The sequence below is a fragment of the Spea bombifrons genome, chromosome 10 (genome assembly GCF_027358695.1).
Source record: "Spea bombifrons isolate aSpeBom1 chromosome 10, aSpeBom1.2.pri, whole genome shotgun sequence".
Taxonomy (NCBI): domain Eukaryota; kingdom Metazoa; phylum Chordata; class Amphibia; order Anura; family Pelobatidae; genus Spea; species Spea bombifrons.
Genome location: NC_071096.1, coordinates 27,500,000 through 27,560,947, shown reverse-complemented (window position 1 = coordinate 27,560,947; position 60,948 = coordinate 27,500,000). Strand labels below are relative to the sequence as shown.

General features: G+C 38.2%; 2 protein-coding genes across 3 annotated transcripts; both read right to left on the bottom strand.

Moving 5' to 3' along the window:
- Positions 1–1,069: 1,069 nt before the first annotated feature.
- On the bottom strand, positions 1,070–15,432 carry LPCAT2 (lysophosphatidylcholine acyltransferase 2). 2 transcript variants are annotated; one of them, XM_053448962.1, is made up of 15 exons: positions 15,316–15,432; positions 14,347–14,463; positions 9,641–9,780; positions 8,939–9,156; positions 8,386–8,498; positions 7,887–7,947; positions 7,583–7,641; positions 7,195–7,229; positions 6,983–7,037; positions 6,528–6,610; positions 5,813–5,938; positions 5,392–5,545; positions 4,040–4,138; positions 2,862–3,003; positions 1,070–1,472 (listed from the first exon to the last, which is right to left on the bottom strand). In XM_053448962.1, the coding sequence occupies exons 1-15, from the start codon at positions 15,415–15,417 to the stop codon at positions 1,267–1,269; spliced, it is 1,710 nt and encodes a 569-aa protein (XP_053304937.1). In that variant the 5' UTR covers positions 15,418–15,432; the 3' UTR covers positions 1,070–1,266. The 2 variants fall into 2 exon arrangements, with proteins under 2 accessions (XP_053304937.1, XP_053304938.1); XM_053448963.1 differs by lacking the exon at positions 15,316–15,432 and having other exon boundaries at positions 14,317–14,457.
- A 6,044-nt stretch (positions 15,433–21,476) lies between these two features.
- MMP2 (matrix metallopeptidase 2) lies at positions 21,477–34,752 on the bottom strand. Its single transcript, XM_053449116.1, has 13 exons — positions 34,484–34,752; positions 31,284–31,507; positions 31,045–31,193; positions 30,838–30,966; positions 30,267–30,440; positions 27,417–27,590; positions 25,675–25,848; positions 25,231–25,386; positions 24,675–24,810; positions 24,313–24,449; positions 23,884–24,043; positions 22,589–22,698; positions 21,477–22,111 (listed from the first exon to the last, which is right to left on the bottom strand). Exons 1-13 carry the CDS (start codon positions 34,622–34,624, stop codon positions 22,008–22,010), a joined length of 1,968 nt encoding a protein of 655 aa, XP_053305091.1. The 5' UTR covers positions 34,625–34,752; the 3' UTR covers positions 21,477–22,007.
- Positions 34,753–60,948: the final 26,196 nt, after the last annotated feature.

The window sequence follows — 60,948 nt, the reverse complement described above, 5'->3', positions numbered from 1 at the left end:
AACACATTATCACATCTTGGAGATGTCATCAAATCCAAAACCTATTAAATGAAATGTTATATCATTTGTATTCGATATTTCACACTGTTACCTAATGCAGAATGCCAATTCCCACACATCTATACAGACACCAGAAAGTGGCTGCCTGTTTCTTGTGATAAATTGTGATCTTCAAACTTATGTAGATGGGTCTCTCGTTATGGATGGCAATTATATTTATAATACGGTACTATGATGCTGTAAATGTACCCACAACTCAATTTAATAGTTATCTGGATGCAGAGTGGGTCTTCCATGGGTGCTACTCATCATAGGGGTGCCAAAATGGTACACAGAGGTCCCCGGGAACCTGGAAATTCCCTTTTAATATCTCACTACCTTCCTCACCACCACCTTGGTATCCCTGTCTCATTTCCCTCAGCTCTGATTCCTCTTGTTCTTTTGCCATCCAATTCTCTGTGAATCAGGCCCCCCTTAGCACTTTCGCAAAAGGAGCAGAGCCTCTGGGAACACCATCTCCCTAAATGGGCGAGAGGCTGTACCCGTGGCTTCGCCCTTTTACGCAAGTACGTCGAGAAGCCAGACTTTCTGGGTTATAATTAATCTGGATTATCTGAAGAAAAGTGTTTCGGCAGCTCTTTCTTCGAGTCTGCCTGCAAAAGGAGGAACCTCTAGGCTCACCCTCTCTCTGATTGAAGAACGAGAGATAGCCTGTACCCACAGTCCCCGCCCCTTCGCAGAAGCTCTCCGGGAGGGCTGGTTCATGGAGAAGCGGACAAAGAACGAAGACAGAGAAGGCAAGAGAAGAAGAGGAGAAGGTTGGGAGACATTGAGTGAGGGCGATAGCTGACTAGTATCCCGCACATGCATGCAGGTAAAGCAGGAGATACGTTCAATCAAAACACTGCAAATGCATGGATGGGATTCTGAGTGGAGTGCCCTGGGGAGCCAGACACAATCAATCTCTAATTTTGCTCTTTATCATCAACCAGTGTTTCACAAGCATCCACAAATGTCTCAAAATCCAAGAACCTCACTGTGTAAACAGTTAGAAAGAAAATAATTTCCCTTGTATCATTGTATAATAAAACACTTTATTTTAGGTTACAGTGATACACAGGTGCACATAATAGGCTTTTGTTATTTTTAACATGTGCTTGAACTTGCTTCAATTACCAGTCGGCTCATGTTTTTATATTTAGCATCAACAGGGTTAAAAAAAAGTTTTAAAGGATTCTCAAGAAGGTGATACAATTGTGTATATCTTCAGTCCTCTTTTTTATCCGAAATGCCGACGGTCTCAACCACTCCGATTGTAGGTTGTACAGCGGCTTCTGTATTCTGAGCCTCTAAACACTGTTTCAGGTTCTCCTCTTCCTGCAGCATGTGCAGGTAATACCTTTGATGGTCCAAGTAAGTTGTGAACAACTTGGCGTATTCTGGATGCTTCAGGGAAAAGTTCTTAAACTCTTCTGGAATTGGAGAATTTACATTAAATCATTAGAAGATTAGAAACGTTAATGGTATAGTCAGGTAGGTACCAATGCGACTTATTTGGTTTAGACTTGAGACTTGCAAGGTTGACCCTGATTATTTTGGACATATTTAACAAAACCCTCAACCATAACTCAAATGGCAAAGAGATACGGCTAGCAGTCACAAAGTATGGCGAAGAAGATGACCACCAACATTTTTAATAATAAAAAAAACCCTTTAAAATTAGGCCTTTCTTTACAGGGCCAGACAGATAACCACACGTCAGAGGAAAGTATAATGTGGCTTCAATGTTGCAAATGATACTCAGACACTGCATTTCTTATTCATTTCAGAGCACTTGGGTTCTTCACTTGGAGGCTGGAAAGGCATTAGCTGTAGTTACCTTACAAACAGAAGGCACAGCCATTGTATGTTAAAATTAAACCACCAAGGCCAAGAACGTAGTCACGTTTTCAATCATTGAGCTTATTGATAACTGCCCTCTAATTCAATGCTTAGTGTGCGCCAATTAGCATTCACAATAATACTGGATTTTACAGTATTTCACAATGTGCCCCAGGAAAAGACATAGGGCTGTATCGTTTTCTCTATATCTTGTTAACCTATTACCTTGTATAAGTTCCTTGTATAAGTTCACCTGTCTGTTTTTGTATTCTAATTAACCAGTGGTATAAAGTCGTATGTTTCCGCTATGTTCTTTACGATCATATATAACCAGGTTCTACATATGTATTACAAAAAAATCCTATACATATTGTGATAACCTCCATAACCAGCCATTTAACTGAATCTGGTCATTCTAGGTACAGGCTTAACACTTATCTCTGCTGACAGCTCACCTCTCCTGTGCTCCATCTTTGATCCTGCCACTGTTGCCCTCACTAATACTTCTCCGGTCCAGGTAATTAAGTCAAAAGCACAATGAAGATATTGAGGTCATACATTTCTGCTGTTTTGAGCAGTTATCATTTGCTTTGTACCACCTACCAGTCCACCCATCTTGGTTCCCATTTCATGTTAAATAGAATAGCGTAAATATGGAAGAACAGAAGGTATAGGGGACCGAACATCATCTGCACACATTTCAGACATGGTGCACTGTAGGCCTGCAAATATGTTTCAATAATAAAATCAACTAAGAACTGATAATGAGAAGGTAACTTCCCTATATTACACAATGACCCTCAGAGGTGATTTACATTGACTGTAAAGATCTCTGTGTGTTCATGGACTTTAAGAATTTATGTTTTTGCATTATCAACCAAAGGCTTAAGGTTCAAATCTGAGCCACTCAAGATTTGTTTAAACTATAAACTACATGTTTGTTTAGTGTTTAGGTCATCAGTACAGGTTTAAGTGTTTACCGTAAGAGATTTTTCCTGACTTGTCTGCGTCCATTTCCATAAATAGTTTTGAGACATCGAGATCTGGCACTCCCAGAGAACACTGCAGCAAGGAAGTGAACTCATTCATCGTTATACTGCCATCTTCATCAACATCAAACAGCTAGGTACAAAAGTAAACACTAATGTATCAAATCATTGGCAAATAATTCATAAAACATTTACCTTATTTAAATAGGAAAAGTAAATAAGACTCTATTGGTTTGATAGGAATAAAAATTGTCCTGTCAACACAGCAGCCAAGGTTTTCAAATAGTAACATCCTATTTAAGAATAACTATGCAAAAATGGAGATTATAAAACAAATGCCAACATTACAAACTTAAATATTCATCAACAACTGAAGCATATGGGCATATGGTTAACTAGCAATTAAATTGCATTACATTGTGGTCTTAAGGGAGAGTGTCCTTTGGAGGTAGATGGAAAGATGTCTGTAGGTCTAGCATAAGCAGATGTCACTTTTACTAAACAAAAAAATGTAAATCCATATACTCATTCAAGCTAAGTATATCTTGAGCATAATATCTGACACAGACTTCAACATTTCTAGTCTATTAGGTTCAACCCTGCTGATGAGGAACAAGGAGTCCAATACAACCCCAACAATTTCCAATTTTACATCCGAAAGGTGAAAAGACTCCAAAAGAGATCAACAAATTACAACCTTGTCTTGATGAAAAGCACTAAGACTTCATACACAAAAGCTCAATTCAACAATTCAGTAAATGGATATGTGGGACTTGGGTTGCCATGCCAAATGATGCCTTTGGATCTGAAACACCTTGGAACAACATCTAATGCTTTAATATACAATGAACAATTCTATACAACTCCAGGTTAAATGTCCAGCATGAAGAGCACTCTCACTATACAATACGAACACGTTGGCACAATACATAGTCAGGATAAAGTGTAACCTGACATTATACTGGTTCCTAAGCTTCTGCCCCAGGACTCTTATAATAAGAGCGTGTTAGCAGTGGTGTCATGCTCCCTGCATGCACATAATTTTGGTAACTTTATTACAATCCAAAATCATGTGCTACTTAAAGTACATATGTTCTGCCAGGCAATGTTACATTGTAGTAATTATACTTGTCCTCTCCAAATTGTAACATAAAGCCTTAAACTCTTACCTTAAATGCCAGCTGAATGGTGTCCTCTGTATTGGCAGGATTGCAAAGCACTGCTACACCGATTACATATTCTCTGAAATCTATGGTGCCATCTTTGTTCTGAAAGAAAAACACTATTATTGCACTGCCGTGAAAAATGCATTTGTTGAAATATAAATAGAGTTATGAGTCAAATTTCAGTTCTTTGCTGGAGGACAACTGTACAGCTTGGTAAATGAGATAATGTTCTTGTAAAATAGAAAAGATAAATATGACAACATAAAATCCTCACACAATAAAAAATGCAGAAAAAAAAGAAAAATTGGCTGATTACAAATTATATACACACGTTTTCATACACTGTATATTCTGCATTCCTTAATCTGTGACACCACCTTGTGGACATTTCTTTAATACTACCTTAAAAGAAGTTGTTCTCATTGTGGTCTGTTGGGAGATTCCCAAATCAAAGCTACCGACGCTCTACCTTTCCTGACAAAATCTAAGTGTCGTAATTCAAAACCAAGTCTTCTGACATCACAGTTGAAACCACAAGAAATATTTATAAAAAAAATACTCCCATATTTGTTGGATGATACATGCAAGCCTTTCAGACAGCCATGACACACATTGGAACTCAAACCAAAGAGAGATATTTTAAACAAAGACACAAATTCTTCACTGGAAGATAACCTTAACCCATTATTACATTCTTGGCTGCCGATTACACTGTGGTGTGGGCTGGAATGCAGACCTCCCCTCCATTTTGCATACCCCTCATTCTGGGGCTCATAATGTTTGTTTAACCCCTTAATGACAAAGCCCGTACATGTATGGGCTCAAAATGCATTGTTTTCAATGGGTTTTGGGACCGCCCATTGTCCTTAAGGGGTTAATACAAGTCCTAAACCTCAGTACATCTCTGGATGTAATGTGCCGTTCAGTGCTAATTTTCATCAGGGTCTTTCCAACCCATTTTGTTTTTTAGAAGATATCAAAAAAACAAAATAATTAAAATTGTGTTAGAGATGAAGGCAAAAAAATTGTTAATGTCCACTTAATGACAAAAACACATTAGTCGAGCTCTCTAGCAAGTTAAACTTACCTTAGTAAGTCTCATTTAATTCTTCCAATTGAAGGTTTCAAAAAGTAAAGATGTATTGTGTTTATGGCCACAACTGCTTAGGTTCTGCTATTGTGTTGGATGCCAACTAACTTTTCGCTACAAAATTTGTTATGAAGTAATTTTTAATGGTTAAATAACCTTTTGGGGATTCCAGTGTTACAAAGAATGCAGAGTATGTGGAACAGCGCCTTTAGAAGTAAAACAATTTGTGAAAACAGGATAAAGGTTCTGTAGATGAGAGACATACCCTGTCGAACAATGCAAACAGCTCTCTCAGAACCTCAGATACTGGAAGCTTGAGGTGGGAGGAAAACTCTTCCATCCCTATTCTTCCTCCTTTGGATGAGGCAGCAATTGTAGCAAATACCTCCAACTGACTCCTGATGTTATCCCACTTTAGGCTTAAATAAAAATAAATATGTGATTAGAACACTACATTGTTCTTGTTGGTACTCCGTGTTATGGAAATAAAGACAAAAAAACAACATAAGCTTTCTTCTGTCTGAACTCAATTGTTAAACAAAAGGCAACAAAATAAGAAAAGAGAATGACGCACATTATGTTGTATTTAATGATAAAGTAATCATCTCTATTATCAGATGCTGAAGTCCGTACTCGAATCACCCATTCCAGTGCTATATCAATTTAAGCCAACACCAAATTCTTACTTTAACTTCTTGCTGACTTTAGTGAACTCCACAAGACCAGCTTCCATAGGCAAGGTCAACTCTCCAGCTGTCAACATCAGTCTGCAGTCTTCATACGTGTGGTCCGTCACAGGCAGCCCCAGAGCCCTAGGATGTATATATTTGTACATTATACACTACTTGTACACTGTATATCCAGCAAGCTGTACATATCAAGCAACATCAATTGTAGTGAGGGTCCATTTCAATCTTAACAAAATGAGGATAGTCTATAATGATGTGAATTCATTTATTTGAAAGATTTTTATACTATATACCTGATCATGATGGATGATAAAATTAAAGGTACAAGTAAAATATCGATTAGCCCTTGCCGTGTAAAGAGAATAAGGGGATCATCAAATACCATTAAAAACAAATAACAGGTCTATTACTTAAGAATGAAGTGGTGGAAAGCCTCAAGGTTACCACATTGGTATAACTTGTGAGATTGATGGGTGAATTTGTCATCTAACCATCTACCACTTTTTGGTGGTCCTATTATTATTAACAGGGCTCTGTTCTAGAGGTTTGTCCTTTGCCTTGCAAGTTTCTTGAACAACTTGAAGATGTGAGCTCTCTGCAAGGAGGGCCCCCAGTGGAAATTTAGTGACATTAGTGAGCGTAAAAAATAAATTAGTTGAACATTACATTCCAGGATTGCTATATTTGTACTAAGTAATATTGATGAACTTACTGGGCCATGACTTGTCGAACGTTGTTTGCATACAAGAAACAATCTCTCTTTTCATCATCAGAGGGCACGTACACAGGAAGGAACTTGAAAGGAACAATGAAATTAACAAAAGGTAGCAAGCTACTTTACTAACGCAAATCATGCATTTTCACAGTCTGTGGTGGCTGGTAACACTTTGGGTTGGTTCAGCAACCAAGTTCAGGAATGCTGAATAGCAGAATCATACAGACTACATGGAGACATTTCCAAGAACCATTCTTCATCCAATTATGACATCTAAATGTCCATAAATTATTAATATAAGAAAACAATAATTATTCGTTTTCATTTCAGTATTTATAAATCATTGATAGAACCTGAGATAAAAGGTATCCTTATAGATCGACAACAGCATCCTTATAGATCGACAACACAGTTCACAATACCCTACCATGGAATGCATAAGAACTACCTACCTCAACTTCCACGTTGGTGCAGATTTGGCACAGTGTCATGAGCATGAGTTTGGGACTAAACAAAACAAAATAATAAGATAATAAGATAATATAAATAATAAAAAAATAATCATGTTTAGGTAGTGATGTTGTACCTGTGCACTTTTGAAATCATCAGGCCAATCTCATTATAATAATAACAATAATAATAATAATAATATAATTCTACTTACACAGAGTATCCCTGCCATGTCCAAGTCACAGTGTCCTACAAAAACCAAGCCCAATGACACATTATAAAGTTTGCAAACTGTGTATATTATAAAGGAAAACCCTTAATATCCTCAAATGCCTACAATAATCTTTAATTATATAAACAATATAAACATACTATGAAAAAGGTCACTTTAGGCATTTCAGAATACAAGTAAGACCTACAGTATAGTGTAGGACCACTGCAAAAGAGCCAGCACCATTACATGTCACTTAAAAGCCCTTCCAATATTGGATGGAAGGACTAAAAAAAGCAGAGCCCAAACTGAGTGACCATGAAGATCTAATAAAGAGCTGGTTTTAAATCAGTTGCTACATGACAATAAAGCTCAGTTACTTTTCCCATACCAGTATATTGGGGTATCGCAGAATAACAGGTTGAACTGGAACTCCAGGAAGAAATGCACCTTAAGTAATAAAAAAATAGAAATGAAAAAAACAAGAATATATATATATATATATATTCACATTAAAATTATTTTAAGGTTTAACATTTTCTGTCTGATGACAAAACCCCACAAAGGCTTCGGAAACCTTCAGTAGATTCAATATATAGACCCTTCTAAAGAAAACCAGTTGCATATCTTAAAGATAAGAAGTTCATGGGTCAGTAAAGCCAAATATATATACGATTCAACTCAGTAGATGTTACCTGGTTTAAAAGAGATTAAACATGATCGATTTGTACAGGTACCCTCAGGAAACATTAGTATCTGCAACATAAAAATATTCAATATAACTAGGATGGCAAGTCTTTCATACAGAATTGTGCTTTTCTTAAAAATCTCCTGGGCAGATCATGCATTTTGACGGAGCTGCTGCAAGAGGATTTTATACCTTTTGAAATGTCTCATAACCAATAACTTTAAAAGGGTAAAGCTATTAAAAATACAGCCCTATGCATAAATAATGCATTTACATGGTCAAAAATTAAAGACTAAAGAATGCAGTGACATGAATTTGCAATAAATAATGTACAATAACTGTAAAGTGGTTACATAGACACTAATAAGTAAAAAACGGTAAAATACAAAATATTAGCATCAAAAGTTACATTATGCGAAGGTAAAGATTTCAGGAATGTCTCTCTTAAGTGGTGTATGGATTGATCAACTGACTCAATAGAGCAACATAAAAGTTAAAGGTGTTACCTGTGGCCATTCCCCTCCTGATGATGCGCGTCTTTTTATTTCACTGATTGTATTTTTACGGGAATCCGGGTCCACGCGTGACACAAGTACAGGCTGGAGAGACATAAGTATTCCTAGAACAAACACAGAATATCATTTGGTTATAGCGCCTGGGTAAAACAACACACAAATCATGTACACTTTGGACATATTCCAAACTTGAAAATAAATAAATACATACATTTGTTTCTTAAGACACAATTTAGATGATAATTAGAACCAGTTAACATGTTATGCTTAAATAAATAGAAAAATGATGGTAAATATTTAGTAAAGAGTGACAAGCGCTTACTTGATTTTATTTTTGTAAGTGTCAAAAGCAGAAAGGTATGAATTAAACACAATTTGATATTCAGACAAGCAGTAGATATTAAGGGACGGAGAGATTCAGCTTATCATTCAAAAACCACTTAAACAATAGCGTACAAATTCAACCAATACAGTTGTGTCAGCATTAATGTTTGTGTGTATGTATATAATAATATAATAATATTAGACTGTAATAGGGTCTTACTGCCAAACATGGGCACAGCAACATTTTCAGCCCTGGACACAATGGAGGGCATTCCAGATACAATCACTGCAATGCCATCGAAAAAGGAAGAGTGTGGAGCAACTACAATGATGGGGGCCTCGGTTGAACATGCTGGTTTTCCCTGTACACGGACATGGAATCCCATACAGATGTAAAAGAGGCGACCAACTGTGCCAATAATGGACTTTGTGACATTCCTGTGGGAGACAATGTTTATAATAAGCTATCCATTTCAATGAAGCCAATAGAGATAATAGATTGTTTTGTGGAATATGAATTCATATAAAGCATAAATAGTGAAATGTCTAACCTCAAAATTTTCTGCATGGTAGCTGATATCTCAATAATTTCTTTTTTCCACTGCACACTTACTTCATCATTAAGTCTCTCTTGGAAGGCAACATTTATTATGTGATTTTCATAAAATGTGGGACATAATCTGGGTGCCTTCTTGGCAGTGGAGTAAATCTATACTTATATCTAATTTCAGCCAAAACCATTTACGTGTTTTTTTTCTTCTTCATTACTTACTATGGATCAACAGACATATTTTCCCAAACTGCATGAACAACTTCATTACTGTCTGCCTGTTTACAGCAGAGCTGAAAGGTGGTAACACGCACTAGAGGACAATAAAGCCATTGTTCTATCCTGCAGAAATGAATAGAAATAAAGTCCTACCGTCTCCAGCCTCTGATTGGCTGAGTCATCTTATCAGTACAACAGCTGGTAGAAATCTTTGCAATTAACCATGCCAGCGTTAGCACAACCATAAAGAGTACAACTCGGATTGGGAGAAGAACCAGAGCACATAACACCATCTGAAAGAATCAAAAAGAAGAAGCCAAGGTTACATAGACCGAACAGCAAAAATAAATCTTTACACTGGCCTTGTTAAGACATACAGGATCCGCTCCTGGTGCCAAATACTCTAGGTATGCCCCTGGTCCAAGGGCCGGCACAGCGAGTTTTAAAACAGCCAGTGTGCCTATTCCATGCCGCAGGGCCAGACTGGCCCACCAGGATACCAGGAAATTTCCTGGTGAGCTGGGTGGCCGGCAGACCAACATTCAAAGCGGCCGCTGGCGCCTAATGAAATTAAAGTCGGCGGTGTGCACGCACAGCGCTGCCCAATGACTATGTCTCAGCTCTTCGTCCCACCCCTTTTAAGACATAGGACGAAGAGCTGAGGCACAGCCATTGGGCAGCACGGTGCGCGCACGCAGGCCGCTTTCATTTCATTGGGCGTTGGTGGCTGGCAGGGGCCGCTTGAAAATCCTGCTCTCAGCCACTTAGCTGCTGTCAAGAGTTCCTTGAAGAGGGAGAGGATCGTCACGTCGGAGGAGAGCAGGAAAAAACAAAAAAACCCCACAAAAATTTAAGTATTACCAAAAAATAGGGGGTTCAAGGAAAGCAGACCCATATTCAAGGGAGGGGGGATTGCCTTGGGACATCATTAAAAATTAAATAATACAAAAGGGGGGGTGGCTGGGTAGTGGCATCACAAAATCAATATAAACAGGGGGTGTGTGACTGGGGGTATTACACATGGCAGTGGGGGCATCAACAGTAGACAAGAGTGTGCTTGGGCATCACTTTAAGCAATACAAAAGTGGTGGGGGCATAATACAAAATGGAGGGGGTTAGTTGGGGCATCACATAAATCAATGCTAGGGGGCAATAGACAAGGGTGTGGGGAAATAAATGCACACAAGGGGCAATACACAAGACAGTAATCAATACTAAAGGGGGACCTGGCTGGGGCATCAATACACAAGGGGACAAAAATACAATAGGGGGAGTTAATGACAAAACAGTGTAGAAAATAATTTTTTTTTGCTGCAGTGTGGCAGAGCCCGTAATGATGTATGTCTGGGTGTCAGTGTGGCAGAGCCTGTCCTGGTATGTGTATTTGGGTGTCGGTGTGGCAGAGCCTGTCCTGGTGTGCGTGTTCGGGTGTCAGTGTGGCAGAGCCTGTCCTGGTGTGTATGTTCGGGTGTCAGTGTGGCAGAGCCTGTCCTGGTGTGTGTGTTTTGGTGTCAGTGTGGCAGAGCCTGTCCTGGTGTGTGTGTTTGGGTGTCAGTGTGGCAGAGCCTGTCCTGGTGTGTATGTTCGGGTGTCAGTGTGGCAGAGCCTGTCCTGGTGTGTGTGTTTTGGTGTCAGTGTGGCAGAGCCTGTCCTGGTGTGTGTGTTTTGGGGTGTTGGTGGGGCAGAGCCTGTACTGGTGTGTGTGTTTGGTCATCTGCTTCCTGGCACTTAACTTACAGTAGGAACTATTTCAGTTTTGCTTATCCAGAGATAAAATGCCCTCCTGAATTTGTAGTGACTCTAGGGGACAAAACTTTCAAGGCCCAGAAATCATTTAGTGGAAAAGTTAAGGTATTGTGTTATTTACTCTATATTTATTTCAAGGACTAGTCGTACTAAATTGTGGTTTCAGGCTTCCCATGTTGAACGACCAAGCATTATGTTAGTCCAATAACAAAAGTATCATTCCATAGCACATTACTTTTGACGATATACCGTATTTGCTCGATTATAAGACGACCCCCCAAAATCTGAATATTAACTTAGGAAAAAAGAAAAAGCCTGAATATAAGACGACCCTAAAGGAAAACAGTTTTACCAGTAAATGTTAATTCATGTAAACTATTTTTTTTAATAAAAGCTATGATTGAGAAAAATATTTTGTTTTTATTTCTTGTATTTTCCAACCTGTCCCCCAGTTACGCACATCTGCCCCCAGGCTTGCCACTCCAATATGGCACTGTGGCCCATGATATGCCTTTTAACCCTCTATATGCCACTGTGCCCCATGGTATGCCTTTTGACCCCCTATGTGCCACTCTGCCTCCAGAAATGCCTTATACCCCTATATCCCATTCTGGCATTTAGGGGGTTAAAATGCATATTATGGGGCAGAGTGGCATATAGGGAGGTATAAGGCATTTCAGGAGGCAGAGTGGCATTAAGGGAGTTAAAAGGCATTGTATAGAGCACTCTGCCTCCAGAAATGCCTTATACCCCTATATGCCACTCTGGCATTTAGGGGGTTAAAAGGCATATTATGGGGCAGAGTGGCATATAGGGAGGTATAAGGCATTTCAGGAGGCAGAGTGCTCTATTAAATGTCCCCTTAACGCCACTCCAGAAATGCCCTATGCCCCCATTTAACACACACACCCTATACCCCCATTTAACTAACACACACACACTCTCTCTCTCCCCCCCTCTCTCACCCCCCTTCCCCCTCTCTCACCGGTGCTTCCAGCCGGGGCAGCGGGTTGACGTCGCCTTCCGCTGCAGCCGAAAGGAGGTGGAGTTGGCAGCGGGGGTTTGTATGCGTCCGTCGCGTATACTTTCCCCGGCTGTCCGAGATCAGAGTTCCCCGCACCGGTGCCGGGAACTCTGATCTCTGACAGTCGGGGAAGGTTTACGCGACGGACGCAGACAACCCCCGCTGCTAGCCACGCCTCCTTCCGGCTGCAGCGGACGTTGTCTACGCGGATCGCGTAGACGTCAACCCGCTGCCCCGGCAACACAGCAGGAAGCACCGGTAAGTGTGTGTATGATGGGGGGGGGGTGAGACAGGAGGATCCAGGTCCCCTGCAGCGGTGCGGGGGATCTGGATCTTAGTCTCCTAATCAGACCTCTATTTGAGGTCTGATTAGAAGACGACCCCGATTAGAAGACGAGGGGTATTTTTCAGAGCATTTGCTCTGAAAAAAACCTCGTCTTATAATCGAGCAAATACGGTATATACTGTATGTATATATAAATACACACACTGCCCATATACACACACACTGCCTATATATACACAGACTGCCCCCCCCCCCCCACACACACATCTAGCCCATACACACACGCACACTGCCCATACACAAATGCACACTGCCCATACACACACACTGCCCATTCACACACACCAGTTTACAAACACACACACACATACACAGCCCGTATACCCCTTTCTCCCCATCTTTTACTTTTCTCATCTTTCATCATCTTCTATCTTCCATCCTGTGGTGGGAGCGTGAGGTCTGTCACTCCAGGCCTCTGCGTTAGCACTCCCTCATCACTATGCACCAGCTATTAATGCAGATCGCCAGGGTGACGTCATATCCGGGCGCTCTGCATCATTTGCTGGTGCGTAGTTGTTAGGGAGAATGGAAGCCGAGGTCTGAATTGACAGACCTCGCGCTTCCTAATGTTGGGCCAGTAAAAGGAGGATTGTGATATCCCCAATCAGCCCTGCTCATCGGGCACCTCCACCCCAGACCAGCGCTGATGGAGCCTGGGTGCGCACTGCCCACAGGGGCCCCTGATGAGCAGGGCTGGTTGGGGAGGGCACAATCATGCAGCTGCCTTGGCAGTCCCCTGAAGACCAGCCCAGGGGAGGCGGCATTTCCGCTAAGCCCCTCCCCTATAGAATCACTACTGTTTTTTTAAGGGGCTTTGTAATGAATTACATTGCTGGCAGAAATGTCACTCACCACGGGGCCCTGTTGAGCTGGTAAGGGAGATCCATGATCTCCCCAACCAGTCCTGGAGGCTGCAGCTGCTGATTGGGCGGCTGTGTGTCCCCTTGCCTCACTCGCCCCACGCTTCCTACGGCCCTGCATACATTTATAGTTTGCAATTTATTCACTATAAAGAGCCAACACCAGCAAGCTTCTTCTACTTCAATGTCAGAATTGTCCCCGGGTAAAGTATTTAGTAGGTATCATACAGTGCTAACCCAACCTTCGGAGCATTTTCTCGAGAGGGTCACCAATATTGTCCTTGCATGATGCAGTCATGTTGACTATAATTAATGTACTACTAATGCATTTGTGAACAAACCTTATTAAGTGGTAGAATACATATGACCATACTGATTTTAGGAAAGGAATAAACCCTATAGTTAAGCATGTGCTAGTGCATGACAAAATACAGTAACCGTGTAACAATGTACCTAGACCTTTATATGTTTTGGGCTAGTGATACCCACAACTAGGAGAAGTTTAAAACGGATACATGTAGCATAAAATCATTCATAAGCAAATATAGCGAAAGTGTTAAAAAAATAAATAAAAAAAAAAAAAAAAGGAAAGGAAACTTTCTAATTCCCTATTTTATGTATTATTAAACCACCTTTGTGTGACTTCCCTTTTGAAATAGGGATGTTGCGTTCTGTAACTATTTACCATAACCATTTCCAGTGTCAAAACGTAATTAGTTTTTTTTTTTAAAGTTTGCAACATTGCTAAAACCTCTTTCGTTATCATTGATAAACATCTAACATCCTGAAAGCCTTTATGTAAAAAAACGCGTGAACAATCTAAGGCTGTAATACCCCAGTAAAAATATTATACTCATGTAAGAAAGTCCAAGTATCTTCCTACACGTATCTTGCTGGCCAGACTCAAGTCCACTTCATGCACAAATGGATTTGGAATCTGCGGAGGAATGAAAGATTTCTGCCGTGGTAGACGGGGTGCATACTGTTGTACCATGTCGACCTAAGGAAAAGAAAAAATAAAAACATATTACAGAATTAAAAATTTATATATAGTAACATCTTCATGAAGCATGGATCATCTATAAAAGTTGTGAAATTAAATGTTTCGAAATTCTCTCTAATATTTATCTATACATTTTACAGGGCTAGTTTAGCCTTTCCGGCAAGAAAAACCTCCAACAAGCTCCAACATGAGAAAATAAGGAGAAAATACTCCCCTGCCCCTCTCTAGTGGACACAGGTCCAGTATCTAATTCCTGTTTATTTAAAGCAGCAGCTGCGTTTATTATTTCAGAGAATCAGTGAAGCAAACTATTTGCTTCACTCACCCGTCTCTCAGTAAAGCGTAGTTTCATTGGGAAACATTACTATTTTTGTGCCCGAAACATGGCATAGGCTTCGGGCATTGGGGAGACAGGGTCAGGACCGATCCCTGCTGTAAGCAGTCTTTGTCAATTGCATGCTAGCTAAACATGTTATCACAGCAGAAGAGGTATGCAAAATTCAATTAGTGTTGGTGTAAATTCAATATATACGACATTCTCTTAAAATATAAATGCCAACATAATCCAGATCACTGTACAATGGGTTGACGCATCATACAAATTACTGATATTACAGGTTTGGATACCGGACAACAAAAGGTGGTAAGATCCTGATTATCCGAGCTTGTGTTATTAAGAAACCCATAGTGATAAGGTGGTTGTAAACACACGGTGTGTTCACAGCCCTGTACACAAAAACAAATCCTGCAAAGGCGACTCTTATGCATGAAATGCGTGTGATTCCGACGGAAGACAGGAGAGCTCATACATTCAGATATCTTATAAAGCAAGAGTAGAGTGTAACTCACATTTGTCGGTTTGGTTAAGGCTAAGACACAGCAGAAGCTTGTTCTTCCTTCTTTAACACAGCCAGTTCTCTCTTGGTATTTACCCCTCCCTCTTCCTCTCATCGACACCAGTTAACCCTTGGGAGACGGCGTGGTTTACATTCTTCCATGTCTGTGTAAATTTGAGTTCATTATCTACCTGCAGTTTATGACCCATTCATAAAATTATATATTGTCAAAACATAATGAAGCAGGCAACATCAGATTACAGCAGTAGAACAGTGGAAAAAGCATAAATTATGTATTTTTTCCTGAGCTCATCAACATAATTTTGCAGAATGCATATTTCCCATTCTGACCAACACAAGTAAAGTGCTACCTGGCAGTATGTATGATGAGTAAACCGGGTACATGGAAATAAATACTTCCCAAGCGCCCATCTTCATGAAGGACAGTTTGGATCCCAAATTCCTTTATTCTCATCGGATGTCTCCTTTTCCAAGTGTCCTGTGGGTACGAGTATCAGAATTATTTAGCCATGAAAGTCACAATAATATGTATAAGAAACAGGCAGCATGTTCCTAAATTAAATTAGGTAAATTAAAAAAAACACTCTACCCATAAAACACCCATCTTCTACGTTCTTGAGTTGGACCAGCTAACTAGTTAGAAATGTGAAAAAATAAAATAAATTGTGAACTATACATACAAAAAGGAAATTCTATGTGATTAGTGCTTTTGCCCACCTGCCCAACACACCACTATTAAAGTGAGGCCCCACCATGTGGAATCCCATTTCAAGTGTTTTCCCCGTATATCATGCTGGTCAGATCCTTCAACAAATTGTCATCCTGTATCATAATACATGGTAACTGATTTTCAAACAATGTATCAGGTTTATTCTAGAACCCATCCATTTCTGATCAGAATAAAAAGGGGAAAAATGCTTGACACCAAATCATTAACAATTTAATTTTAAAGGAACTGCAACATGTTATTTCAATATGTAAGGGTTTTCCCTTTCTTTATTTCCCCTTATCTCTAGCTGTTCCTTTCTTACGTGCTCCTTTCTAAAGAAGAAGTGATAGTAAATCACAAAGACATATGATGAATCTAGAAACTTAAAAGTGCTACCAACCTAAACCTAAGGTGCAAACCCTTAGCATGGGAAAAAGGGGGCAGCTTTCCCAGGCCAACTTAGGGGCCCACATTAGCTGTCCCTCTTGCCTCCTTAACAGCTGGCATGGTCTTCTCCTAAAGCTTCCACACTTTGCAACACCTGCTGTTGGAGGTATGTCATGTCCTAGCACCTGGTAGCACTAGGTATCTTTATCTATATTACACACATACATATATAATACCGTATTATAAAAAAAAAATTACATAGTTTGGAGCACAATGTTTGAGTTCCATGACCCTAAGCAGGTCATGTCTTGACTACTTGGCCCAGGCTTGCCAGCCTGCCTGCTGAAATGCAAATGTTTTCCCAAGATATTTAATATTGTTCAATGACGCATAGCATTTATTATCTGTTTGCATAGCAAGACTACTTTTACTGGCAACAGATGTGTAACACTGAATGCTGGGCTCCATTGAGGTGCGTCTTATGCCTGGTTATATACTGGAGAAAATAAGCACAAGGTGCCAATTCTGCAAAACAGTTAAACATTCATATGATGACAAAGACCTTGTGAATGTCTAATAGTTAATTGCAGAAGTCATTAGTAGCAGACATTAGCACCAGCTTTAAAAGGTCCCACTTGAAAATCCTTGGATCTGTAGCTCTTGCAGTTTTAATATTTGAATTAAGGAAAATTGGCTACAGAGTAAAGGGAACATGTAGCGTGGTATTAGCACTGCAGTGGTTTGCCTTAATAGCTATTTTGACAAAAAGCTCTTGTGAGGTGCCCCACACAACCTACGTATGGAGTATCTCTCATCTCGGAACAGAAATTAAGGCTCCATTCATAATACAGGACAAGCGGCCAGTCAGAGAAGCAAGACATGTTATCTCTAAAGAGAGCCACAGATTAAAGGTATAAAGGCGTAACATAAATTAGGGTAAACTTTAGGTTAATATCAAATTTAACAGATAGCTAATAATTTGTAAGTAAAAAAAATACCTTATTTTAAAAACGACACATCTCAAGCGCTCCTAGTATATTTCAAAATTAATAAAAAGATTTAGAATCCCGCTGAACTCTACCTCTGTCCCGAAAAGCGTTGCAGAGGAAGAGCTCAGCAGGACAGAGTGGCAAAATCAGGACTGTCACACGCAAAACAGGACACTTAGGATGCATGCATCATATTTATAGGGAGGCTTTTGGGGAAAGTAAGATTAACCGCTTCCAGACCAGGCTGGTTTTCTTTTTAACAAAATTGTACCCTTTGTGGCAGAGGCTATTTTAAGATTTTTGCTGTATATTTCTTGTCATTTAGTGTACACACAAATTATATATTTTTTTAATCACAAGAAGGGCTCTCTTTTGATAGTATCATATAATTTAATATTAAAAATTATGGTGAATTTTTTTTTTTAAAAAAGGAATATTTGTCTTGGGTTTAAAAAAAATGCCCAATGTTTTTATATTTTTATTTTGCAATTTATAGTGTAGTAAAAGTAACATATTGCTATTTAAAAACAATATTTTTAAATCTGGTCAGCCTGCACCCACGTCCTATTTGGGACATCATTGAAGCCCTCTAATTCAATTTACCCCATCAAGCCATATATTATTGACTCTTTTTGTGCACTGGGTGACCAGAGGGTCAACACAGAACAGAGGGAGCCCTGATAAGATTGCAGAGCAGGGCTAGGCAGTCATGCAAAGTTGAAGAGGAGAAGGAGGGAGGTGAGGGTTATTAATGGCAGCTAGAAAGGGGGATTTGTGCTGTTTTAGGTGCCATCTTCCCTCCCTTTATTATGTCTCCCTACATTATTATGTTTCAATGCTGCTATATTTATTGTATATGATATGTTTTGATATAATTTCTCTTTTTCTTTATAGGCACTTTTTTTTACTGCTGGTGGGTGGTACCTTGCCAGGCGATAGTATCCCCTGGTGTGGTGGGAGGTTCCTGGGTGGGCATGGTTCCTCAAACCACATGTCAGCAGGGCAACACGGTCTGCCCCTTCTTATAGGTGGCATTCATGGTTTGACCTCAGTAGCTCCTGGCAAGCTTTGGGGTATTATGGTTTATGGTGGTTTCATGTATGTAAGTGATTTACGTTACTGTTGTGTTAAGGCACCTTTATGGTCACGGGTTGCGTGGCAATAGCTTTTTGTAAATAAATCATATGTGGCCTTTTCGACCCACATGGCGTTCCGTGTATTTATTTGGGCGGGTCATTGGGCATGGCACAGCCTGGGAGTCAAGGCTACACCCGTCACAATTCGCCCTCAAACATTGTGATAGTAATTTTTGTATGTACACACCCACATACATTCATATACACACAACTTTAGGCTTAAATTTATAGCTCCTGCTATATGTCACCGCTAAATAACACATGTGTTCAGCTCCCTCAAGTATAGTGATACCCCCCCATACAGACCGATTCTTCTACTGAGAACCTGTCATTTTCTCAGGCCACTAACTAGATGTACCCTATCATAGTACGGTATATGTTGTTGAAGAGTAAACTAAAATGAAATATTTTAGAAAACTAGAGAAATTATGTTATAGACTCTACCAATATTTGTAAGCTGTATCATATTGCTTGAAGCATTCTCCAATACAGAGGCCAGGCCAAGACGGACAGTCAGGGCAGAAGTAGGGCGAGTCACATCTTTTGAAGCAGAGTCTGTGCCGCTTCTGTGGCTTTTGCTCACGTGGAGCGAGGCATCTTGACTGGGAAGTGTTTGGCTGCAGGTCTTCCAGCATTTTCTGTAGATGCAATACTCTCTTATACAAAAATAAAAAATAAAAACAAAGGATTTACAGTGCATGAGCAAACTTTGCCAATAAGAGTCAGGAAAGCCACAGACATTTAAAGGGACAGCTGTCATCTGCATTACAGTGACCCTTTAAGTGTATTCTAAATGCACAAAGATCTTCTACATAAGGCATCCTATCCAACATCTATGAGAAAAAATGTATTACTGTGCAAAAGCAGACATTCACAAGGCCCAATTTTTTTAAAGTAACATTATACTTAGATGATGATATACCATCAATGTCATGGAATAGTACCTTGGGAGCAATGCTGGACTTTAAAGGCTTGTGTTGTGAAATGTACCTGTTATGTAAACCACCTCCACTGCCATTATTACCAGCAGGCACGAAATCTCCTCCTGTTAGTAGCTTGAAGTTTTCTGGAAAGGACTGCCCAATCTACACAGAATAATTACCTAAGGTTAACCCTTAATACTCTGGTGCAACAATAAACAGGCTTAAGCAATTCCACTTTAAAGTAAGCCTTCCATAAATGCAAAACTTTATAAAATATGCGTTTACAATGCCCAATAAAAGATAAATAAACCACTGAAAAGGAATAAGAGCCCAACAGGCTACAGTTACAACAGCCCTGCCCTGCCATCAGCATGAATGAGTGTTAATATATCAGTGTTTTCAGGGGAAAAGAACTCTACCTGAATGGGTCAAAACACACTTGGACCAGATAAGCTAAATAAAGCAAAAACAAACCCTGATCCCACACTGGGGTAAAATTCTTGCAACATCATCTTCTTGAAGCAAAACAAAATAGAACAGGGAGTAAAGTATTAAGACATTTGATATGTCCATGTCTACTGACTGAGAAGGAGCCAAGTGCCAAATGGAGAGCTGCCATACAACAACATATCACATATAACATGATGATTATTGGATATTATATAAAATCATTTACCTCTAGTATTGTACTTTTGGTCACAGGATCACCTTAAACACAAAGTCCTCTAGGATGCAGAGACACTTCATACACAGAAGACTTTAAAATAAAAAAGGCTTAGCCTGCTTTATTGTTATTTAGATGGCAAATGTAATCAGCATACAAATAAAATCAAAATTCATGCTCTGCTGAGCACTCACTAAACAATTCTTTTTTTCATCACTATGCTTAGGCGGCTTGTCCTTTGCCAAGATACAAATCATAAAGATATTCACCACCCATAAGTTTTTTGATGTCTGCTCCCTAAGGGAACACATGTCTCTCTCTGTCTCCCTGCAGGTAGAGTGGTTGACCGCCTCCCTTCCAATTAAGAGATGCAACTGAGTGAACTCAGGGAGTGTTGGAACTCCTGGCCTGGAATTCTCACCTGCCATATCTGAGCAAGAAGGACAACGTGGAGTGGAGCACTGGCCCATGCTACTCTCCAAATGCTTCATGCCAAAATACATGGAATAAAATAAACAATACATCAGAATCCTCAATGCCAGTCGTCAGATGACATGTTCCAACTGACCTCAACTCACTTACAGTGATTTTATCATACATTAAATGTGCCTTATTAATTATGTCATAAAACCATTATTAATATTTTGTTGGAAATTTAGCATGAGATGTTAATATGATGGGTACCCTGCTTTTCCCATACCAGTATGCACTGAGGAGCTAGTAAGCATGGCAAAAAAATGCTAATTTCTACCAGATTACAGAACACATAAAAAATGGGTCATTTTCAGCAAAGTCCCCCAGTTCAGCAGCTTGGGACTGTTTTTCATCAAAAGCCACTGTCTATCCTATGACACAACTAGAGGTTAATGTGTGGTAATCAATAGAAGTTTGTGGTCTTGGGATCACAACAAGACAGAAACATGTGCAAAAACAACTCTTAGGAGATAGAATTATACCAGACTATAAAAAGAAGGAAAAGTGACCTGTTTAAATTCTAGGTTGGAAGTTAACAAATAAAAGGAAAAGTCAATCTGTTTTTCTTTCCTTAATCCTGAGATTTCATGTGCCACATGATCATTCTAGGTAACCTAAATTATTCGGTATTCAAGTTGAACCAAGGAAAATGTTTGGCTTATTGGCCAAGAATAGGATGTGTAACATTGTACAGTAATTGAAAGACAACTTTGCACTTAACGCATACTGAAAAAAGGTTTTTAGCATTTTATTTATTTTCATTTTTTGATGTTTTACAGTAATTAGAATGGTCATTTCTAAAAAAAAAAAAAAAATTATAATAATAATTATTAAAAAAAATGTTTTTATTGAGACCACACCAATGAAAATGGATAATTGCCTACAAAGTTGAAACATTTACAGAGTATATAGTATACCTGGAACCTGCCATGATTCCACAGGACATCTTAATGTAGGCAGCCTGTGCCCATGTATATTTAGATGAAGAATTAATATAAAGTTACAAAAAGGACATGGATATATTGTTGCTCTGTTTTAGGCAATGGTATATAAATTGCAGTTATAAAAACATTGGAAATAGTTACTTTGTGCTAAAGCACCATAGTGAGTTAATTTACAGTTATGGGGATGTTGATCAATAATAATTTGGAACCGCAGAGAAAGCTTTCAAAGAATGAAGTGTTCGTTCCAGCTCTATCCATGGTACAATGTAGGTTATAATATATTCATGGGTACACAATATTTAAATTATTGTGTGAATGATACCAGTGTACCTATACTTCACAAATGCCAGTGCCAGACTGGGCCATTATTATATCTTTGTATGCAATAACTGAGACAGACGTGTCCCGAGTAATTATACAGGGAAGGAATGTATAAGATGATATGAGATTGCTGCATCTTAACAGCCAAGCCAATCATTTTTGACGTTGCCGACTTTCACGATCTTCAGGCTCTTATCTTCCAGTTTAAGGTAGTACCAGTCTTTGAAGAAATAACTGTATCCTGAAATATAAAGGAAAATATATGATAATTAATAACAAACAACCAAATCAAAACATATATAACACAGGACAGCATTCCAAAAATTAAAATGAGTTATTGCAGAAAGGAACCAAGAAAGAATTCTTCTAACAATATTTAAGTTCAGGTAGGGAGATCCATAAAAAATGTTTCAGCATGAACCAAATTAGCGATTATTGTATATTTCTGATACTACTTTGTAGATGAGGTACTGGTGAGATACTGGGCTTTGTTGGTAGCTATAAAGAAGTGAGATCTATTATCCTAACAAACAAAGGACTTCCTACTTGTCTAACTAATGGCGTGTCTAACTTTATCTCCTGCTAATGTGAGCCAGTGATATATTATTTTCTTTGTTGCCATCTCATTTAAATTATCAGTACCATTACATTTGAGTAATTTATTTATGTCACTGAATTCTGCTGTTAACATGTTATTTAAAGAAAGTGATTCATGTACCACTTCCACTCTGGTCTAGTGCTGCATCCAAGCTGTCAGGGACACCATTCCATGCATCTGCAATTAGTTTAGGGAAGCCAGGATCCATTTTCTTCTTCCCTTCATTATATCTAAAAGAAAGTAAAAATGTATTAGTGGAAGGACGAGAAGACATATGAATGCTTGATGGTGTTATCCAGGCAGTCAGACAATGAGACACCGACTATTCATACTATTTTTACTAATAATCTGGAAAACATTCACAGTTTGGATCAGTCTTAAAGGGAAACTGTACTGTCCTTGAAAGTCCCACTACCTTATGGGTACTTTAATATGCATTGCTTACAAATTTGATAAAAAAATCAATTACTTTAAGGAGAAGCTGCAGTTCCCTTCCATCTCCATGGGCCAATAATTTGTGCCACTGACTGAGCAGCCAATCAGTGACTGGACAGTGCTTCAATTGAAATCCATTGGACCCAATGATGGAGATGGCTGGTAGTAAGTAAAGCATTTATCAGGTTATGTGTTTGGCTGAACACATTTTCTGCAAGGGTAATAGCTGGGGGTACGTAAAGGGGCAAATGCATTTGGGGGCATTCTGCAGAACAGTCTTCTGCACCTGTTGTGTGGTTTATAGTGTACAATGATGTCTATTTGTGTTGATGCAGAAATGTTATCTTAAATAAATCTTTACTGATCATAAACATATTGTTCAACAAATGTTATCCCTTTCAAGAAGGAGCAAACAATTGCACTTTAGGGTCCAATCTCTCTTTTATGACAAGTTAGGACATTTGGTGGCAAAAAGGTGTCTTCAATGCTACATTTAGTTAACAGATGGCTCCTTGTCTTATTGAGATGTCTTGCATTTTGCTTGAATGTATTATAGTTTCATGGCATGTGCCTAATATTAAAGTGCTCCCACCAGGGGTATTAAGGGCTTATTGCAGCTTTTAAAATGCATCTCTCTAAAAGAAATGGAATTTCACATTCACTTTGGGGTGTTTTCATTATCTTGTGTACCTTTCCAGTCTTTGAGAATGCTACATAGGAATTACAAAGGGCCTACCATCATGAGCTTCTCTTGCCAGCAAGGTTGACCTTTAACATGCAGCTTTTATACTGTTCAGCCGCATTATGCATGCAAATAGCAGCAAGCCGTCATTGTAAAGACTGAAATCTGATTTTGCATGCGTCATATTATCAGTTTCATATAAACGTTGAAATTAATGGATATTTGTCTGAACAGAAATTCTATATTTGAGACCCAGTGGTCACATGCTGTGAGGTCTACCATGAGTGTGATCACTTACCTCCAGAACTTGTCTCCAGCAAATATGTAAGTTTTCTTGTTCTTTTTCCAGTTAAATGCTGCATCCACACGTTGTACGTCAGGGGGCAGTCCCAAACTTGTTAGTTTTTTCGGATAACCTCTTTCTAGTTCACTTGAAGAGTAGATCCAATACTCATTACCTAAAAGCAAAAATTGGGATTTAGAAGTAAAACAACAGTAGACATGTGTTATAGTAAGCGGAGGATAGAAGGACATAGCTAGGGGTTACCAGGCCGAGGTACTTTTCTTCAATAGTTTTTGTCTTTTAGTGCGCATTAATGAATACCCTGAATACACATCATCTTCTTAAGAATGGGTAATTTTTTATCCTGAAGTAAAGACGCAAACCTGAATACACTCCTGAAAGCATCATGTCGAATTATCATTATATTTGTCATCGTTAAATTACCTGCAAAGAAGACGGTTTTCTCTTCCTCTGGATCTTCATACACAGCATCGATCTTTTCAGGCAGTTCAGACCAGAAGGTAGCCACAAGCAGGGGTCCGGATGGCCTGCTTCTCATGTTCGCGCTTCTCCATATAAATCTTAGACCAGGGAGATGCACAATGAATACATTCAAATGGGGACCTTTTACCTTCATTACATTTTCCTTCAAAAACATCCTACTCTAGTATTCAATATGTTCATTAACCTTCACTAAAGGAAACTGTTACAGTTGAACACAAACATAATACACCATTGAGTTTGATACAATTTGTATCAAACATTTGCATGCACTTAATTCTTCATTGTCACTTTTTTCTTGTTACCTGTCTTTAAAAAAGAATGTCTCCCCTCGGATTTGAGAAATAGCATCAAACACAATGTCCTTTGTGCACAATTCTGGAGTCACTGGTCCCAGCGTAGGAGCAGGTCCCGGTCCTGGTTTTACCTTAGTTGACTGTCCTGGGGAAAATGAAAACAAAAGACATGCTAGACATATAGTGTGATTATTAACGCTGTTGTCAGATAAGCACCTTCTGGCCCATTTAGCCTGCCCATTATTTTGCTTCTGTAAAAACCTCAAAGCGTTCGAGGTTCATTCTTTGGTCACATTTTAAATTCAGAATAGCCATTTGTCTATGCCATGCTTGTTTAAATTTGCTCACTGTTTTAACCTCTACAATTTCTTCCAGATGTATTTTACAATTACCTACCACCCTTACGGTGAAGTAAAAACTTGGGAAGGGAAACAACACATTTTATTAAATAACTTTAAATATCACAATTATTCCAGAAATAATAAAGTATTATTTACTTTCCTTGTAGGAACCAGTTTTGACTTAAAGCCATTAATCCCATCAAGTGTGAAGAGAAGGTGCATACCATAGAGTTCTTGGATTCCATTAACGTCATCTTGTGAGAGTTTGAAGTTCTTGGTGTAAGTATAAATTGGAGCCATTAAAGCCCCTGGATCATCGGAGTGCTCAAGTCCCAAGGCATGCCCAAATTCATGAGCAGCCACCAAGAATAAACTATAACCTGACGGAAAAGAACAAAGGTGGCACGTTATATAATTTAAAAAATGATAATGTTTGATATAAACATGGTACCAACCACATTACTAGCAAATTAGCTATATTTCTGTCTTAGAATAATGTTATTGTTCTCTTGAGCTAAGGGACTATTCATATAGCTGTTATAACACTAGAGTAAATAAAACAGCCACATCTCAGTGCCAGTCTATGATTCTTTGCCAACACTGTATAACTAGCATGTGGAAATATGAACATTAGCCTAGCTCAGATTTTATTACACCACTTAGGGTACCTTGATCAGGACAAAAACCCCACTTCCGGTCATCATCATAGTTGCTGCTAGTGGCACACCACAGCTTGCCATCGCTGCGTCCGGACGTAGTGCATGAGTTGTACTTGTTGCCAAGGAAGGTGAAAGGAAAGACGCAGGGAGAGCCTTCTGAATTACCACCCACTGTGGACAATGCTGAGAACAGATGGTTATATAGAGAGTTATAAGATATAGCAACTGGTAGATTAAAAAAGTAAAAAGTATCAATGTGCACACAACTGGATTTTATCTTAAACGAACCCTTGCAGCAATACGCCCAACTTAAATCAATGATGCGTTCTTTGGATTTCTCCAAATCTGTTCTGTTCCAAAGCAGCATTAGACTAACAAAATGTTTTTTTAAAAGTTTATAGAAGACCCAAACCAGATGATATTTACAAAAGCCCAAAGTAAACTCATTGCCTGGGTGGCCGTAGCCACATGTAGGGTGATTTTGTCAATTTGGAATCAAGGTTGTGTCCTCCTGTTTCAGTTCACATTAATTACAAGAAGAAATGAGGGCATTTATGGGCCCTTAGCTACCAAACTCTATTTTATTATGTGTTTAAATAATGTTCTATTATAAACTATAAATTATGTAATTTAATTAAGAAAAAAAATTGGAACAGATGGAAGAAGTGAAGGTTTGTTAGTTTGTGACAGAATTTCAGGGCCAACATAACCTTATATGACTCTGGGTTTTATTCTATGAATAAGTCGGTCAGTGTCTACAAGTAAGAGAGCATGGAAGGATTTCAGACTGGGAAAATATAAACCGAGATTTATTTAATACGCAATGTCAACTACAATCCCTGATGAGCGAAGGTTAAAACACTATATCCAGGTGCATGATATCCAAGAAAAAGGAGTAAAAAAATAATTTTTGGTACCGTAGACCAAATATGTTTTGTTTTTTAATCTACATATTTATATTATTTAAACTATGTTATTTAAACTATATCAGCTCTAAACATCTGTAGTTGTTGAAGGAGCTTTTTCTTAGATAATCATATATGATGTAGCCTCCCAGTGATACCCTACATCTAGCTTCTGGATTAACCTTTTAGGTACTGGAGGGAATTATATCCCAGACGGGGATGCAGATACTTGAAAGGGGGGGGGTATCTGAAGGTGATCTAGAAAATGTTTCATATGGAAAACTATAGAAAAAATAATAATATACCCACTTCTAGCACCAGTGCAGACTTTAAAGCAATTAGCCAAACGTGTGCACCGGGTGTGCTTAGCATTGAAATGGTTAAGCTCCCCAGAATTCCCACAGTGAGTTTCTGTTTGCTTTCATACACACCATAGCCCAGAATGCCCTGCTTTTCTTGGCTAAGCAGCAAGTATTTGAGACAACTTTGACTCCTCTTTTATTTTTTCTTCATTTTATTTATTTGTGCTTCAACATCTCCCTAAAGCCTGCAGTGATAAAGTTGTCCGCCAGATTTCCCCTATTCAGTGGTGACTAAGACAACTCTGGTAACTATCCAAGATATTCATGTGATTGCATATTTTGTTATAGGTGTCAATTTTTTACTTCAATACAACATTCTTGTATGCCTCTCAACATTGGAACATTGGAATAAAGGAATATTTATTTATAAGCACATTTTCTGCTGCTTCTTTACACTTTAAGGAGACCAATATCCAAGTATCCTGCTTTGTCTGGTATTCATTTGTCATTAACGCTACACACAGAACAAGGACTGTATCATTACCAGTTTCTGGACAGAATCCGTAGGTCTTATCTTTGTCATAGTCCTCTGTAGTTGCACACCACCTGTAGCCATCCGATCTTCCCTCGGTTGTGCAGCCATCATAGCTGGTACCTTGAAACTTGAAAGGAAATTTGCAAGGCTTTCCATCAGCGTTACCGGCCAGAGTGAAGAGCACTGGGGAGAAAGACATGACCCTTAATAACTAACAATTTTTATCATGCTAAAACATAGAGATTCTAATGTAACTATTGTATTTATTTCATTCCTGACTTAGTGATACCCAGAACTCTAATGCAAGTTGTTAGAAAAGATGAAGAAGACTTGGTAATTTAATTCATCAAAATACATTAACTCTCTTCAAGGTGACAAATCATTTGAATGCACAAAACATTACATATAATCCTAATTTTGTCTCTCTGCTCTTTAACTTCATCAGAATTTACCATTCATTTGCCCCCATTGTTCTTCTTCGCATTTCCTACTTTTCACATTATTATAACTAAATGTAGAGCCCAGAAAAAATTAGCTGATGCCCATGGGGTCACCTGGGGGAACAGTATTTGGCCATGCTCACTTTCTGCTCCAGTTCCAACAACTTCCTGGACCTTTGAGGATGATTTAAGTCCAGCCCGACCCCTATGTGCAGCCAGCCTTCCACTTTTAAATTGAGACAAGTGGAGTTTGAACTCCACTTGTCTCCTGTAATTTTACGGCTAACACGGTACCAACTCTCAACTTTTAACTTGGACATCCCTAATCCTGACACATATATAAAGAAGGAGAAGTAGAGCTCTGGGAGCAGTCTTTCCAGTTCCTAGATGTGCCAGAAGAGCTGGAAGTTTTAGGCTGCCACAGAAAGGGCTGAAATAATTCAGACCTGTTTAGGATGCAATTTTCTAGTTGGAATTATTAGGTATTGGAAAAGGATTAATATAAAATGTACTGTTGCATGAACTATTTGGAACATTTGTAAGATCTGTTGGTTCTTGTAATAAACCTTAAACCCCAAGTAATAATGAAATTCATGTACAGGCAAGGTTCTTTGTCTCTTTTGATCGTTCTATTGCAAAACCATTGTGATCCGAAAACAAAGAGTGGTTTCAGAACTCATGATGACTCTGACTCAGGCCGGAGGCATTGAAGAACAAGTCTTGGAATAATAAAGCTTTCTTAATCAGAAACATATGTATTCCAGCTGCTTGCAAAGCAATCCTGTGGATAGCCTGGAGCCATTAAAGTGCCCTCAGACATGTAAAACAGGCAGTTCAAGCTACCCTTTACTTCCCAGAGGGTTTGGGTTGATGCTTGATTACAACAAATGTTTCAGAATATCTTAAAAATAGTGTGAAATGACAATATATTGTTTAATTAATAACACAAAAAACGCTATTGATAAAGATTTCATGTTCTATAACAAATCACAGGACTGCTTCGGTTAAAATACAGGCTGGCGCTATACCCTATAGAATTATTACTAATAATTTATAATTCTCTACAAGGTTAATTTTCACAAACCACAGAGGTCAATACCACCAAATCTAGTGAGCTAAAACAATTGGGTTTTTTTTGTTTAAAAAGGTGATTCTGGTACAAAGTTTGGAAAGAGGTCTTATCACCATAACAATTTATGGAATGTTCTAGCTGATTAGCTCTTGGTTTGGTTGCTATGGTAACAAGCTCACATTTCAAACAATTAGTCTTTATACATAACCAATACTGTTTTGTTTTCCACATCACATAAAGCAATCATTTTTTTTTCGTCTTACTGGCTTAAAGTGTCTCAGTGATTCATCTCTCTCAGACGCCAATGATTTGGCTAGTGATTTTTTTTCTTGGTAACACAGACAAAAATGATTTGATTCAGGACAAACTACCGAATGAATCAGCACCAATCTTTAGCGCACTCATATGTCCTTCTGTCTGTGTTTCTTGTTTCCTGTCCTCACATACCCTGCAAGTTGATATTCGTTGACACTGGCATTGACAAGTGAAGAAGATGTCTCCAAAATCTCTTCACACTTTGAATTATACGTTACACAGGGTCAGCTCAGTCCTTCTTGTTGGAGGAACCTTCCAGAGGAATTAAAACCATAACTCTCCTCTGCTAACTCTCTCTATTGAATAAACCCAATACATAGCAGTAGTTAAGCTCAAGAAATGCATTGTCTATTAACATTCTAAATTTGTCTTGGTTTATATAAGTTCCAACGATGGAACTCAACAATGCAGTTGATATTCTTTTCTTTGTGGAACCTATGATTGTGGGCAAATGTTGCAGATAATTGGCCCAAATATCCAGGGCACCATTATTTTTACTGTGACACATAACTGATAAAAAGGGAAAAACATGCTGAAGGCATGCACTGGAAACTCTGTCAGTTAAAGAAGAATGGCTATATTCATGGGAAAAGATTTAATTCCGGAGAAAGGATTTACTTGCGAGAGTTGAGGGTGGTGGGTACTCATCAGAGCAAACTGGATTCATTTTCCTGTTAAATATTGTACTTCCTGCTTTTTCAAGGCACTAGAAACACACACACCACACACATGACTAACAGGGGTAGTCACAATCTATTAATACTTGTCTTCCATTGAATGAAAATAATGTCAATCAATAAAAACAGTAACTCGGCCTTATTACACACCTTCTAGAACCAACTGCTTTTATCGTTACCTAATTTGTATCAAACATTAGTTAACACTATGTTAATACTATCATTTTGTCTGAGCATGGAGTCTTTAGTCAAAGATGATAACTTTTATTGGGCCAAACTGGAAAAGATGTAGACATGCAATCTTTCTCAGATAAATTATGATGTGACTCAATACATGAAGTTATATATTTCTTACGTTCGTGGGGGCAGAAGCCGTACTTTCCATCTGCATCAAAGTTGTATGTGGTTGAACACCAGAGAAAGCCATCATTTCGTCCAGCATCTGTACAGCTGTTGTATTCCTTGTCACTGAACAGGAAGGGGAATTTACAGAACTCTCCGTCTGCATTCCCGTATTTCACTTTCACAACTGAAATCGAAAGAAGTGTGTGTTAAAATCAGGAAAGAACAAATGATGCAATATAAAACAGAGCAATAGGCCAGTGGTCACAAGTTGTACAATCTAAGTGCTCATTATGTATTGCATGGAGGAGAGAAGAGAGGGGATGTGATAGTAACATTCTAAAATATGATGGCATCTAACAACGCAGAGGAGGGAATTTAAACACGCATGGGATATGCATATTGCTATTCTTATTCTAAGACAAGGCCAAGGTCTGATTAAGGTTTCAGTCTTTACAGAAGGAAATAGAGGGGCCAGATGGCTCTTATCTGCTGTCAAATTATATGTTTCTAAAATAACAGACTAGAGGATTTTAGCAACATAGTCTATATTAAGTTGAAAATGTAAATTAGGTATTGATTACCTTGACCTTCTCCAAGTGTCCACAGCTCATCATCATCAAAATGGGAATCCCCACCAACCCCTGATCCAGGTGCAAATGCATGAGCCAAAAGTCCATCTTTCCCATCAAATGGATAACCATCTCCATGTTCTGTGAAAAAGAGAAATGTTACAAAGAGACCCAGGATTTCTATTTCAGCCACAATGAAAACTAAACAAATTAGAATACCCCATCGTCCAAAATCTATCATGATATCTGCTTCTCCATCATGGAGCCGGGTGAACTTCAGAGGTGTGACATCACTCCAGACTTGAAATGCACGAGCAAAAGCATCATCCACTGTTTCAGAATCCAGATCTATTGTATACCCTATAATCCTGGAAGAAAGAAATATAACTTTAGTTGGAATACATTTATCTTTATAATGTTATAAGTGGTGCCTGGGCTGGGACACAAAGTTGCTTTACCTGTAAGTGATATCATTCTTTTCCCATTTGGGTTTTCTGGGGAAGAATTGGTAGTTGGAGACGTCGGGATTGCCACACCTTGGCTTTTTCATTGTTTCAATGGTATTCTGGTCTAGCTCTCCAGTTTCAGGCAGCCGAAAGAATTTCTGCATTTTTTTCAAAGTGTCCTTAAGCTCCATCAGACATGTTTCTTTAGGGCATCCATAGTATTTAAGCAAATATTGCTGAAAGGAAAACATTGCACACTGGTTTTAAGATGTAGATTTCAATTGTGTTAAAGAGGAGCTGCTATGTATGTAGCTGTAACCATCAACAAATAGTGAAACTACTGGTAGCCTGTGCATTTATTTAAATCAACATAATGGTTTAAGTTGTATTAAGTTTAATAGTAAGTTACTGTTTCATCACAATGAAGCTGAGAGCAGTGGCATATCAATTCTTTTTTCGGTCAGGAAGCTTTTTCCCATCTCCTCCACTTACAAGATTCAGATGGGTTCAAATCCTATGCCCTGGAGGGAGAGGAAGGACCACATACTAAAGCTTGCAGTAGGAATCATTGTAATATCTCCCTCTTGGGGCGCTCTATTATTATTATTGGATATATTTCTATTTAGTAGTATGTAGGGTACGACATGCTCAAATCGACAAAGACAAACTAATACATAGAATATTTAGGGTCTGGCCTCAGGTAATGTATCTAGTAATGGGTTAGGAACACAGGATCATATGCATTTAGTCTTCAACAAGATTGAAATAACACACAGTCAAAATTGGCAGCAGCTGGTAAGTTGGAATGGGTTTCTGGGATCTACCTTTTTCATAACTTAGGATGCAGCTTGGGCATTTGTCTCAAAGACTCAACGTGTTTAGCCCTCCATTTGTCTAAGCCCTGTAAACACTTAGGTATGAGTTCTAGTATACGTATACTATCTTCAACCTTGTAACTCAGTGGTCGCTGACTTAGAGAACCGGTAGAAGGTGAAAGGCTTGTAAGGCTTGTAGAATATTATCGGGACTTGAATTTCTACTGTTTTGCAATGTACATTTGCTTATTTTTCTTTTGGTCTGAATGGCTGAAGATTATAATATGTGGGGAAAAAAAACTAATTATTGTGAGTAACTACATTTCGATGGTCATGGAATACTACAGAGAATGTAATTTTCCTTGACAAATAAGGTAGATACCTATTGAGAGGCAGGTAACTAGATCTGAGAGCTAAAATTAATTTGGTGTGAAACCACTATACTAATAGTGTGGACAGAAGACTATGCTCTGATTGGCTTCCATGGTTTGGATTAAATTGGAAGCAGTAGTGATAACTCAGGGATATTTGTTTTATATACCACAAGTACTGGAAGACATGAGTACTAACGTCATTAGAAATGCATGCAGTTTTGCCATTCCAACAAAAACACAAAATTATAATACATTAAATATTATAATTGTGCGCAAAAGGTGAGACGTAATGATTTAATATGGTCAAAGCTGAATGTTACAACACAAAACAACACAACACAAAGACAGCAAGCTACTAACACCAAGGGAAACACTGAATACCAAAACCCTTTTGCTTTTATCCGGGGAGCCAACTATTGACCAAGAGAATACAAGTACTTCATGTACTAACAGAAGGTTCACATCCTCTCCAATCTAGGATCCAACTTTTATTCAAATGTTACAAAGCAGTATCATGTGTACTTTAGACATTGCTATTAGACACAGTGGTGTCTGCCTTTACTTTCTTGGTCTATAGTGTCTCGTGGGAGCAGTGGAAGACATAACATTGAAATAGAGCTATATATCTTCTGTTTAGCTTATATATAGCTTATATAGCTTCATATTTTCATGACTTCAACATATAGGGAGTAAAAACACACACATTTTCAACTTCAATAAACCTGAGGTTGTGTGGAGTGGAGTAATGAATTTAAAACTGATTCAATATGCCCAACTAGTTTCTAGCAGATCAAACAGGGTGAGTGAGCAGTTAACATCTGATGTGTTTATTGATTCTTGTATTAAAGGAAAGTGATATTCACTATCACTGGGACACTAGTCCTCAGATTTACAGGCTAATTGTACTTGCTTTGCCCAGTCATACAACTAAATACATCCTTGGTTAACATTAGTCTGTGTAATAGTATGAGTATGACACCACTCTCTACATTATTGATTTATAATTTCAATTTACTTGTTGTATAGTTATAACACCCATGCAGAATAATGAAGATGCCTGTCAATACCATGTATTGGGCCAGCAATTCTAATGACATAGAATCATTTGAAGCTCTAGCTGAGAAAGCATGCCTGTGATTCCTAGTGTGGGATCACACAACCTAATCCTTGGTATATTTCTGCCTTTGTTAGCTGATAATTGTCCATCACCTCATGCATGGTGATTGTATCTCAGTACCTTCAGGAAATTAAGGAAAAAAACACATTTTTTTACATACTAGAAAGCTTGCCACCCAGCCTGAATTTTACTTGCATTAATAAATATTTTTAAAATAATATTTTTTTTAGTAATATTTCTATAAAAATACTAACAGATACTTTACCTCATAACCCTTCATATTATGGCACAGAGACTTAAGGTTAAATGCTATATATAACATTATAAGTTTAAAGTTTTAATGGATTTGGGTACTCTTTGTGTGGGACATCTTGCAGTTAGGGGAGCAAACCAGCCCAAGACCCCAAGCTAATCTTGCACAAACGCTTCCCAATCCTCTCTAACACACTTTCCATAAAATGGCTGCATTGTGAGCCATTAAAGGGAGTGCAGAAAGGATCCAGTTATGGTTCAAATGTGGTCAAACCACATGGATATTTCGACACCCCGGTGGCTATTTGTGGTATTGCAAGTGAAAACTTGCAAATTGAAAAAAAAATCTTAAAGTGGCCCAAGAATTCCAAATCAGAGCAATCCAGGGGATTGCTCTTCTTCAAACTTTGCCAGCCCTCCCCTTGTGGGGCAGCAAGGGTATTCACTGGAAACATTGTAAAACAGTTCAAACATTCCAAAACAATTGGTAAAGTTAAAAACAACAGATTGTAACAGTTCACTTTGCAGAACATTAGATGTAAGTATACGTGTGTGATATGAGATGAAAGCATGCATGCTGTACTTAAAATATATTAACCCTACATATTTCCAAGGTGAAAAAACTGCCATCAAACCAGATGAAAGATTACTTACAGTGACTAGTTCCTTGTCAGATTTAGGTGAAGTGTCTCCTGGAAACTTAATAATAGGGGAGGGTGCACTCATAACATAATAAACTGTAATCAATAACTGGAATGAGAAGATGGAAAGATGGACAAAGGGATTGTTCTTCATTTTTTTAGGAGCTGTGATTAGTTTTCAGCCTCTTGAAGTACAATCTTTCTCGCAGATGATCAGCTCATTCCAGGCTCCCTCTAGTTCTGAGCTCTGTGGCTTTCCAAAACAGTTCCTTTGTATGGAAGGAGATCCAGATGTACATTTCTGCAACTACCACAAGAGGAAGTCTGGAAACATGGGGAGGGGAGAGGACAGATTTGGCTTCCAGGATATCCTTAACTATTGCAGTACTGGTGACTTTTAAAATAAACAATCATCTCCCAAATAGCAACTGTAGCATTTCTCTTTTGGTAACACTGGGCAACATTTGTTAGGTACATTGTGTCACTTTATTTGCAAATTGTTGTTTTACAGACCAATAAAATACAGTTAAAACCCACCACTTAAGTACATCTGGGGCAACAAAGAGTTCTGATCCTTGGACCTCTGGGGTCTAATCATTAAAGAGTAGAACTGTTGCAAGTTTGTGGTTAAGTTAGTGAGTCAGGCTTGTGAGTTTGACGTAAAATCACTTACTCTAACCAACTCCAACTTGACGACAAACTCAGCACTGACTTGAAAACTCAACTGCTTGGCCATAATTTTTGCTTTGAGTTATTATTGTTATTATCTTTTAACGACAACAATTCAAACATCGCTCTTACACTACATACATTAAAAGGGTTCATCCAAATATTCCAGAGATTTTAGGGAGAAAAAGGGGGGACACCTACAAGAATGGATGGTTGTGCTGGGTTTATACTTTTGGGTCTGAGATGTGGTACCTTACCAGTTTAGATCGCTAAACTGATAATTATGTTAGATTGTATTGCAATACTTTTCATAAACACAAATTTCCATCAGTTTCACACACAGTGATATAACACATTGCTGTTATAAATCACCCCACGGTCTGTTACCAGTGGGGATTTCTTCTCTGTTCTTGTAAGAACTTGGTACACCCTATAAAAAGGGATAACATTTTTGTACAAACACAAGATAAGTTGCCTCTCAGCAGTGGTCTATTTTAGCAACAATGACCCAAAACCCATATCAAAAGCATCTGTCTGTAATGAAAATGTTTTCTTAAGTGAGGAATGTATAGCGTAGCCTGGCTGCACAGTTGGCATTACATATCTAAAATGTCATGTCACATAAGGTCTGATTCTACAAAATTACTACATGTTAAAAAAAAAGATCACACATACGTTCCACTATGATCCATTAACTTATGGTAAAGAAAGATATAGGCAACAGTTACCTCCAATTAAATTTAACATGTGGTGGATACTAAAAAAAAACTTTGCAAGCCAAAACCCTAACCAAAAAAGTGCTGGTGGATATAGCTTTTTAAGGGTGACTCACCGTGAAATCCCCTTTGATCTAGGTATATGTACAGATCAAAAGGGAAAGCGCAGCTAGACACCATAAAACCTATTGCTCTTTTCAGCAACAATTCTTAAGGCTGTTTTTAATGATACGAAAGGGCTTGGGGAAGTCTGCTTTTAGAGAAGGCCCATATGCAGAAAAGCAGGGTGATTTCTGTCCTAGACATCTACTTTTTTAATTGCATACTCATGGAAGTAAATAGAACCTGGTGATATTGAGATGAAAGGTAAGATCTTTCAAATTATGATAATGTGTCACACTTGTAGTTCATATGCTGGCAAAGTATCTAGCACCATGTATTCGTCAAATTTTGCAACTCCGCAGTGACACCTCTCCCTCTAAAGGAGTTAGTAATACTCTACCCCAGCTTCATCAGCAAGTCCTATCCAATATACATTAACATGCTGGTTTATAGAACACTTTTCCTTTGTCTGTGTTGGGCTGTGAAAAGCTAAGCAACTCTTAGCAACTCATCGACACAATGATGAGTTAATTTTGTCCTTTTTTTAACTCCTTTATTCTGATTTTATGATGCTCTCATTCGTGGAGTATTGGCGCTATCTTGTGGTTACTTCTTGTATTTCAATTAGTCTGTATGGCAGAAGAGAAGGCTCTCCAGGACTTCGCAAATGCCATACTTCTGTAAGAACCTCTGTAGATAAGGACTGCCTAGAAAAACTTACTGCCATCAATTGAGCATTTTATGGTCCAGAGCTGAAGACTATCGTGGTGGATATCAAGGGGGCAGTGAATACCTAATGTGGACTTTTGGGTTATTGCTTATTGTGCTTCAATCATGTTGGTCAGCTAGACTCTTCAGCTCTTTCCCACTTTAAATCAACACAATAATGCAGGCATTTTAAAGGTGCCTTCATCACAATATATAAGTATATTTGAAATCCATATATGGCCCTCTCAAGGCAAATCTTCAACAGCCTTTCAAGTTAATTTCATACATTCTGAGGATAACAAACCTTGATATAAACATTCTTCTTAGTATTACATTTCAATGTGCTGCACATTTTGTGACTTCAATAATAGACTTCAAAATAGAACTACTTTCCCCTTCTCAAGTTGATGGCTGCCTGCTGTTGGTTATCGTGGTATGGTATCATATTCTGGTGCTGCATTGCAGCTGGTGATGCTCAGGCCAAAAGAGAGGAGCCAACACAGACCTCTACTTCCAGACCATGTGACTGTTGAGGGGCCCAAAGGACAGCTGCTTGGCCCCAGGGGAGCTGCCCCTTTTTACCCCATGTTAAAGATGGTTCTGATGCTGCACAAGTTAATTTAGATTTTATAATACTTTATAAGCTAGGTATGTATTCTATGGTCAATCTGAAGCCTCACATGTACAACAAAAGTAAACAATAACATTAAAGATGGTGTTGGTGATCAGAAGAAACATAAACTATTATTTGCTTTTCTAGATGTATCACTACCATTATCTTAATTACAGATTCCATTCATCACACTGAAGATTCCAATTCATTTCAAGAAGTGCCAGACATGATAAATGGTGATTTGGATAAATGGGATGTCAAAATAGATCCAAAGATAGATGGATATGTTCTGCATCAGATCTGTATTGTTTATCTTGGAAACCAGCCAATACCATTGGTTAAGAGCAGCACTTAACATCTATTTGTGCATAAATATAACTCCACTTTGTGGCATCTTTTCTCTTAGAGATAGCATGATAAAGAGATCAGTATTCATTTTTTAACAGGACTCTGACAAAATTAATACATAAACCAAAAAAAATTCTAACTACCAGTTCGGATGCAAACGTGGAATAAGATGATCTGGTTACTCCCTTAGTACTATAGAAGATTCTTCTTCAAAAAGATTAATTTGCAGTTATGTTCACTAGTCCAAACAAAATAAAAAAATAAGTATATCCCGCACTCAAATTATATAAACGGGCTGGACGGTGGATGATGAAAAAATTTTTCTCATCCTTCTTAAAATTTTTAAATGGACACAAATGGCACCAAGAAAAACAGCCTAGCACGTTTCATTTTTAGAAGGACTTAATCATAGACTCAAACAAGGAAGAAAAGAGCCTGCAAGGCATGAATAGTGAAATGATCTTACTAATGCCCACCAGTCTATAGCCGCTTACCATCCTTTTATTTCATGTTTTTTTAACTGTATTGTCATCCTGGGTGTTGGTGAACATAAGAAGAATGCTCTAGGAACAAGCTGGATATTGGTATATTTGGATTTCAAATACATACTTGTCTGGTAGCGTAGGGTCCTGTCGGCTTCAGTATAGACCCTGGCAGGTATGCATTTAGGATATGCTCAGGAGACGTTATTCTATAGTGGTGTGAATAGCAATTCCAGCCATTTTAACAGGAGCCAGCCTAGAAATTAGGAACCATGAGCTACAGTGGAGCATGGTCCTTTTACTGTTGGGGTGTGCTTCGATCATACTCCCAGATATTTCAAGTTCACAAACTGGGACACCTGTATTCAGCTGTGTTACTTAACTATAGGTGGGGAGGTACTCATGGCGATCAGCTTCAGAATTTGCAAGGTGACAATGTGTGAGCTGCAACAGGACAGACCTCCATTGACTTTACAGCTCCGTTGGCCACTCATGATAGACCAGAGGATCTTCCCAACTGACCCATTATGCCCACTGTCCATTTAAGGGTGACTGTGGGGAAACTATGCAGAAGAACAGCGAAACAAAGCCTGTCAATATGAGCTGTCCTGCGGAAAACAGGACACTTGAGGGTTGGGATTTATTATGCTAAATACTATGGATCACATGACTCTGTACACAGATTTCTTAAAGGTACAGGCCCAATGGTGGAAACTCTTCAATTTACTGAAATGTATTAAATGAATTTATATTTTATACATGGGTGGGGGCATTTTGTATGGTGTGATCATGCATTGTTTTACAAACCTACTGGTTTGGGAAATATTTAAACTGTTATTACGATGACACAATATTAATAAAACAATATTAATTGTCTCTTTTTAGATGCAAGATGCAGAAGTTTCCTTGCTTTTTAATGTCACATTTGCAAATTCTTTGTTGTCTTTGGCAGCCAGCACAGCCGGCGTGTAGGAATTGTTCAAGATATTTCTATACATGAATTATGAAAGTGAGATTAGTTGTCTAATTCTGTCCTGTAAACAAATTAGTAACACTGCCAGATTTCCACAGTTTGCTGGGAGGATTAAGCATGTTAAATCTACCTAGAGTATGCTGCGATATTATGATATTGTGTTATTTTTCTCCATCTTTTACCAAAGCTTCTATAATCAGACTCTTACAACTAATAAATTACAGGAATTAATTCCTTTGCAATAAAATATAATCTGTCATTTCACTTTTATAGTAAATGACGTCTCCTAATTATAAGTCTCAGATGCTCGCTTCTGTTTGTAATTAAATTCACTTTTGGGAAGGAACAAAGATTATTTGCTTGGATTATCTGTTCTTGAGACACAATGAATGTCAGTTCTTCAAAGTTAATCATTTAAGTTTGGTGATTAATCTGTTTCCTATACCATATGTAGATGGATACATACTTACAATGATAAACTGTTCAATTTATAAATGTTTCCTAAACATGATGGTTATTGCAAAATATTGTTGTAAAACACTGGATTCTAAGGTCAGCTGCATACATTCTTAGAGCTGCACGCTAAATTTCAATGATACAATGATCACATTGGTAGAAGATGTCAATGTACATAAATGAAAAGTCATGCATTTGGGCATTGGAATATGTATGGCAATTAAATGAACTAAACATATCAGACTGTATAAATCATTGATGGGGAAGGTTTTAGGGTGTTAATGAAATCCAAATCAGTTACAACAATGTCTAGTAGCAGTTGTCAAAATAAATTATTGGTCTAGATAAAAAAAAGAGTGTTGATAGAAGAGAGGAGAACATTGTTTGCTAATGTATGAAGTATTTGTAAACTTTTAGGCTCTGTATGATGCATTCTGTTGAGTTTTAAGTAATGATTCATATATAAAATAACTGAAATGCAAAGAAGGACCCCAAAATCTACGAATGAATAGTTATGAACTGTATCAAACTAAACTAGTTTATTGCAAAAAAGGTTCTTATCAGGTAAAATCTTCAATCCACAAATGGAGCAGGTAACAAGAGAACCCATGTAATGATTAGCCACAGATCCAAATATAAAGCACAAAAGAAAGCACTCTTCTGGACTAATAACCATTCCCTTTTTGATAAAAGAATAACTTTATCAGTGGCCAATACAACTGACTAACATAAGTAATGGGCTTTTATAATAATGGCAAATATGGTTATTTAATATAAATCTGACATTTAAATTCCACTTAGTTTGAAGATAAAGATGATATGAAGCAATAAGTGGTATACCCGTGGGTGTATATTTTCCCCCAAGCCAGCATTCTTAGACATTCAAGTTTTCAAAGCATTTTTTTTTCTAGAGGAACAAAATTGTGAAGACATCTGTTATGTTATTAATTTCACATAAATCTTAAGCTCCTCAAGGCTCAAAATGAAGCTTCACTCGAGCTGAATTAATGAAACATGATTGTAAGTCCCATGCATGCTAATGCTGTCATAAAGTATTGAGTTGCTTATAATCACAGAGTAATCTTGCAGGCTGCTAAGGGAAAGCTACTCTCAATCCATCCACAAAGCAATATCTGGGTATCTAAACACTAACTGTATCCTGAAAGATTAATAACAGATGAAAAATTCTCTGAAAGGAATCATTCTTTCTGAGTAAAAGGTATTTCGATTCTGGTATAGATTGGAACTAATGTTTTAGGGACAGTGAAGGTAACACGGATCACCAGGTGGAAATAGTGATTGCTACCATAGCAGTTGACCAGGCTGATAGCAAAACGATAAAACCTTACAATAACTAACTTGTGGTTATTATGAAAATTATGTGTCTTGGAAATATAGGTTACTGACATTGTAGGAGATCATCATTTTCATCATCAAAAAATCTATCCAAGCCAAAAGCGCTGAGTAAATAAGCATTATTCAAGTATTACCATATAGTCTCACATCCATTCTTTATTTTCTGGATGGGGACCACCCACCATTATTTTCTCTTTTAGTACCTAAAGTGGGTGTTTGTTTCTTGAGGCAGAAGAACAGGAAATCTCAAATAAAGTTTTGCATGGGTGCCTTAAGTTTCTTTTGTGTTGCAAATAAAGATGTGTTTTGCTGATTTTGCATTTGATATCACTTGGCACGTGGATATGTATAGTGATTAAGTAGCATCATGTGTCGTGAGAAGCAGTGTACTGTATGTTTCCTAAATTGTGAAGGTGAACAATCACTTTTTTTGGTGAAGACTATGATGTGAGTTTACTTTTGGAATTTGTCCACAACCATTAAAAGGTGGTATGGATGCAAGAATGTTCAGAGTTACGTCCATATCTGTGAAGGTACTGGCACAAAGCTACTGATGAAGTAGGAGGAGTGCGTAGTTTCTACAAGGATAATTATTTATGTACTTGATTTTTTTAGTGTTTAGGAAATTCCTACCGACATCAGAAGGGTGGTGGATCACAATGTTGTGATACAGCGGGATGGGAGGTTGATGGGTTTAGGTATACCAGAAGAAATATATTTAAATGGGACAGATACAGCATTCTTGCAGCCAGCTTGCCCTGTAATTATATATTTGTTCTTCTTGCACATACTCAGTAGCAGTCTTATTCTACCTGAGCACCTACTGAAATCAATGGAAGCAGGAGTGGTCAATCACATGTGATAAGGGCTCAGCTTCCATTGACAATAAGAGTGCTGCTCAGCATGGACAGGAAGTGCACACACTAATGCTTCATGACTCCAGTAGAAGCAGCTGAGAGAAGAGATTAAATAAAACAAAAGTCTAATTTTGTAACCCCCAATAACTTCATAACGTTGCAACCACTGAATATACAAAAAGTCACAAATCACATGAATTTATGTTTTTGAAGTGTGGGGAACAATGTGAGGCTAATATTAAAATCAAATAAAGCCAAACACTGACAGATAATAGATAAACATTTGTAAGCTATACAATGGAAGCAGTCATTGGAGTAAGTGCAGATGCTACGCAAAATGTGACAAAGCTGCAAAATAGAAATGTTAGCTCATTAAAGATGCTCGAGGGAGCGGAGAATGCTCCCGGTCCTGTCGGGGGCAGGTGCAGAGCAGAGCTAAACACCTCAAGAGAAAGCCGGCATCTGTGGGTTGATGACAGCTAGTCCCTGTGATAACTTCATAGTAATGTAATATTTTGGAATAAGGTGCCGAGGATGACACATTGACAGGGCAGGTGGCTTGTACAGGAGTCACAGAAGCAGGTGATATGTTGTAAAGTCAGGAGCGAACAATAGATTCAGATATGTCTGAATGTAGCTTTAACCCATGACTACCAAGGGTGCTTAAAAGTTTTTTTTAGTCAACATGTTAACTTATATGAAACACTTTGTCTTTTGAGTCTGAAAATGTTAAATGAGGCAGAATTTCTGCCCAGAAATTTTATTTTATCGAAGTATCGTTCTTCCCCTGACCAGTTATTACATATTCCATAGTTCTTGTTTATATTAAATGCACATAGAAAAATAGCACTCAGATACTCAATGGGCTCACTTTTCCGGAGCATGTGATTTCATATACACCACAGCAAGGTGCACCTGAGAGCACCAAAAGGACATGAGAAAGAAACCCTGGAGTCATTGGCGTAAGGGGAACATGACCCTGCCAGCACTAAGGACAGTGCACATGGTATTAGGACAGGAAAGGGTTAACCCAGCAAGGGTCAGCATGAGGAAGGGATGCACAGGGAACTAGGGAGGAAGTCACAGGAATGTGACTGTAGGGGGGAGGGGACAGGGCTATAAAGCCCCTCTAAGCACATGTGCAGGGGGCAATTACTAAACACCACAGGAGCAGTTATCCCACCCACCCTCCACCTTGTTTTTTGGCTATGTGTTTCCAAGTTGGTTGATGTTTTCTTTCCCCCTTGCCCTCTTTTTCTGCTTCTTTTGCAGGATACATTGTCGTTGCTGATGGCGGAGGAGTTCCCTGGAGAAGTTTGAAGGATAATGGGAGTGGCGAGTTGATTGTTTTGGTTAGGGGTTAGAGTTAATGCCCTCCCTGTGCAGGATTCAATTTAAGGTGGAGCTCCCCCTATCCGACCCGCGGTTGTTTGGATGATTGCTGGTATCCGGCGGAAGGGGTAGTGTGAAGCCATTGTCTGTGTTTAGGATAGGAACCCTCAGTTGATTGTACACAGATGTACAGAAGACTGTATAGTATTTATACAGAAGTTATTATTAAAGTGGTCTTAAAAAATTTATGAGATGTTAAATAAAGTTATGTAGAGACATTTGCTAAATAAATGTCTCGGCCTTTTCTAAATCCAATCCTGCTGGTGTCTGAGTTTTATTTTGGGTTTGGGAAATGGGGAACCTTCTGGGTATGGGCAGTGCAAAGGTCAAGAAAAGACCAGACATGACTTGTGTCATGGTTGACTACCCACCTTGAGTAAGTATCAGAATTCATACCTGCAAACTTTCATGACTTCTTCCTGTGGTTCCCTCCCTCCAAGTAGGGTTCTCAGAATCAAACAAGCAAGTTTATGGCAGCCTACATAACTGGTGCTAGAAGCCACCAATGTCTGCTGATAAGTACCACTCACCTCTCTTGGAGTATCATGGCATTCATAGCATGAAAGTATGCTCAGTAAGCATCAGGATTGAAAACACATGTGTGAATAACTACTTTCTTGAAGCACAGTTGTAATTTTCCCCGAACCTACATTTTTAGTCATCATACTGTACATCATGTTCCACCAAACTTGCTGCTGCAGAGGTGTTCAGTGAATTGTATTGAAAGAGACCCAATGTGGTTGAAAATGTTTTCTTTTGCTGCAGAATATAATTCTTCTTATGTAATTATTGTGTCATTCTCATTTTGAATTTAGCATTGTTATTAATTTTGTCTGGGTGTCCATTATTCCAAAACATTGGTGATTGGTGTCGAAAGAGGTCAATGTTACATTAATAAAATGTGCTTTAGGACACATGGCAAAAAGGAGAACATAATTTACATAACATCCATGATTCTAAAGATTTAGATAGATAGATATACAGAGGCAAGAACACTTTGGATCATCATTACAAATCCATAGTGCACAATCTTTGCTCTTGTGAACTCCATGTTTGTAATGAGAGGAACTAATTTTAGATACCCAAGACCAGACAAGCACAGAAATCTTCAAATCTTAAACAGATATAAATTATTTTATGTTCTGTAAAGTTTCGCAGGTAAGGCAGCAGGGATATTTATCGTTAATTTTATCTAGTCTTTCATCATGGCAAATAAATTGCAGCATCGTTAAATAGTTCACTTATCACATAACCTCTTTTTTTATTTTTGCCTATTTTTTTTATTTTTTTTGTTGCCAGTTTTGAGACTGCTCAAATCAAATGAGATCAAAGGAAAAAAAAAATGATTCTTGCTGAATTTTGTTAAAATATTAATAGGGTTAGGGTTGAGTGGGTAAATTGAATATCACCGTTGATCTAGCTTGCATGTTTAACTTCTGCTTAGAAAATATGTTTCCTTGGTGATAACCTTTTATGTACCCAGACCGACTTCATTGAAATGCATAGAGATAAATATATGTCACAGTCCGTGGTCAATGCTATTCTTGTGCGGCACTGTGATTATTCACATGATAATTGACCCCTACCTGTAGACCGCTCAAATTCTGTAGTCAATCATTCCATTTGATGTTAAAATATGGGAAAGTACAATTATATAATTTACATTCTGAATGTCAACACTGTGAAAAGCACAAGAGAATGAAAAGAAACAGAACATCAATAAAGTATTTGAATGACAGGGGTGAAATTAATATTTTTGACGAATAAAGGATTTGTGTGTGCTGTCGTTGTTTGCATTTTTTTAATGTATCCACCTGCATCATTAATCTGTTTTACTGCATGTAAAAAAATAGAAATACTAAAAAACGTGTGTGCACAAATATGTAAATAGCACGTGTACCAAAGCATGATGCATTCTGGGAATCCCTTTTTTTCCAAAAAAATATATTTTTTAAATTATATTCTACTTTTTTCATCCATTCCAAGTACACATCTGAAAAATAATAGTGAGAGATATTTAACTCTTTTGTACTTGCAAATCATATTGCTATGTATATAAGAGGCTATGTATGTACCTCTACCCCAAAAGTTAATAATATGGTTAAAAGTTCTATCTGCCAATTTGAAGTAGCCTTAAGGCCAATTGCTTTAAAGTTAATTAAAATATATAAATTTATCTTGAGCTTCACAAATAATGCTCACTTACATGTGCTATTCACTTCTTTGTAGTGAATACTTCCCAACATTTAGGTATTTGGCAAATCCTTACATTTTTTTTTTCCATTATTTTGTTCAAATTTTTTACTTAAAGGGTTGCATCACGCCCTGGAAGTGGAATATGCTGCCCAAGTCTTTGGCTTCTTGGTGTACAATTGGGCCCTTTTTACTTGGTACTAATTAAATCTGATGATTTCCTTAAATAGATACTACCAGCCATGATTAAAGTGTTGACTGGCACCTTTATTTGCTTGACAATATAAATGTACACAGTGAGTACAGGTTTAATACACGCACCACAACATGATCTGAGTAACAGCGATTTAACTCCCAAAAAGAACATACACATATAGAGAGGGAAGCATCAAAACATATTCCAAGTGTTATACCACAATAGGCATTCTTCAAAAACAACAAAATGAAAATTAAAAGATTTACCTAAGGTAGAAGCTGCAGCTACAACTGGTCTCCTCCACTGCGGTCTGAAAATGGCCATTGATTGGGTGCTTAAAAAGGAAAATAATTGCACTTTATTAGGTACACCTGTTCAATTGCTTGTTAACACAAATAGCTAATCAGCCAATCACATGGCAGCAACTCAATGCATGTAGACATGGCCAAGACAACTTGCTGAAGTTGAGTTGACGTCCTGAAACTGAGCATCAGAATGGGGAAGAAAGTGACTTTGAATGTGGCATGGTGGTTGTTGGTGCCACACGAGCTGGTCTGAGTATTTCAGAAACTGCTGATCTACTTCACAACCATCTCTAGGGTTTATAGAGAATGGTCCAAAAAAGAGAAAATATCCAGTGAGCCACAGTTGTGTGGACTTTGGCGTAAAAAAACATGAAAGCATGAATCCATCCTGCCTTGTATCAACAGTTCAGGCTGGTTGTGGTGGTGTAATGTGTGGGGGACATTTTCTTGGCACACTTTGGGCCCCTTGGTACCAATTGAGCATTGTTTAAACGCGACAGTCTACCTGAGTATTGTTGCTGACCATGTATCATGTCACGAAGCTCACATCATCTCAAACTGTTTTTTTGAACATGAAAATGAGTTCACTGAACTCCAATTGCCACCAGATCTCAATCCAATAGAGCACCTTTGGGATGTGGTGGAACGGGAGATTCCCATCATCGGTGTGCAGCCGACAAATCTGCAGCAACTGCGTGATGCCATCATGTCCATATGGACCAAAATCTCTGAGGAATGTTTTCAGCACCTTGTAAAAAATATGCCACAAAGAATGAAATCCAACCCGGTACTATCAAGGTGTACCTAATAAAATGGCCAGTGGGTGTATGTAAATTGTATGAAATTATGTTTATCAACATTAACTACACAATTTAGCAAGTTATGTAACACAAAAATCACTTTTAAATAAGACAATGACATTATAGAGAATTCCAGAGATATTTATTACACATTTTTACAATCAGAAACTTTTTTATTTCCACATTTTGATGATGGATCTTCAATGTAAATGTCACTATTGCTAACAATGTTACTCTCAAACATATGCAAATGGAATCGTATAACCACTGAAAATTAAATTACTTTCATTTGTGAAACTAATCTGGAATGATCCACTTATACCCCAATCCTGCAGCATAAGCCTAAAGATGAGGGCGGCCCTACTACTGAAGTTCATCAGAATATGAAACTATAATATATGCAATTGCAACAAATCATCCAAACCTTGGCATTTATAATAATCCTCATTTTTTTTTATTTTAAACCAAAGAGTAATTAATTAGATTTTTCCCCCTGTAATTTGGTCTTCAAATCTAACAATTAGAACAAACAAATTAGAAGCATACACGCAAATGATGTTGCAATATTTCAAATATTCCTTTTCGTATTTATATTTTGAATTTTAATGGCTTACGATTATTTAGCGCATAAAAGACTGCCATGTTTGAAAGAATTGTGACCTCGTGTTTGCCATCATCCAAGTGTCAGCAGTAAGTGCCTGGTAAAATATCATCAAGTTTTGTCATTATATTTGTGTTTCTTATTCTGAAATGAACATGTTAGGTAGTTAAACCTATTAATTGTTATTTACAAAACTCCAACATAGAATACAGTAGAATATACCTCAAAACTGGACTTTGCAAAATATTGTGTTGTTTTAACAATATTAAGTATTTTTTCATGTTATTTTGTTGTAATTTATTTTAATATTTACAATTATATGTCTAAATAAACCAACAGTCGCTTTGTATGCAGACATAACAATAGTACTAAACAGATCAATAAGTGAATATATACACATGTATTACTCTGGAAGAATATGCTATGTTACAGTCCTTTTTTTATTCATCGTCTTTGTTATTATCATGACAAGAATGTAATTTGCTTATATTATTTATATTATAATTACAGTATTAAACAAAGTTATGCCATGACACTTAACATTATAAGTAAGCAAAATATGATGTAGGCACACCGTCGGAAAACAAACATTATTTTAACTCACAAGTGATACATATTCAGTAATACTTTTCTTTACAATTTTTTTTTTTTATTTTCTTATTTTTCCAGTGAATAATGAAACTTTTGTTTTCCTTTCCAGGTTGCAGTTAAAACTCTCCTTACAAGATATAACATACAAACTATGCAATTGGTTGCTTAAAGAAACTGCAAAATATCTTGGTGACTTCATTTTCCCTGAGCTCTGCTTTTGGGTTTATTGCAAATGGTGTTAATAGTCTCTAGAGGTCAGCAAAGTTCCATTCCTTGGCACAGGATACGTCTTACAAATTGCCATCTGTCAAAAAAAGCAAAGTCTTAATTAAAAATGGAAAGGGAAATGGTAATAAATAAACTGTGATAAAACTCCTCCCTTCTTTCTAAGAAATGTATCTACATGTAAAGCTGATTTTGTTTCTGAGAGCCTCTCTGCTCTGTATATGAACAATGTGACGTTATGGGCATACAGCCTGTGCAACGGTTTAACCTTATGATTGCCAGAGTGATTTGGAATGAATTGACTACTCCCTTTGAAACTCAAATGGTTAAAGAGCGGTTAAAGAGCTTCTAATACAGGTTCCTGACATTTTTGTTTTCTAAAAGCACACTTCAAATTTCCAAAGAAGGATAAATTACCAAACCTGCAAGTATAGACATTAAATAATCATGAGGCTTAAGGGATGTATTTTGGCCAACGAGCTTATGTGCCACGTCAAGGCACCACATGGGCAGTGGGAAAAAACAGTGCCCCATAGCTAACATAAAATGGCTGGACTTCAAGAATGAGTGAATATAAAGTATGTAATACAAAACGGAGGAAGGCTTCATATACATCATCCAATTAACCTCTAATGGGAAGCTCTTAATAAAGAAGAGAGTGAGGGAGTTACTCGATCTAATCTTTAGTATTAGACCTTCGGGTTTACTCACTTAAGCAAGAGTTGGGCTGGAGAGTTGAGAGTTATACACGGACACCTCAGTTCTTTTGGAGAAGAGACTTGCCAGAGATGACCCTTCATCATGTATGAAGAATTACAAGTGGAAACCACAAATATCCTACAAACAAATGTGTCATATCCTGCTTAGGTGACTGAAAAAAAAGTGAGCATTAAGAGAAGTTGGTACCTACAAGGTTAAAAAACAGGGACGCAGGGGATCCCCTCAAGCCTAATTTACAGGGAGGCGGCAATGCATTTTGGGTTTCACAGTGGCGGTGAATTAAAGGAGTAGGAATAGTTAATATACAGAAGATCACATTTCAAACTTTATACAAGGGACTTAAACATAAACAGTGCTGCTATTAAAAATGACATCATTGGCAATGCCCATACCTCAGGGTAGGTGATCCAGAGCTCTCCATCTTCTGAGATGTGGTTTTGCAAGGAGTAAGGGCTATCCATCAGTAAAGGCAGGACCAGCCACGTTCCTCAGGCTGTAGAAAGAGCAAAGTGGCTCAAAGAAGCAGCACTTTACAAAGAGCACTTTACAAAGACTTTACAAAGATTTTTAAGGATTTTCACTCCTTCCTTTTGGTTTTAGACTTAACTGTCATCAAAGTTGAGAGTTCCAATACAAGTACCAATTCTCACCAATTCTTTTCAAAGTATTTATCTATATTAGTTATGATACAGCAAGTCAGTTGGCATCAGAATTTCTCACTGTTTCTACTAACTGTCACATTGCCTAGATAGTAGGAAAGATGCAGTTCCATATAGACAAAACTTTAATTGAGCTCTTAATTAAACGAATAAACCTTAGTAGATCTGTGATTTTCAGAAGCCATATCTCTTCATATGGCAACAACCTATCAGTGCATGCATTTTTGTCACATGACAAAAAAGTGCTCCCTGCAAAAAAGTATAAATGAGAAATGAACTTACATAATTGAGGAATTATTTCTGTTAAAAGGGTTGTACATTCAACTGTGACTGCAATAATGTGTCTAATGATGCTTTTAATTACAAAACTGTTAAATTCAGCAAAGTAGATCATACAGTACCTTTAATAGAAATGGATCTATACTTTAGGCGGTTGGTGTCAAACAGGAAACTTCTGGTAGTTTACATTTCTGGAACCATTTTCCAGTATTGAATATAACTGCTTGCATTCTGGAACTAGCACTCGTATACCAAATATCCATTCAGTATCCACTGCAGAGTATTCCCAAATACGATATAAAGTATGTCATGAGTTTTCATGCATGCAGGGAAAAATGTTGGACTAAAAGAATTATTAACTTGTCCTTACTCTAATGTCTGACAGCAATGACAGATACTAATTTGAACTCATGTGTTCTAAGTGGGGGTGAATTTTAATCTGGCGCTAGTAACTAGAATCAACTGTTTGTTCCTGTGGTGTGAATTTAATAAGTCTGCTGAACTCTCGAGTGGCATGCTGTTTGTTCATTACCAAACACTAATCCATTATCTATTAAGGTTATTAATCCTTAAAGCATTGCATCTTGTAATTTATCTAAAATGTGTACTTTTTTATACAGAATGGCTCAACTAAGTTTGTCAAGAGTGGACGGGTGACACCCTTTAGTATACTTGGTCTTACGTATACTAAATACAACCCAGACATATGCGTGGCTAGGCTTGGCTGGTGCTGGTGATATGCTAGCTTGTCCATCTCTATATATTCTCTTATGTGCAAGACTTTGTAGAAGGCAACATCTTAACACTCATAAATGTTCAAACAAGGTACAAACAAAATGATTAGACTTAGATTTTTAGTATCCATAACAGATCAAGGATGTTATTCTTGGCTAATGCTGGATTCAGAAATCTAGGATCCCCGTGAGCTTCATTTGTGTGCTGGCGTGGAGTTCTCAAGACACAGCTAGTTAGCTCTGAAAGGGTTTCAAAAGGGCAGAGTTGCATGGGCAGAGAAGACAGAGTTGCATGGGCAGAGGCCAGATGACCCTAGAGCCCCAGTACTCAACTGTGGTGCACAGGTTTGTTTAACACTATTTGTTTATTATATTTTTTTAACATTTACACAGTTTTCTTCACTGTTCACATGTGCATTTTTATTGAAGCATTTTATTTGACTAGCCGCACCAATTGGAGTGGCACCAAGAAGATGCAGCAGGGAGGGAAGTGGCCGCATACAGTGCTCAAGGGGCGTGGCTGAATTTAAGTAAAACGGCCGTGTGGCTGCCCACTGAAGTGGCCAATTCGGCCGTGCCATGCAAAAAGTATATAAAAAAAAAATTGTTGGGATGATAGGGAACATCAATACACAAGGGAGAGGGGCTGGGTGGGGACATCACATAAATCAATATACAGTATTGGGGCATAAATGCACAAAGCACACCATGTGCATATTACACATCCATATGCACACACATACACAGTCTATTTGCCACTGTATTAGGTACACCTGTTCAATTGCCTGTTAACACAAATAGCTAATCAGCCAATCATGTGGCAGAAACTCAATGCATTTAGGCATTTAGACATGGTCAAGACAACTTGCTGACGGTCAAACTTGCCCCCCTCCTTCCAACATAAAACAAATGTAAACACACAGATTACACACACACTTACTCATACTCATTAACACACACACACACTCCATCTCACCCCACTTACACATCCATGTTCACACACACAGGTACACATCCATGCTCACACACACAATTACACATCAATGCTCACACACCATGTCACACCATGTCACAAAGCTCACATCATCGCAAACTGGTTTCTTGAACATGTTTCCAGCACCTTGTAGAAAATATGCCACGAAGAATGAAGGCAGCTCTGAAGGGGGTCCAACCTGGTACTAGCAAGGTGTACCTAATAAAGTGGCAAGTGAATATATACCGTATTTGCCCAATTATAGGCTGCACTATTCCCCCCCCCACTTTAAGTCTTTAAAGTGGGGGTGCAGCCTATATTCAGGCATTAGCGCAGGGATGCGCAATTCATATCGCCCGACACTCGGGACATGCAGTTCCAGCCCCCGCTAGATACCAAGACACAACAATCAGATGTTTTTGGCATCACCACAAGTTATTTGGAAGGGTTTAAAAAAATCTTCTACTCTCATCCAAAAAGAAACTCTTCAGTTTGCCAGGCCCTACTGGAACTTTAACTGTGCGGGTTCTATGGTCAGATGAAACCAAAATAGGGCTTTTTGGCAACCAGAGGTAGCCATATGAAAACTCTGATCCCCAGATATGCCACTCTGCCCCCCCTCCCCTGACTTACCATGCATCCCTGCTGCAGGTCCCTTCGTGCAGATGTCCACCACCTGCCCCTGCTAGGCACCAAGGAGCCTGTGGTGGACATCTGCGCGAGGGACCTGCAGCAGGGATGCATGGTAAGTCGGGGGGGCAGAGTGGCATATCTGGGGATCAGAGTGGCATATAAGAGGAGCAGAGTTTTCATATGGCTACCTCTCTGTGTAAGGCAAACCCACCTCTCTGGTTGCCAGAAAGCCCTATTTTGGTTTTATCTGACCATAGAACCCGAACCTCGTAAAAGTTCCAGTAAGGCCTGGCAAACCAAAGACAGTTGAGTTTGTTTTTGGATGAGAGGAGAAGCTTTTTTAAACCCTTCCAAACAACTTGTGGTGATTTAGAAGCCATCTGATTGTAGTTTTAAAGACTTCCTGACTCCAAGATGCGACTAACTTCTTGTAAGGACACTGGGTGCCGGATCAGGTAGGAGTCTCGATGCAGGGGCAGGTTCGGATTCAGAGCATGGCTGTAGGCAGGCTGATGATGTATCCAGTTCTGGTGTGAGCTCCACTTTAGCCTTAGTCCTTCTCTTGGTTGCCATCTATAGGTGTTCTAGCAGGAAATAAACTTGGGGTGACAAGCACAGTTCAGGCAGGAAACTGGAAGCTCACCAGCAGGAGCATGGCTGGAAGCCCTCAGGCAGGGCACACGGCTTAGACAGAACTCCAAACCAAACAATACAATGGCCAGGAACACAATGCTCTAGCACGGAGGTTTATATTGGGCCTTAATTGCTTGAACGAGGGACAGGTGTGTCAAGAGCACGCAGGAATAACATGGCCAAGGAGAGACAGAAGGAAACAGCAAGCCAAGATCCACCAGGTGGAGCAGTGGATAGGTGATTTGTCTGGAATCCTTAAGGTTGCTGGTTCAATTCCCAACGCATCCTGGCACTTCTGCAATTTTCCAGCTGTGATCCTTGGGGATTTTTTGGCCACTCGCTTGTTGGCATTTTCAATGCTTTTGCTATTTTCTTATAGCCATTTCCCATTAAATAAAGCTCAACAACCTTGTATATTCCTATATTCCTTGGCCTTACCAATTGTGATGAATGACTAAGGTAACCTGGCCTATGTGTTATCTAATAGTTATATCCCTGTGAAACAGGAAGTCATGATTGAACAATTTCCTGTTCCTAGTTACCCAAGTGTACTAAAATCTAAAATATCTTAAAATATATTTTTCTCATATGAATTCATAGGGGTGCCATTAATTGTGGCACACATATATTTCACAATTTGTTCTGGATAAACCTGTGTTGTATTTACAGTTGTTTGCTATCCATGAGAGTAGAGTATTTTTGTGTATTTTTTGAAGAAAAGATCAAAAGGTGATACAGTAAAGACATACAGCCTTCTTTGCTCATATTTAGCAAGAATGCCAATATTTGTGGAGATCACTGTATTCATATGGGGGGGTGCCCCCCCCAGAAGAATGAAGACTATGGATCTGGTGTTCACCTTGGCCCTTAATAGAAATGTTTGTTGCACTAGTTTTTCCTGTTGAAGCACTAAACCTCAAGGTCACAAAAAAAGCCTCCTGGGAGAATCCGGAGAGTTTCCGGGGATGAATATAACCTAAAGGGTAAAGTGTACAAAAAAAGGGAAACAGTAATTTACCCGCTATTCATTTTCTATTTTAGACAGATTTTTGACAGACAGATTTTTGGTTTACAGATAGTGGTCCTAAACATGCCCATTGATGTGTGCCTCCTTAGAAGGAGCATGCATATGGTCAGATTAAAAAAATCCTTTAGGTTAAAAAATGTTCTCTATATAAAGAACTTAACCTCAGTTATCCATTGCATAGAATTTGTGTTAGCGTCCCTTTAATATTAAGTCACCTGTACTTCCTTTGGTGGGAAACACTAAGCTTTACATTGTAAGAATCAGTTTTATCCTAGTGAGAAGATTGGAAGTAAATCCAGATTAAATCAGTCATTATGTATTTTACAACCGTGTTTGCTTGTTAAAGCCAGTATTTTGTCTTCTAAAACAAGAGTACATAAAAAGCAATTTACTTTTTGTATTTTATTTTTATATGATGAGTTGGGATGTCACCACATTTAATGGTTCGTTTTAATGATTGCTTATGTTTTGTTCTTGTAGTGGATGTCTACAGAAGACTAGCATGTAGAAATACAGAACTTGTTGGAAGATTGTAACCCTTTGGTTTTATATTTATACTATAGATGATTTAATTCCCTTAATAAATATAATAACATAATAATTGAATAATTCCATTTATATGTTAATAACGTTTGTGTTGAGCCCCATATAAGAGCTATATGAGATCTTAGTTTGTGTTTAAACTGTAAACCATATACTTATTTCTAGAAACATAGAAATTGACTACAGATAAGAATGATTCGGCCCATCTAGTCTGTCTGTTTTTCCTGAAGTAGACACTCAAACCTTAACCAGTTCTTGGTCTTGTCTTAGATTCATGATAGCTTTATAACTATCCCAAATTAATCACCCAAACATTTCAAGTTATTTATGTGTATCTGGAGATGTGGTCTCCAAGACTGTATGCAATAATCTAAATAAAGTATGACTAGACTCAAAATAATCAAAATATGAAAGGCTTCTCTAGTAGCTTTACATTTTCACTTGAACATCAATATAATTGTACTTATAGTTACAAGAAAAGAAGAGGAGAATGGATATATCTCTACATTCTATAGCTTCCAGATTAGGTATAGCAGTTCACTAGTCTAGAAGCACCTTTCCATTAATGGTGATAGGGAGACTATATTCAAATCTGAGCATTGTCTTCCAATTAGTCAACACAAGCACTTACATTTTCCCTTCTTAGAAAAAAAAATTCTACGTCTAACAAGGATAGGACTTGGAGATTGTAGCATTGTATGAGCCATCCCATGCTGGGGTGGGAAGTTTATAAAACAAACTTTTTGTGCCAAAGCTTCGGAGTTCAAACATTGATGCGGAGACAGCGTGTACACTTCATTACATTTACTCAAAGAGAGCAGTGAAATGTGTGTATGTCATTGTTCAACCCTGTGTATTCCCAAACACTCACATTTCCAGGAAGTTAATGCCCAGTTAATTCATCTTGACAGTGATAATTGAGTTATATAGCATGCAGATGAAAAGATGGCATTATGAACAACGGAGACTCCAAATTCTCCACAATTTGTTTGCCCTCTTGTTGACCCATTTCCTGGTGCCACCAGATTTGATTTTATCATTCTGTTGGCAGCTGGATGGTTAGGATGCCCCTATGACCCACTTTACTTACTTAAATCATAAACCATATCTCAAATACAAGGGCATTGAATACTATCTCCACATGTAGGATTCATCTTCTGCTACAGATTAGGGGCTTTTGAGTAATCAAAATAATACTAAATGATACTGTGTACCATCATTTACCATCATGTACCATAGATAGATAGATAGATAGATAGATAGAAAGAAAGAAAGAAAGAAAGAAAGAAAGAAAGAAAGAAAGAAAGAAAGAAAGAAAGAAAGAAAGAAAGAGGAAAATGATGGATAATGTGATGGATTGAATCTTTTAAATATTACCGTTTGCTTTCCATTGTCCCTGCTATTAATTTTTTCTTGGTTATTTTGTGGTAGACATTCAGGTGACCAGAGGAGCTAGGGTTAATTAAATTTCCGAATCAATCCTAGCTCCGATTTTTAATCAAAACAGTATTCCAAATATGATTCCTAAAGATTATATTTTGCTAGATTTGCAATCCATATCTGGTCTGTATGGCAGATTGCATTTGCACTTGAGCTGCCTGGATAATCTAAAGTCAGTTGACCTTTAATAAAGGGGAGAAAAAGCCATCCTTAAAAGATGCACAGCAGGCCATCTTAATATGGTTCTATCCTTAAAAACACACCAAGGCGTTTAAGCGTTGCTTTAATCACTGGCTAAAAATAATCTGACAAGAACAAATAGAAACGTGTCTGTATTAAATTTGAACATAATCTGCGTGTTCCATTAATATAGTTTTAAGAGACACAGATTTTAGGTCCTGTTGTCCACATCTATGCTACGATTTGCAGCATGCAAATAGACCCTCCAACATATAAGATTATTTCAACTGATATATGTAGGGGAATAAGATGCGACTAAGGGTCATAAAATATGGTGGGAGACCATTATTCGATTAGATGAAACTAATTAATTTACATTATGGTACAGCAGGATCCTTATGACAGGGGGTAGCCTCGACTCTCGGGCTATGTCATCCCCAATTAACCCCCCAAATAAAACACAGACACCAAATGTGGGATGAAAAGAGGCCACAGTCATTGCCACGCAACCTGTGAACATAAAAAGGTGCATTAACATGGCAATGACCCAAATATAACAAAACACCCCTAAGCTTGCCAGGACCAACCGGGCCGAACCGTAAGCATCACCTTACGGGAGGGCATCCCATAATGCCCCGCCGCCACCTGAGGTTCCAGCAACAAGCCCAGCCAGGAACCTCCCAACGACACTTTAACACCAGTGGTAATAACCTCATAACACCCCCGGCAACCTGGCAAGCTGCCACCCCCCGGCTGATAAAATCCTAAAACAAAACAAAGAAAAAATAGTATACAAGGTCCCATTATAAGATTAAACATCACAAAATACAGGGAGGGACGGTGGGACAAACACACCGGGTAAGCTGGCACAACAAAAAGCCCAGAACCACTTTATGCCCCAACCTTATATACCCCCTCACTTCCTCCTAGTCCCCACTGAACTTTCTTTGACCCCCTGACCTAGCCCTGCTCTGCATCCCTGTGAAGGCCCCCTCCATTTCATTCAGACTCCGTGGGCATCAGTCTGTTCCCATAATTTTTGTGTACCCTCTAGTGAGCTCAAAAATGTATTCTGGCCTAGCCCTGGGGTGGCAATTATAGGACAGTGGCATTCTGCTGCTCAGATAGCGCTCTGGGGTGAAAAGTGCCATGTACTCATATATGACATCATATCCTAGCGCTGGGGATAGTGCCTGCTGGGGGGGGCAGCTGCCCTGGATCAGGCTTTGGACAACTTCAAATTTGCCCTCCACATCTGACTGTAAAAAATAAATAATTGGAAATTCCCATTAGCCTTTTAATCTACCTGAAAATTACAAAATCTAAAATAGCAATCGAAATTACATGATGTGAAATCAGTTTGACCTTTTACAAACATCCAAACATATTTGGGGGGGGGGTATTTCACAGACCGGGGAATTACAACACTTGTTTATTTGAAATATTGTCAGACATTGTGGGGCAATCACAATTCTCCAGATCCCTTTGTTTCAACAGAATGGCTCCTCTAATTAAAGATATGTGATGCAGGAATGGCGCCTCCTTTGTCTTTTTCTTGTACAGTGCCACATTGTCCTTTCACAAACTGGTTATGATGCAATAACAATAAACTGTTTTGATGCTCATGTTGATTAATTAACTGAAGCAAGCAGATGCCAGATAGATATACATTTTTTGAGTGAGTAGCTGTATGACAGAATGTAACACTTCATGTTTAAACTCCCACTCATTATCCAGAGGAAGCTCAGTTATAGTTCAATGGTCTCCAGCGTTCAGGAGGAACAATCGTTTCTCCGTTTATTTAATATTATCACAAACTGAAATGCTATTAGCATCTAACGAACACTGAATCCGTTTTACATACAGAAAACCTGAAAATATTCAACAGGACTTGGTCTGGTCTTTACATTGCTGTAAATGTCTACCAGTATTAAGGTATTTGATTTTATCTCAAAAGATTTACATAAATCTGGTTAAATGGACCAGAAGTCATGTTTACATTTCCAGCATTAAATTACTAATACAATGAAATGTGAAACTTTCAAAAATAACATATATGAGCTCTTATTAAATTTTAAGTATATTCACCATAATACAATACTCACTCTTCTGGTCCCACAATAGTTAGTAATAAATAAATACATAAAGAAAAATGGCCATATTCGATCACATCCCACATAAGTAAATCTCATTGTTGACAACCGTCCCTACCTGGCCACAAATATTTTGATGGTGGCAGCTCTGTCCCATTGGCTAGTTGTCCCATGGGTGATGGGTATTTCTCACGCATGAAGACTGTCTTAAAGTGTAATTGAATATGAACAACCTTGCTAAGACGGTTTCTTATCCCATAATGCAGAAGAGCATCCTGTGATGCCCCCATACCTGTATCATCTAATGATGATCAAAATGTAGGATAGTATACTGCACCCACTCATGCGCAAGCAAACACGGAAGAGATTTTGCATTGTTAATCAATTATCATTGTCACAATCATTATTTGCAACCAAATGTTTCATTAAAAACATCATTCCTAGTTCTGCTTAATACCCAAACCCTTCCCATAAATAATTATTTAATAACATTTAATTTTGCCTTGTTTAGAATTTTTGCCAACAACGGGATTGAAAGTGGGTGTTCATAGATTGTTGCCATAGAAAAATAAACATTTTTGAAGTTTCTGTGTTGTTTGTATGCGATTAAAAAGAATGACTAAGCATGCTGATAATTAAAATGTTACAATGAGATACTCAAGAGGGCAGTTAGGTCTTATTGAAGAGGAGGAATGAGTTGTGACAGGGGACTACTGACACAATCGATACCACAATCAGTGACTTGAGTTGTAGGTCACTGATCATCAGATGACAAAGGCAGGCAGAACCAGCTGCCATGTTATCGGCTTTAGTGCTACAGGATTCTCAGACAACTCTTTTCATCAGCATGTATAGCTTGGAGGAAAGAAGAAAGAGGGGCGATGTGACAAAAACATTTAAATACTTAAACAGATTTAACAAATTACAGGAGGGAAGTTTATTTTAAAGGAGGAGGATACGTTTTAAAACAAGAAGCAATAATTTAAAACTAGAAGCTCAGAGGCTTAGACCCCTGACTGATTATGGTCTTTACATTAGGGAAAAGTAGGGCTAGTGGTTCATATTTGTCGTCAAATTCTGTGTTTTTTGGTCCGCTTGACTCTTGCCAGTAAAATCCTCAGACCCATAGGGATATTGGGAAACCACAAATATATATATTAAAAAAATAATCTTAATTATTTCTTCTGTGCAGATTTCCAAGCAACACCAGATCCAGATTCTAGCCAACACCAAGATCCTTCTGGGAAGAGCTGGAATCCCCGTGTTTGTGAACTTGATGTGCCTTGGGTACATTTTCCCCATGGTCATCAGAGTCACCTTTTTCATTAAACTGTTGGCTTTTGTCTACAGCAGAGCTGGTGCTCCAAATAGGGTACACCCCTGCGAAAGCACTGAAAAGATACATAATTACTTTCTTCGAGGGTACTTCTTCATGAAACCTTCAGGAAAAGAACAGGAAGACCAGATGGGCCAAATGGTTATCTTACATCAAATTCCATGGTTCAATGTTTGCATATAAATGAGTGTCCGTTCAAACATATGAGAATTCACTTTACAACATAATTGTAATATATTAAGAATAAATTGTAATATTTGTTTGCAAAGCATTTTATAGCAGATTTTACTGTGCACTGCTAAATCAGAATGGCCTCAAATCTACCATAGTTTTAAGATTACATTAACTGACACGTAATCAAACACTTTACTTTTCTTAATGTTGATCAATGTTATGAATCATCCTCAAAGTCTGGTGTTTGTGACCCGTGAGGACAAGCTTGAACAACCCTGATATAGAAAGTTATTTTTTTTAAGTGACAGCTCCATTTTAATGTAAAATGTTTAACTTTTAGGTTCTTGCGGATGACATGTAAGCTTTTATCTACTTAAAAGCGTTAATCCTCATTTTTTTTAAAGGTCAGTACTCTAATTTATCCCGGCTATCATTCATCGAAGCAGCCTCAGCAAATATAAGTGCACCGCCCTGAAGAAGTGTTGGCCTCTCACAAACACTTTTACTTTGTGGCGAGGGTGATAAATAAGTGGAACAACCTTCCAGTAGATGTGGTTGATGTTAATGCTACCAAAGAATAGAAAAATGCAGGGAACAGACATAAGGCTATCCTGAATATAAAAAAGACCAATGACCCAATACGGTTTGAGGTATAGTATATGAGTTCTATGATGGAATGAATCTCAGACTGAGATCTGACCTTGAGCTTGAAAGGCTGGTTCTCATCAGGGAAAGGCTGGCACCTTTTGGTCAAGGAGACAATTAAAGCGAAGTGGCTGCACCCCCCTGACCCCTCCATATACACACATATATATACTTCACATATAACTTACCTTGTGTGCAGCTGGTCTGCAGCCCTGCTTGCACTATAACTGTGTGATTGTATATTGTTACATTATGTGAACCTTAAGTTCCCACTTCCCAGAGAAGGCCAACTAAATTCAGACAGGCCTTGCTGTAAAAAAAGACAGGACCAGCACCAGGGTCAATTGCCCACTTATACCCACACTGCACAAGGGAACCAACAAACCCCAGATGTATGTTTCCGCCTTGGTATACCGGTAGGCATACCAGGTAGAAAGGTCCACATATTAATCTACCTTTTCACTTGAGTAAGCCCCAATAGATCCCCAAACTGTAAAATATCATGCAAGATAAATGTGAAATGCTCAACCAAGAACGGACAGCCTTTTAATAGCTTGTCCTACGGTGCGTCCCACTTGGAAAATTATTGTAAAGTTTAAGTAAAGTTTAAGATCTTCTTCCTCATAAGCTTGAATTTTGTACACCTGACTGAACAAATATATTCACTAACCTGAGGGTTTGCTGAGTCAACTCAGCCTTTTTAGGTGAAGAGGAAAGCCCAATTTCTACACACTCTTCAAAAGGCATACGATTTTTCGCAAGCCCATAAAGTAACAAAAATCTCCTACAATGGTCCTGGCTTTAAGCATAAGGCCTTCATCAAGAA

What these genes read in the sequence shown, in the direction of transcription:
- LPCAT2 (XM_053448962.1), bottom strand. Translation starts at nt 15,417, where the DNA reads ATGAGAGGAAGAGGGAGGGGTAAATACCAAGAGAGAACTGGCTGTGTT. An exon ending in TGTTTGCATTGTTCGACAGG is followed by an intron (nt 4,139 to 5,391) that starts GTATGTCTCTCA and finishes TTTTTCTTTCAG; the next exon opens with AACAAAGATGGCACCATAGA. An exon ending in CCATTCAGCTGGCATTTAAG is followed by an intron (nt 3,004 to 4,039) that starts GTAAGAGTTTAA and finishes TTTTGTACCTAG; the next exon opens with CTGTTTGATGTTGATGAAGA.
- MMP2 (XM_053449116.1), bottom strand. Translation starts at nt 34,624, where the DNA reads ATGAAGAACAATCCCTTTGTCCATCTTTCCATCTTCTCATTCCAGTTA. An exon ending in CTGACAAGGAACTAGTCACT is followed by an intron (nt 31,508 to 34,483) that starts GTAAGTAATCTT and finishes TTTTCCTTTCAG; the next exon opens with CAATATTTGCTTAAATACTA. An exon ending in ACTAGACCAGAGTGGAAGTG is followed by an intron (nt 22,112 to 22,588) that starts GTACATGAATCA and finishes TTTATATTTCAG; the next exon opens with GATACAGTTATTTCTTCAAA.